We start from the raw sequence: 72,089 nt of genomic DNA on the forward strand, positions 1-72,089 counted from the left end.
GGTAACGTATAGAGACAGTCCCTACCCAACTGTGGGCTCACAGTCTAAAAGGGGGAGACAGAGAACAAAACCAAATGGCAGCAAACCTTGTGACTCCCAGGCCCCTACCCTGTCCCCATGCAGCAGACAAACGGCAGCAAACCATGTGATTCCCAGGCCCCTACTCTGTCCCCATGATGCAGACAAATGGCAGCAAACCTTGTGACTCCCAGGCCCCTACCCTGTCATCATCAATCGTATTTATTGAGCGCTTACTATGTGCAGAGCACCGTTCTAAGCGCTTGGTAAGTACAAATTGACAACATTTAGAGACAGTCCCTACCCAACAGTGGGCTCACAGTCTAAAAGGGGGAGACAGAAAACAAAACCAAATGGCAGCAAACCTTGTGACTCCCAGGCCCTACCCTGTCCCCATGCAGCCGACAAATGACAGCAAACCTTGTGACTCCCAGGCCCGTACCCTGTCGTCATGAATCGTATTTATTGAGCGCTTACTATGTGCAGAGCACTGTACTAAGCGCTTGGTAAGTACAAATTGACAACATATAGAGATAGTCCCTACCCAACAGTGGGCTCACAGTCTAAAAGGGGGAGACAGAGAACAAAACCAAATGGCAGCAAACCTTGTGACTCCCAGGCCCCTACCCTGTCCCCATGCAGCAGACAAATGGCAGCAAACCTTGTGACTCCCAGGCCCCTACCCTGTCATCATAAATCGTATATATTGAGCGCTTACTATGTGCAGAGCACCGTACTAAGTGCTTGGGAAGTACAAATTGGCAAAATTTAGAGACAGTCCCTACCCAACAGTGGGCTCACAGTCTAAATGGGGGAGACAGAGAACAAAACCAAATGGCAGCAAACCTTGTGACTCCGAGGCCCCTAACCTGTCCCCATGCAGCAGATGAATGGGAGCCAACCTTGTGACTCCAAGGCCCCTACCCTTTCATCATCAATCGTATTTATTGAGCGCTTACTATGTGCAGAGCACTGTACCAAGCGCTTGGGAAGTACAAATTGGCAACATATAGAGACAGTCCCTACCCAACAGTGGGCTCTCAGTCTAAAAGGGGGAGACAGAGAACAAAACCAAATGGCAACAAACCTTGTGACTCCCAGGCGCCTACCCTGTCCCCATGCAGCAGACAAACGGCAGCAAACCATGTGACTCCCATGCACCTACCCTGTTCCCATGCAGCAGACAAATGGCAGCAAACCTTGTGACTCCCAGGCCCCACCCTGTCATCATAAATCGTATATATTGAGCGCTTACTATATGCAGAGCACTGTACTAAGCGCTTGGGAAGTACAAATTGGCAACATATAGAGACAGTCCCTACCCAACAGTGGGCTCACAGTCTCAATGGGGGAGACAGAGAACAAAACCCAATGGCAGCAAACCTTGTGACACCCAGGCCCCTACCCTGTCCCCATGCAGCAGATAAATGGCAGCAAACCTTGTGACTCCCAGGCCCCTACCCTGTCATCATCAATCGTATTTATTGAGCGCTAACTATGTGCAGAGCACTGTACTAAGCGCTTGGGAAGTACAAATTGGCAACATATAGAGACAGTTCCTACCCAACAGTGGGCTCACAGTCTCAATGGGGGAGACAGAGAACAAAACCCAATGGCAGCAAACCTTGTGACACCCAGGCCCCTACCCTGTCCCCATGCAGCAGATAAATGGCAGCAAACCTTGTGACTCCCAGGCCCCTACCCTGTCATTATCAATCGTATTTATTGAGCGCTTCCTATGTGCAGTTCACTGTACTAAGCGCTTGAGAAGTACAAGTTGGTAATATATAGAGACAGTCCCTACCCAACAGTGCTCTCTCAGTCTAAAAGGGGGAGACAGAGAACAAAACCAAATGGCAGCAAACCTTGTGACTCCGAGGCCCCTACCCTGTCCCCAGGCAGCAGACAAATGCCAGCAAAATTTGTGACTCCCAGGCCCCTGCCCTGTCATCATAAATCGTTCATATTGAGCGCTCACTATATGCAGAGCACCGTATTAAGCGCTTGGGAAGTACAAATTGGCAACATATAGAGACAGTCCCTACCCAACAGTGGGCTCACAGTCTAAAAGGGGGAGACAGAGAACAAAACCAAATGGCAGCAAACCTTGTGAGTCCCAGGCCCCTACCCTCTCCCCATACAGCAGACAAATGGCAGCAAACCTTGTGACTCCCAGGGCCCTACCCTGTCATCATCAATCGTATTTATTGAGCGCTTACTATGTGCAGATCACTGTACTAAGCGCTTTGGAAGTACAAATGGGCAACATATAGAGACAGTCCCTACCCAACAGTTGGCTCACAGTCTAAAAGCAGGAGACAGAGAACAAAACCAAATGGCAGCAAACCTTGTGACTCCCTTGCCCCTACCCTGTCCCCATGCAGCAGACAAATGGCAGCAAACCTTGTGACTCTCAGACCCGTAGCGTCATCATCAATCATATTTATTGAGCGCTTACTATGTGCAGAGCACTGTACTAAGCGCTTCGGAAGTACAAATTGGCAACATACAGAGACAGTCCCTACCCAACAGTGGGCTCACAGTCTAAAAGGGGGAGACAGAGAACAAAACCAAATGGCAGCAAACCTTGTGACTCCCAGGCCCCTACCCTGTCCCTATGCAGCAGACAAATGGCAGTAAACCTTGTGACTCCCAGGCCCCTACCCTGTCCCCATGCAGCAAGCGGCAGCAAACCTTGTGACTCCCAGGCCACTACCCTGTCATCATCAATCGTATTTATTGAGCACTTACTATGTGCAGAGCACTGTACTAAGCGCTTGGGAAGTACAAATTGGCAACGTATAGAGAGAGTCCCTACCCAACAGTTGGCTCACAGTCTAAAAGCAGGAGACAGAGAACAAAACCAAATGGCAGCAAACCTTGTGACTCCCTTGCCCCTACCCTGTCCCCATGCAGCAGACAAATGGCAGCAAACCTTGTGACTCTCAGACCCGTACCGTCATCATCAATCATATTTATTGAGCGCTTACTATGTGCAGAGCACTGTACTAAGCGCTTCGGAAGTACAAATTGGCAACATACAGAGACAGTCCCTACCCAACAGTGGGCTCACAGTCTAAAAGGGGGAGACAGAGAACAAAACCAAATGGCAGCAAACCTTGTGACTCCCAGGCCCCTACCCTGTCCCTACGCAGCAGACAAATGGCAGCAAACCTTGTGACACCCAGGCCCCTACCCTGTCCCCATGCAGAAAACGGCAGCAAACATTGTGACTCCCAGGCCCCTAGCCTGTCATCATCAATCGTATTTATTGAGCGCTTACTATGTGCAGAGCACTGTACTAAGCGCTTGGGAAGTACAAATTGGCAACATATAGAGACAGTCCCTACCCAACAGTTGGCTCACAGTCTAAAAGGGGGAGACAGAGAACTAAACCAAATGGCAGCAAACCTTGTGACTCCCAGGCCCCTACCCTGTCCCCATGCAGCAGACAAACGACAGCAAACCTTGTGACTCCCAGGCCTGTACCCTGTCATCAACAATCGTATTTATTGAGCACTTACTATGTGCAGAGCACGGTACTAAGCGCTTGGGAATTACAAATTGGCAACATATAGAAACAGTCCCTACCCAACAGTGGGCTCACAGTCTAAAAGGGGGAGACAGAGAACAAAACCAAATGGCCGCAAACCTTGTGACTCCCAGGCCCCTATCCTGTCCCCATGCAGCAGATAAATGGCAGCAAACCTTGTGACTCCCAGGCCCCTACCCTGCCATCATCAATCGTATTTACTGAGCACTTACTATGTGCATAGCACTGTACTAAGCGCTTGGGAATTACAAATTGGCAACATATAGAGACAGTCCCTACCCAACAGTGGGCTCACAGTCTAAAAGGGGGAGACAGAGAACAAAACCAAATGGCAGCAAACCTTGTGACTCCCAGGCCCCTACCCTGTCCCCATACAGCAGACAAATGGCTGCAAACCTTGTGACTCACAGGCCCCTACCCTGTCATCATCAATCGCATTTATTGAGCGCTTACTATGTGCAGAGCACGGTACTAAGCGTTTGGGAAGTACAAATTAGTAACGTATAGAGACAGTCCCTACCCAACTGTGGGCTCACGGTCTAAAAGGGGGAGACAGAGAACAAAACCAAATGGCAGCAAACCTTGTGACTCCCAGGCCCCTACCCTGTCCCTACGCAGCAGACAAATGGCAGTAAACCTTGTGACTCCCAGGCCCCTACCCTGTCCCTACGCAGCAGACAAATGGCAGCAAACCTTGTGACTCCCAGGGCCCTACCCTGTCATCATCAATCGTATTTATTGAGCGCTTACTATGTGCAGATCACTGTACTAAGCGCTTTGGAAGTACAAATTGGCAACGTATAGAGACAGTCCCTACCCAACAGTTGGCTCACAGTCTAAAAGCAGGAGACAGAGAACAAAACCAAATGGCAGCAAACCTTGTGACTCCCTTGCCCCTACCCTGTCCCCATGCAGCAGACAAATGGCAGCAAACCTTGTGAGTCTCAGACCCGTACCGTCATCATCAATCATATATATTGAGCACTTACTATGTGCAGAGCACTGTACTAAGCGCTTCGGAAGTTCAAATTGGCAACATACAGAGACAGTCCCTACCCAACAGTGGGCTCACAGTCTAAAAGGGGGAGACAGAGAACAAAACCAAATAGCAGCAAACCTTTTGACTCCCAGGCCCCTACCCTGTCCCTACGCAGCAGACAAATGGCAGTAAACCTTGTGACTCCCAGGCCCCTACCCTGTCCCTACGCAGCAGACAAATGGCAGCAAACCTTGTGACTCCCAGGCCCCTACCCTGTCATCATCAATAGTATTTATTGAGCGCTTACTATGTGCAGAGCACTGTACTAAGCGCTTGGGAAGTACAAATTTGCAACGTATAGAGACAGTCCCTACCCAACAGTTGGCTCACAGTCTAAAAGCAGGAGACAGAGAACAAAACCAAATGGCAGCAAACCTTGTGACTCCCTTGCCCCTACCCTGTCCCCATGCAGCAGACAAATGGCAGCAAACCTTGTGACTCTCAGACCCGTACCGTCATCATCAATCATATTTATTGAGCGCTTACTATGTGCAGAGCACTGTACTAAGCGCTTCGGAAGTTCAAATTGGCAACATACAGAGACAGTCCCTACCCAACAGTGGGCTCACAGTCTAAAAGGGGGAGACAGAGAACAAAACCAAATGGCAGCAAACCTTGTGACTCCCAGGCCCCTACCCTGTCCACATGCAGCAAACGGCAGCAAACATTGTGACTCCCAGGCCCCTACCCTGTCATCATCAATCGTATTTCTTGAGCGCTTACTATGTGCAGAGCACTGTACTAAGCGCTTGCTAAGTACAAATTGGCAACATATAGAGACAGTCCCTACCCAACAGGGGCTCACATTCTAAAAGGGGGAGACAGAGAACAAAACCAAATGGCAGCAAACCTTGTGACTCCCAGGCCCCTACCCTGTCCCCATGCAGCAGACAAATGGCAGCAAACCTTGTGACTCTCAGACCCGTACCGTCATCATCAATCATATTTATTGAGCGCTTACTATGTGCAGAGCACTGTACTAAGCGCTTCGGAAGTACAAATTGGCAACATACAGAGACAGTCCCTACCCAACAGTGGGCTCACAGTCTAAAAGGGGGAGACAGAGAACAAAACCAAATGGCAGCAAACCTTGTGACTCCCAGGCCCCTACCCTGTCCCTACGCAGCAGACAAATGGCAGTAAACCTTGTGACTTCCAGGCCCCTACCCTGTCCCTACGCAGCAGACAAATGGCAGCAAACCTTGTGACTCCCAGGCCCCTAGCCTGTCATCATCAATCGTATTTATTGAGCGCTTACTATGTGCAGAGCACTGTACTAAGCGCTTGGGAAGTACAAATTTGCAACGTATAGAGACAGTCCCTACCCAACAGTTGGCTCACAGTCTAAAAGCAGGAGACAGAGAACAAAACCAAATGGCAGCAAACCTTGTGACTCCCTTGCCCCTACCCTGTCCCCATGCAGCCGATAAGTGGCAGCAAACCTTGTGACTCCCAGGCCCCCTACCATGTCCCCATGCAGCAGACAAACGGCAGAAAACTATGTGAGTCCCAGGCCCCTACCCTGTCCCCATGCAGCAGACAAATGGCAGCAAACCTTGTGACTCCCAGGCCCCTACCCTGTCATCATCAATCGTATATATTGAGCGCTTACTATGTGCAGAACACCATACTAAGCGCTTGGGAAGTACAAATTGGCAACATATAGAGACAGTCCCTACCCAACAGTTGGCTCACAATCTAAGAGGGGGAGACAGAGAAATAAACCAAATGGCAGCAAACCTTGTGACTCCCAGGCCCCTACCCTGTCCCCATGCCGCAGACAAACGACAGCAAACCTTGTGACTCCCAGGCCTGTACCATGTCATCAACAATCGTACTTATTGAGCACTTACTATGTGTAGAGCACTGTACTAAGCGCTTGGGAATTACAAATTGGCAACATATAGAAACAGTCCCTACCCAACAGTGGGCTCACATTCTAAAAGGGGGAGACAGAGAACAAAACCAAATGGCAGCAAACCTTGTGACTCCCAGGCCCCTACCCTGTCCCTATGCAGCAGATAAGTGGCAGCAAACCTTGTGACTCCCAGGCCCCTACCATGTCCCCATGCAGCAGACAAACGGCAGCAAACCATATGACTCCCAGGCCCCTACCCTGTCCCCATGCAGCAGACAAATGGCAGCAAACCTTGTGACTCCCAGGCCCCTACCCTGTCATCATCAATCGTATATATTGAGCGCTTACGATGTGCAGAGCACCGTACTAAGCGCCTGGGAAGTACAAATTGGCAACATCTAGAGACAGTCCCTACCCAACAGTGTGCTCACAGTCTAAAAGGGGGAGACAGAGAACTAAACCAAATGGCAGCAAACCTTGTGACTCCCAGGCCCCTACCCTGTCCCCATGCAGCAGATAAATGGCAGCAAACCTTGTGACTCCCAGGCCCCTACCCTGTCATCATCAATCGTATATATTGAGCGCTTACTATGTGCAGAGCACCGTACTAAGTGCTTGGGAAGTACAAATTGGCAACATATAGAGACAGTCCCTACCCAACAGTGGGCTCACAGTCTCAATGGGGGAGACAGAGAACAAAACCAAATGGCAGCAAACCTTGTGACACCCAAGCCCCTACCCTGTTCCCATGCAGCAGATAAATGGCAGCAAACCTTGTGACTCCCAGGCCCCTACCCTGTCATTATCAATCGTATTTATTGAGCGCTTCCTATGTGCAGTTCACTGTACTAAGCGCTTGAGAAGTACAAGTTGGTAATATATAGAGACAGTCCCTACCCAACAGTGCTCTCTCAGTCTAAAAGGGGGAGACAGAGAACAAAACCAAATGGCAGCAAACCTTGTGACTCCCAGGCCCCTACCCTGTCCCCATGCAGCAGACAAATGCCAGCAAAATTTGTGACTCCCAGGCCCCTGCCCTGTCATCATAAATCGTTTATATTGAGCGCTCACTATGTGCAGAGCACCGTATTAACCGCTTGGGAAGTACAAATTGGCAACATATAGAGACAGTCCCTACCCAACAGTGGGCTCACAGTCTAAAAGGGGGAGACCGAGAACAAAACCAAATGGCAGCAAACCTTGTGACTCCCAGGCCCCTACCCTGTCCCCATGCAGCAGACAAATGGCAGCAAACCTTGTGACTCCCAGGGCCCTACCCTGTCATCATCTATTGTATTTATTGAGCGCTTACTATGTGCAGATCACTGTACTAAGCGCTTTGGAAGTACAAATTGGCAACGTATAGAGACAGTCCCTAACCAACAGTGGGCTCACAGTCTAAAAGGGGAAGACAGAGAACAAAACCAAATGGCAGCAAACCTTGTGACTCCCAGGCCCCTGCCCTGTCCTGATGCAGCAGACAAATGGCAGCAAACCTTGTGACTCCCAGGCCCCTACCCTGTCATCATAAATCGTATATATTGAGCGCTTACTATGTGCAGAGCACCGTACTAAGTGCTTGGGAAGTACAAATTGGCAACATATAGAGACAGTCCCTACCCAACAGTGGGCTCACAGTCTCAATGGGGGAGACAGAGAACAAAACCAAATGGCAGCAAACCTTGTGACTCCCAGGCCCCTACCCTGTCCCCATGCAGCAGACAAATGGCAGCAAACCTTGTGACTCCCAGGCCCCTACCCTGTCATTATCAATCGTATTTATTGAGCGCTTCCTATGTGCAGTTCACTGTACTAAGCGCTTGAGAAGTACAAGTTGGTAATATATAGAGACAGTCCCTACCCAACAGTGCTCTCTCAGTCTAAAAGGGGGAGACAGAGAACAAAACCAAATGGCAGCAAACCTTGTGACTCCCAGGCCCCTACCCTGTCCCCATGCAGCAGACAAATGGCATCAAACCTTGTGACTCCCAGGGCCCTACCCTGTCATCATAAATCGTATTTATTGAGCGCTCACTATGTGCAGAGCACCGTATTAACCGCTTGGGAAGTACAAATTGGCAACATATAGAGACAGTCCCTACCCAACAGTGGGCTCACAGTCTAAAAGGGGGAGACCGAGAACAAAACCAAATGGCAGCAAACCTTGTGACTCCCAGGCCCCTACCCTGTCCCCATGCAGCAGACAAATGGCATCAAACCTTGTGACTCCCAGGGCCCTACCCTGTCATCATCTATTGTATTTATTGAGCGCTTACTATGTGCAGATCACTGTACTAAGCGCTTTGGAAGTACAAATTGGCAATGTATAGAGACAGTCCCTACCCAACAGTGGGCTCACAGTCTAAAAGGGGGAGTCAGAGAACAAAAGCAAATGGCAGCAAACCTTGTGACTCCCAGGCCCCTACCCTGTCCCCATGCAGCAGACAAACGGCAGCAAACCTTGTGAATCCCAGGCCCCTACCCTGTCCCCATGCAGCAGACAAATGGCAGCAAACCTTGTGACTCCCAGGCCCCTACCCTGTCATCATAAATCGTTTATATTGAGCGCTCACTATGTGCAGAGCACCGTATTAAGCGCTTGTGATGTACAAATTGGCAACATATAGAGACAGTCCCTACCCAACAGTGGGCTCACAGTCTAACAGGGGGAGACAGAGAACAAAACGAAATGGCAGCAAACCTTATGAGTCCCAGGTCCCTACCCTGTCCCCATGCAGCAGACAAATGGCAGGAAACCTTGTGACTCCCAGGCCCCTACCCTGTCATCATCAATTGTATTTATTGAGCACGTACTATGTGCAGAACCCTGTACTAAGCGCTTGGGAAGTACAAATTGGCAACATATAGAAACAGTCCCTACCCAACAGTGGGCTCAAAGTCTAAAAGGGGAAGACAGAGAACAAAACCAAATGGCAGCAAACCTTGTGACTCCCAGGCCCCTACCCTGTCCCCCGTACAGGAGCATACCATGTGACTCCCAGGCCCCTACCCTGTCCCTACCCACCAGACAAATGGCAGCAAACCTTGTGACTCCCAGGCCCCTACCCTGTCATCATCAATCGTATATATTGAGCGCTTAATATGTGCAGAGCACTGTACTAAGCGCTTGGGAAGTACAAATTGGCAACATATAGAGACAGTCCCTACCCAACAGTGGGCTCACAGTCTAAAAGGGGGAGACAGAGAACAAAACCAAATGGCAGCAAATCTTGTGACTCCCAGGCCCCTACCCTGTCCCCATGCGGCAGACAAATGACAGCAAACATTGTGACTCCCGGGCCTGTACCCTGAAATCAACAATCGTATTTATTGAGCACTTACTATGTGCAGAGCACTGTACTAAGCGCTTGGGAATTACAAATTGGCAACATATAGAAACAGTCCCTACCCAACAGTGGGCTCACAGTCTAAAAGGGGGAGACAGAAAACAAAACCCAATGGCAGCAAACCTTGTGACTCCCAGGCCCCTATCCTGTCCCCATGCAGCAGATAAATGGCAGCAAAACTTGTGACTCCCAGGCCCCTACCCTGTCATCATCAATCGTATTTATTGAGCGCTTACTATGTGCAGAGCACCGTACTAAGCGCTTGGGAAGTACAAATTGGTAACGTATAGAGACAGTCCCTACCCAACTGTGGGCTCACAGTCTAAAAGGGGGAGACAGAGAACAAAACCAAATGGCAGCAAACCTTGTGACTCCCAGGCCCCTACCCTGTCCCCATGCAGCAGACAAACGGCAGCAAACCATGTGATTCCCAGGCCCCTACTCTGTCCCCATGATGCAGACAAATGGCAGCAAACCTTGTGACTCCCAGGCCCCTACCCTGTCATCATCAATCGTATTTATTGAGCGCTTACTATGTGCAGAGCACCGTTCTAAGCGCTTGGTAAGTACAAATTGACAACATTTAGAGACAGTCCCTACCCAACAGTGGGCTCACAGTCTAAAAGGGGGAGACAGAAAACAAAACCAAATGGCAGCAAACCTTGTGACTCCCAGGCCCTACCCTGTCCCCATGCAGCCGACAAATGACAGCAAACCTTGTGACTCCCAGGCCCGTACCCTGTCGTCATGAATCGTATTTATTGAGCGCTTACTATGTGCAGAGCACTGTACTAAGCGCTTGGTAAGTACAAATTGACAACATATAGAGATAGTCCCTACCCAACAGTGGGCTCACAGTCTAAAAGGGGGAGACAGAGAACAAAACCAAATGGCAGCAAACCTTGTGACTCCCAGGCCCCTACCCTGTCCCCATGCAGCAGACAAATGGCAGCAAACCTTGTGACTCCCAGGCCCCTACCCTGTCATCATAAATCGTATATATTGAGCGCTTACTATGTGCAGAGCACCGTACTAAGTGCTTGGGAAGTACAAATTGGCAAAATTTAGAGACAGTCCCTACCCAACAGTGGGCTCACAGTCTAAATGGGGGAGACAGAGAACAAAACCAAATGGCAGCAAACCTTGTGACTCCGAGGCCCCTAACCTGTCCCCATGCAGCAGATGAATGGGAGCCAACCTTGTGACTCCAAGGCCCCTACCCTTTCATCATCAATCGTATTTATTGAGCGCTTACTATGTGCAGAGCACTGTACCAAGCGCTTGGGAAGTACAAATTGGCAACATATAGAGACAGTCCCTACCCAACAGTGGGCTCTCAGTCTAAAAGGGGGAGACAGAGAACAAAACCAAATGGCAACAAACCTTGTGACTCCCAGGCGCCTACCCTGTCCCCATGCAGCAGACAAACGGCAGCAAACCATGTGACTCCCATGCACCTACCCTGTTCCCATGCAGCAGACAAATGGCAGCAAACCTTGTGACTCCCAGGCCCCACCCTGTCATCATAAATCGTATATATTGAGCGCTTACTATATGCAGAGCACTGTACTAAGCGCTTGGGAAGTACAAATTGGCAACATATAGAGACAGTCCCTACCCAACAGTGGGCTCACAGTCTCAATGGGGGAGACAGAGAACAAAACCCAATGGCAGCAAACCTTGTGACACCCAGGCCCCTACCCTGTCCCCATGCAGCAGATAAATGGCAGCAAACCTTGTGACTCCCAGGCCCCTACCCTGTCATCATCAATCGTATTTATTGAGCGCTAACTATGTGCAGAGCACTGTACTAAGCGCTTGGGAAGTACAAATTGGCAACATATAGAGACAGTTCCTACCCAACAGTGGGCTCACAGTCTCAATGGGGGAGACAGAGAACAAAACCCAATGGCAGCAAACCTTGTGACACCCAGGCCCCTACCCTGTCCCCATGCAGCAGATAAATGGCAGCAAACCTTGTGACTCCCAGGCCCCTACCCTGTCATTATCAATCGTATTTATTGAGCGCTTCCTATGTGCAGTTCACTGTACTAAGCGCTTGAGAAGTACAAGTTGGTAATATATAGAGACAGTCCCTACCCAACAGTGCTCTCTCAGTCTAAAAGGGGGAGACAGAGAACAAAACCAAATGGCAGCAAACCTTGTGACTCCGAGGCCCCTACCCTGTCCCCAGGCAGCAGACAAATGCCAGCAAAATTTGTGACTCCCAGGCCCCTGCCCTGTCATCATAAATCGTTCATATTGAGCGCTCACTATATGCAGAGCACCGTATTAAGCGCTTGGGAAGTACAAATTGGCAACATATAGAGACAGTCCCTACCCAACAGTGGGCTCACAGTCTAAAAGGGGGAGACAGAGAACAAAACCAAATGGCAGCAAACCTTGTGAGTCCCAGGCCCCTACCCTCTCCCCATACAGCAGACAAATGGCAGCAAACCTTGTGACTCCCAGGGCCCTACCCTGTCATCATCAATCGTATTTATTGAGCGCTTACTATGTGCAGATCACTGTACTAAGCGCTTTGGAAGTACAAATGGGCAACATATAGAGACAGTCCCTACCCAACAGTTGGCTCACAGTCTAAAAGCAGGAGACAGAGAACAAAACCAAATGGCAGCAAACCTTGTGACTCCCTTGCCCCTACCCTGTCCCCATGCAGCAGACAAATGGCAGCAAACCTTGTGACTCTCAGACCCGTAGCGTCATCATCAATCATATTTATTGAGCGCTTACTATGTGCAGAGCACTGTACTAAGCGCTTCGGAAGTACAAATTGGCAACATACAGAGACAGTCCCTACCCAACAGTGGGCTCACAGTCTAAAAGGGGGAGACAGAGAACAAAACCAAATGGCAGCAAACCTTGTGACTCCCAGGCCCCTACCCTGTCCCTATGCAGCAGACAAATGGCAGTAAACCTTGTGACTCCCAGGCCCCTACCCTGTCCCCATGCAGCAAGCGGCAGCAAACCTTGTGACTCCCAGGCCACTACCCTGTCATCATCAATCGTATTTATTGAGCACTTACTATGTGCAGAGCACTGTACTAAGCGCTTGGGAAGTACAAATTGGCAACGTATAGAGAGAGTCCCTACCCAACAGTTGGCTCACAGTCTAAAAGCAGGAGACAGAGAACAAAACCAAATGGCAGCAAACCTTGTGACTCCCTTGCCCCTACCCTGTCCCCATGCAGCAGACAAATGGCAGCAAACCTTGTGACTCTCAGACCCGTACCGTCATCATCAATCATATTTATTGAGCGCTTACTATGTGCAGAGCACTGTACTAAGCGCTTCGGAAGTACAAATTGGCAACATACAGAGACAGTCCCTACCCAACAGTGGGCTCACAGTCTAAAAGGGGGAGACAGAGAACAAAACCAAATGGCAGCAAACCTTGTGACTCCCAGGCCCCTACCCTGTCCCTACGCAGCAGACAAATGGCAGCAAACCTTGTGACACCCAGGCCCCTACCCTGTCCCCATGCAGAAAACGGCAGCAAACATTGTGACTCCCAGGCCCCTAGCCTGTCATCATCAATCGTATTTATTGAGCGCTTACTATGTGCAGAGCACTGTACTAAGCGCTTGGGAAGTACAAATTGGCAACATATAGAGACAGTCCCTACCCAACAGTTGGCTCACAGTCTAAAAGGGGGAGACAGAGAACTAAACCAAATGGCAGCAAACCTTGTGACTCCCAGGCCCCTACCCTGTCCCCATGCAGCAGACAAACGACAGCAAACCTTGTGACTCCCAGGCCTGTACCCTGTCATCAACAATCGTATTTATTGAGCACTTACTATGTGCAGAGCACGGTACTAAGCGCTTGGGAATTACAAATTGGCAACATATAGAAACAGTCCCTACCCAACAGTGGGCTCACAGTCTAAAAGGGGGAGACAGAGAACAAAACCAAATGGCCGCAAACCTTGTGACTCCCAGGCCCCTATCCTGTCCCCATGCAGCAGATAAATGGCAGCAAACCTTGTGACTCCCAGGCCCCTACCCTGCCATCATCAATCGTATTTACTGAGCACTTACTATGTGCATAGCACTGTACTAAGCGCTTGGGAATTACAAATTGGCAACATATAGAGACAGTCCCTACCCAACAGTGGGCTCACAGTCTAAAAGGGGGAGACAGAGAACAAAACCAAATGGCAGCAAACCTTGTGACTCCCAGGCCCCTACCCTGTCCCCATACAGCAGACAAATGGCTGCAAACCTTGTGACTCACAGGCCCCTACCCTGTCATCATCAATCGCATTTATTGAGCGCTTACTATGTGCAGAGCACGGTACTAAGCGTTTGGGAAGTACAAATTAGTAACGTATAGAGACAGTCCCTACCCAACTGTGGGCTCACGGTCTAAAAGGGGGAGACAGAGAACAAAACCAAATGGCAGCAAACCTTGTGACTCCCAGGCCCCTACCCTGTCCCTACGCAGCAGACAAATGGCAGTAAACCTTGTGACTCCCAGGCCCCTACCCTGTCCCTACGCAGCAGACAAATGGCAGCAAACCTTGTGACTCCCAGGGCCCTACCCTGTCATCATCAATCGTATTTATTGAGCGCTTACTATGTGCAGATCACTGTACTAAGCGCTTTGGAAGTACAAATTGGCAACGTATAGAGACAGTCCCTACCCAACAGTTGGCTCACAGTCTAAAAGCAGGAGACAGAGAACAAAACCAAATGGCAGCAAACCTTGTGACTCCCTTGCCCCTACCCTGTCCCCATGCAGCAGACAAATGGCAGCAAACCTTGTGAGTCTCAGACCCGTACCGTCATCATCAATCATATATATTGAGCACTTACTATGTGCAGAGCACTGTACTAAGCGCTTCGGAAGTTCAAATTGGCAACATACAGAGACAGTCCCTACCCAACAGTGGGCTCACAGTCTAAAAGGGGGAGACAGAGAACAAAACCAAATAGCAGCAAACCTTTTGACTCCCAGGCCCCTACCCTGTCCCTACGCAGCAGACAAATGGCAGTAAACCTTGTGACTCCCAGGCCCCTACCCTGTCCCTACGCAGCAGACAAATGGCAGCAAACCTTGTGACTCCCAGGCCCCTACCCTGTCATCATCAATAGTATTTATTGAGCGCTTACTATGTGCAGAGCACTGTACTAAGCGCTTGGGAAGTACAAATTTGCAACGTATAGAGACAGTCCCTACCCAACAGTTGGCTCACAGTCTAAAAGCAGGAGACAGAGAACAAAACCAAATGGCAGCAAACCTTGTGACTCCCTTGCCCCTACCCTGTCCCCATGCAGCAGACAAATGGCAGCAAACCTTGTGACTCTCAGACCCGTACCGTCATCATCAATCATATTTATTGAGCGCTTACTATGTGCAGAGCACTGTACTAAGCGCTTCGGAAGTACAAATTGGCAACATACAGAGACAGTCCCTACCCAACAGTGGGCTCACAGTCTAAAAGGGGGAGACAGAGAACAAAACCAAATGGCAGCAAACCTTGTGACTCCCAGGCCCCTACCCTGTCCCCATGCAGCAAACGGCAGCAAACATTGTGACTCCCAGGCCCCTACCCTGTCATCATCAATCGTATTTCTTGAGCGCTTACTATGTGCAGAGCACTGTACTAAGCGCTTGCTAAGTACAAATTGGCAACATATAGAGACAGTCCCTACCCAACAGGGGCTCACATTCTAAAAGGGGGAGACAGAGAACAAAACCAAATGGCAGCAAACCTTGTGACTCCCAGGCCCCTACCCTGTCCCCATGCAGCAGACAAATGGCAGCAAACCTTGTGACTCTCAGACCCGTACCGTCATCATCAATCATATTTATTGAGCGCTTACTATGTGCAGAGCACTGTACTAAGCGCTTCGGAAGTACAAATTGGCAACATACAGAGACAGTCCCTACCCAACAGTGGGCTCACAGTCTAAAAGGGGGAGACAGAGAACAAAACCAAATGGCAGCAAACCTTGTGACTCCCAGGCCCCTACCCTGTCCCTACGCAGCAGACAAATGGCAGTAAACCTTGTGACTTCCAGGCCCCTACCCTGTCCCTACGCAGCAGACAAATGGCAGCAAACCTTGTGACTCCCAGGCCCCTAGCCTGTCATCATCAATCGTATTTATTGAGCGCTTACTATGTGCAGAGCACTGTACTAAGCGCTTGGGAAGTACAAATTTGCAACGTATAGAGACAGTCCCTACCCAACAGTTGGCTCACAGTCTAAAAGCAGGAGACAGAGAACAAAACCAAATGGCAGCAAACCTTGTGACTCCCTTGCCCCTACCCTGTCCCCATGCAGCCGATAAGTGGCAGCAAACCTTGTGACTCCCAGGCCCCTACCATGTCCCCATGCAGCAGACAAACGGCAGAAAACTATGTGAGTCCCAGGCCCCTACCCTGTCCCCATGCAGCAGACAAATGGCAGCAAACCTTGTGACTCCCAGGCCCCTACCCTGTCATCATCAATCGTATATATTGAGCGCTTACTATGTGCAGAACACCATACTAAGCGCTTGGGAAGTACAAATTGGCAACATATAGAGACAGTCCCTACCCAACAGTTGGCTCACAATCTAAGAGGGGGAGACAGAGAAATAAACCAAATGGCAGCAAACCTTGTGACTCCCAGGCCCCTACCCTGTCCCCATGCCGCAGACAAACGACAGCAAACCTTGTGACTCCCAGGCCTGTACCATGTCATCAACAATCGTACTTATTGAGCACTTACTATGTGTAGAGCACTGTACTAAGCGCTTGGGAATTACAAATTGGCAACATATAGAAACAGTCCCTACCCAACAGTGGGCTCACATTCTAAAAGGGGGAGACAGAGAACAAAACCAAATGGCAGCAAACCTTGTGACTCCCAGGCCCCTACCCTGTCCCTATGCAGCAGATAAGTGGCAGCAAACCTTGTGACTCCCAGGCCCCTACCATGTCCCCATGCAGCAGACAAACGGCAGCAAACCATATGACTCCCAGGCCCCTACCCTGTCCCCATGCAGCAGACAAATGGCAGCAAACCTTGTGACTCCCAGGCCCCTACCCTGTCATCATCAATCGTATATATTGAGCGCTTACGATGTGCAGAGCACCGTACTAAGCGCCTGGGAAGTACAAATTGGCAACATCTAGAGACAGTCCCTACCCAACAGTGGGCTCACAGTCTAAAAGGGGGAGACAGAGAACTAAACCAAATGGCAGCAAACCTTGTGACTCCCAGGCCCCTACCCTGTCCCCATGCAGCAGATAAATGGCAGCAAACCTTGTGACTCCCAGGCCCCTACCCTGTCATCATCAATCGTATATATTGAGCGCTTACTATGTGCAGAGCACCGTACTAAGTGCTTGGGAAGTACAAATTGGCAACATATAGAGACAGTCCCTACCCAACAGTGGGCTCACAGTCTCAATGGGGGAGACAGAGAACAAAACCAAATGGCAGCAAACCTTGTGACACCCAAGCCCCTACCCTGTTCCCATGCAGCAGATAAATGGCAGCAAACCTTGTGACTCCCAGGCCCCTACCCTGTCATTATCAATCGTATTTATTGAGCGCTTCCTATGTGCAGTTCACTGTACTAAGCGCTTGAGAAGTACAAGTTGGTAATATATAGAGACAGTCCCTACCCAACAGTGCTCTCTCAGTCTAAAAGGGGGAGACAGAGAACAAAACCAAATGGCAGCAAACCTTGTGACTCCCAGGCCCCTACCCTGTCCCCATGCAGCAGACAAATGCCAGCAAAATTTGTGACTCCCAGGCCCCTGCCCTGTCATCATAAATCGTTTATATTGAGCGCTCACTATGTGCAGAGCACCGTATTAACCGCTTGGGAAGTACAAATTGGCAACATATAGAGACAGTCCCTACCCAACAGTGGGCTCACAGTCTAAAAGGGGGAGACCGAGAACAAAACCAAATGGCAGCAAACCTTGTGACTCCCAGGCCCCTACCCTGTCCCCATGCAGCAGACAAATGGCAGCAAACCTTGTGACTCCCAGGGCCCTACCCTGTCATCATCTATTGTATTTATTGAGCGCTTACTATGTGCAGATCACTGTACTAAGCGCTTTGGAAGTACAAATTGGCAACGTATAGAGACAGTCCCTAACCAACAGTGGGCTCACAGTCTAAAAGGGGAAGACAGAGAACAAAACCAAATGGCAGCAAACCTTGTGACTCCCAGGCCCCTGCCCTGTCCTGATGCAGCAGACAAATGGCAGCAAACCTTGTGACTCCCAGGCCCCTACCCTGTCATCATAAATCGTATATATTGAGCGCTTACTATGTGCAGAGCACCGTACTAAGTGCTTGGGAAGTACAAATTGGCAACATATAGAGACAGTCCCTACCCAACAGTGGGCTCACAGTCTCAATGGGGGAGACAGAGAACAAAACCAAATGGCAGCAAACCTTGTGACACCCAAGCCCCTACCCTGTCCCCATGCAGCAGATAAATGGCAGCAAACCTTGTGACTCCCAGGCCCCTACCCTGTCATTATCAATCGTATTTATTGAGCGCTTCCTATGTGCAGTTCACTGTACTAAGCGCTTGAGAAGTACAAGTTGGTAATATATAGAGACAGTCCCTACCCAACAGTGCTCTCTCAGTCTAAAAGGGGGAGACAGAGAACAAAACCAAATGGCAGCAAACCTTGTGACTCCCAGGCCCCTACCCTGTCCCCATGCAGCAGACAAATGGCAGCAAAATTTGTGACTCCCAGGCCCCTGCCCTGTCATCATAAATCGTTTATATTGAGCGCTCACTATGTGCAGAGCACCGTATTAACCGCTTGGGAAGTACAAATTGGCAACATATAGAGACAGTCCCTACCTAACAGTGGGCTCACAGTCTAAAAGGGGGAGACCGAGAACAAAACCAAATGGCAGCAAACCTTGTGACTCCCAGGCCCCTACCCTGTCCCCATGCAGCAGACAAATGGCATCAAACCTTGTGACTCCCAGGGCCCTACCCTGTCATCATCTATTGTATTTATTGAGCGCTTACTATGTGCAGATCACTGTACTAAGCGCTTTGGAAGTACAAATTGGCAATGTATAGAGACAGTCCCTACCCAACAGTGGGCTCACAGTCTAAAAGGGGGAGTCAGAGAACAAAAGCAAATGGCAGCAAACCTTGTGACTCCCAGGCCCCTACCCTGTCCCCATGCAGCAGACAAATGGCAGCAAACCTTGTGAATCCCAGGCCCCTACCCTGTCCCCATGCAGCAGACAAATGGCAGCAAACCTTGTGACTCCCAGGCCCCTACCCTGTCATCATAAATCGTTTATATTGAGCGCTCACTATGTGCAGAGCACCGTATTAAGCGCTTGTGATGTACAAATTGGCAACATATAGAGACAGTCCCTACCCAACAGTGGGCTCACAGTCTAACAGGGGGAGACAGAGAACAAAACGAAATGGCAGCAAACCTTATGAGTCCCAGGTCCCTACCCTGTCCCCATGCAGCAGACAAATGGCAGGAAACCTTGTGACTCCCAGGCCCCTACCCTGTCATCATCAATTGTATTTATTGAGCACGTACTATGTGCAGAACCCTGTACTAAGCGCTTGGGAAGTACAAATTGGCAACATATAGAAACAGTCCCTACCCAACAGTGGGCTCAAAGTCTAAAAGGGGAAGACAGAGAACAAAACCAAATGGCAGCAAACCTTGTGACTCCCAGGCCCCTACCCTGTCCCCGTACAGGAGCATACCATGTGACTCCCAGGCCCCTACCCTGTCCCTACCCACCAGACAAATGGCAGCAAACCTTGTGACTCCCAGGCCCCTACCCTGTCATCATCAATCGTATATATTGAGCGCTTAATATGTGCAGAGCACTGTACTAAGCGCTTGGGAAGTACAAATTGGCAACATATAGAGACAGTCCCTACCCAACAGTGGGCTCACAGTCTAAAAGGGGGAGACAGAGAACAAAACCAAATGGCAGCAAATCTTGTGACTCCCAGGCCCCTACCCTGTCCCCATGCGGCAGACAAATGACAGCAAACATTGTGACTCCCGGGCCTGTACCCTGAAATCAACAATCGTATTTATTGAGCACTTACTATGTGCAGAGCACTGTACTAAGCGCTTGGGAATTACAAATTGGCAACATATAGAAACAGTCCCTACCCAACAGTGGGCTCACAGTCTAAAAGGGGGAGACAGAAAACAAAACCCAATGGCAGCAAACCTTGTGACTCCCAGGCCCCTATCCTGTCCCCATGCAGCAGATAAATGGCAGCAAAACTTGTGACTCCCAGGCCCCTACCCTGTCATCATCAATCGTATTTATTGAGCGCTTACTATGTGCAGAGCACCGTACTAAGCGCTTGGGAAGTACAAATTGGTAACGTATAGAGACAGTCCCTACCCAACTGTGGGCTCACAGTCTAAAAGGGGGAGACAGAGAACAAAACCAAATGGCAGCAAACCTTGTGACTCCCAGGCCCCTACCCTGTCCCCATGCAGCAGACAAACGGCAGCAAACCATGTGATTCCCAGGCCCCTACTCTGTCCCCATGATGCAGACAAATGGCAGCAAACCTTGTGACTCCCAGGCCCCTACCCTGTCATCATCAATCGTATTTATTGAGCGCTTACTATGTGCAGAGCACCGTTCTAAGCGCTTGGTAAGTACAAATTGACAACATTTAGAGACAGTCCCTACCCAACAGTGGGCTCACAGTCTAAAAGGGGGAGACAGAAAACAAAACCAAATGGCAGCAAACCTTGTGACTCCCAGGCCCTACCCTGTCCCCATGCAGCCGACAAATGACAGCAAACCTTGTGACTCCCAGGCCCGTACCCTGTCGTCATGAATCGTATTTATTGAGCGCTTACTATGTGCAGAGCACTGTACTAAGCGCTTGGTAAGTACAAATTGACAACATATAGAGATAGTCCCTACCCAACAGTGGGCTCACAGTCTAAAAGGGGGAGACAGAGAACAAAACCAAATGGCAGCAAACCTTGTGACTCCCAGGCCCCTACCCTGTCCCCATGCAGCAGACAAATGGCAGCAAACCTTGTGACTCCCAGGCCCCTACCCTGTCATCATAAATCGTATATATTGAGCGCTTACTATGTGCAGAGCACCGTACTAAGTGCTTGGGAAGTACAAATTGGCAAAATTTAGAGACAGTCCCTACCCAACAGTGGGCTCACAGTCTAAATGGGGGAGACAGAGAACAAAACCAAATGGCAGCAAACCTTGTGACTCCGAGGCCCCTAACCTGTCCCCATGCAGCAGATGAATGGGAGCCAACCTTGTGACTCCAAGGCCCCTACCCTTTCATCATCAATCGTATTTATTGAGCGCTTACTATGTGCAGAGCACTGTACCAAGCGCTTGGGAAGTACAAATTGGCAACATATAGAGACAGTCCCTACCCAACAGTGGGCTCTCAGTCTAAAAGGGGGAGACAGAGAACAAAACCAAATGGCAACAAACCTTGTGACTCCCAGGCGCCTACCCTGTCCCCATGCAGCAGACAAACGGCAGCAAACCATGTGACTCCCATGCACCTACCCTGTTCCCATGCAGCAGACAAATGGCAGCAAACCTTGTGACTCCCAGGCCCCACCCTGTCATCATAAATCGTATATATTGAGCGCTTACTATATGCAGAGCACTGTACTAAGCGCTTGGGAAGTACAAATTGGCAACATATAGAGACAGTCCCTACCCAACAGTGGGCTCACAGTCTCAATGGGGGAGACAGAGAACAAAACCCAATGGCAGCAAACCTTGTGACACCCAGGCCCCTACCCTGTCCCCATGCAGCAGATAAATGGCAGCAAACCTTGTGACTCCCAGGCCCCTACCCTGTCATCATCAATCGTATTTATTGAGCGCTAACTATGTGCAGAGCACTGTACTAAGCGCTTGGGAAGTACAAATTGGCAACATATAGAGACAGTTCCTACCCAACAGTGGGCTCACAGTCTCAATGGGGGAGACAGAGAACAAAACCAAATGGCAGCAAACCTTGTGACTCCCAGGCCCCTACCCTGTCCCCATGCAGCAGACAAATGGCAGCAAAATTTGTGACTCCCAGGCCCCTACCCTGTCATCATAAATCGTTTATATTGAGCGCTCACTATGTGCAGAGCACCGTATTAAGCGCTTGGGAAGTACAAATTGGCAACATATAGAGACAGTCCCTACCCAACAGTGGGCTCACAGTCTAAAAGGGGGAGACAGAGAACAAAACCAAATGGCAGCAAACCTTGTGACTCCCAGGCCCCTACCCTGTCCCCATGCAGCAGACAAATGGCAGCTAACCTTGTGACTCCCAGACCCGTGCCCTGTCATCATCAATCGCATTTATTGAGCGCTTACTATGTGCAGAGCTCTTTACTAAGAGCTTGGGAAGTACAAATTGGCAACATACAGAGACAGTCCCTACCCAACAGTGGACTCACAGTCTAAAAGGGGGAGACAGAACAAAACCAAATGGCAGCAATCCTTGTGACTACCAGGCCCCTACCCTGTCCCTACGCACCAGAGAAATGGCAGCAAACCTTGTGACTCCCAGGCCCCTACCCTGTCCCTACGCACCAGACAAACGGCAGCAAACCTTGTGACTCCCAGGCCCCTACCCTGTCATCATCAATCGTATTTATTCAGCGCTTACTATGTGCAGAGCACTGTACTAAGCATTTGCGAAGTACAAATTGGCAACATATAGAGACAGTCCCTACCCAACAGTGGGCTCACAGTCTAAACGGGGGAGACAGAGAACAAAACCAAATGGCAGCAAACCTTGTGACTCCCAGGCCCCTAACCTGTCCCCATGCAGCAGATAAATGGGAGCTAGCCTTGTGACTCCAAGGCCCCTACCCTTTCATCATCAATCGTATTTATTGAGCGCTTACTATGTGCAGAGCACTGTACCAAGCGCTTGGGAAGTACAAATTGGCAACATATAGAGACAGTCGCTACCCAACAGTGGGCTCTCAGTCTAAAAGGGGGAGACAGAGAACAAAACCAAATGGCAACAAATCTTGTGACTCCCAGGCCCCTACCCTGTCCCCATGCAGCAGACAAACGGCAGCAAACCATGTGACTCCCATGCACCTACCCTGTCCCCATGCAGCAGACAAATGGCTGCAAACCTGGTGACTCCCAGGCCCCTACCCTGTCATCATCAATCGTATTTGTTGAGCGCTTACTATGTGCAGAGCACCGTACTAAGCGCTTGGGAAGTACAAATTGGCAAAATTTAGAGACAGTCCCTACCCAACAGTGGGCTCACAGTCTAATAGGGGGAGACAGAGAACAAAACCAAATGGCAGCAAACCTTGTGAATCCCAGGCCCCTACCCTGTCCCCGTGCAGCAGACAAACGGCAGCAAAAAATGTGACTCCCAGGCCCCTACCCTGTCCCCATGCAGCAGACAAATGGCAGCAAACCTTGTGACTCCCAGGCCCCTACCCTGTCCTTGGTAGCGTCAGTTAACCTCTCCCCCATAAGCTCAATTTTGGGAACTAGGTTAGCTGGGCTACCTGCAGAGCTTTATAGAAAAGGAAGTAACAACAAAAATAATGATAAGAACAATGATGATAGTTATAATTACTATTATTATCATAGTATGTTAAGCACTTACTAAACAGTCAAGCACTGTTGTAAGCACTGGGGTAAATACAAGTTTATTAGATCAGATGCAGTCCCTATCCCACGGGAGGCTCACAGTCTAAATAGGAAGGGGAACAACAATTGAATCTCCATTTTACAGTTGAGGAAACTGAGGCCCAGAGAAGTTAGGTGACTTGCTCAAGGTCACACAGCAGACGAATGGCAAAGCAGTATGGCCTAGTGGATAGAACAAAGGCCTAATCCCAGCTCCACCCTTTCTCCGCTGTGTGAACTTGGACAAGTTACTTCACTTGTTCGTTCCTCAGTTCCCTCAAGTGTAAAATGAGGATTAAGACTGTGAGCCCCATGTGGGATCTGGTCTGTGTCCAACCTGATTAACTTGTATCTATCCCAGTGCTTAGTACAATGTCTGGACTGGAATGCTCACTGTGGGCAGGGAATGTGTTTTGTGTATTGTTGTATTGTACTCTCCCAACCTCTTAGTACAGCGGTCTGCACACACTAAGTGCTCAATAAATATGATTGAATGAGTAAGCACTTGACAAATACCATTAAAAGAAAAAAAGTCCACTAGATCATGCTGCTTCCCTAAGATCCTTCCAGCCTCCCTACCTTCAGTGATTCTGCAAATCCCTCCCTTGCCAGTAGCTTTCTGAGAGAAAGAGACAGAGACAGAGAGAGAAAAGGAGAAAAAGAGAGACAGAGACAGAGATAGACACAGAGAGACACACAAAGAGAGAGAGAGAAAAGTTGGAGAAAAAGAGACAGACAGGCAGAGAGAGACAAAGACAGAGAGAGAGAAGATGGAGAAAAGAGAGAGACAGAGAGAGAAAAGGAGAAAAAGAGAGACAGAGACAGACACAAAGAGACAGACAGAGAGGGAAAAGGTGGAGAAAAAGAGACAGGCAGAGAGAGACAAAGGCAGAGAGAGAAAAGATGGAGAAGAGACAGAGACAGACACAGAGAGACAAAGAGAAAGAGAGAGAAAAGTTGGAGAGAAAGAGAGAGGTAGACAGAGACAGAGAGAGAAAAGATGGAGAAAAAGAGACAGACAGAGACAAAGATGGATCCAGAGAGAGAAAAGGTGGAGAAAAAGAAAGACAGAGAGAGATAGAGACAAACCCAGAGGGAGAAAAGAAGGAGAAAAAGAGAGATGGACAGAGGCAGAGAGCTAGAGAGAGACAGACCCAAAGAGAGAAAAGATGGAGAAAAAGAGAGGACAGAGACAGAGAGAGAGAGTCAGAGACAAACAGAAAAGATGGAGAAAAAGAGAGAGAAGGACAGAGACAGAGAGAGAACAGATAGAGAAAAAAGAGATACAGAGAGAGAAACACCTGGAGAAAAAGAGTTACAGACAGAGAGACAGAGACAGAAAGAGAAACAGATGGAGAAAAAGAGAGACAGAGAGAGACAGAGAAGGAAACAAATGGAGAAAGAGGCAGAGAGACAGACAAATAGAGACAGATGGAGAGAGAATGGCAGGGAGTGAAAGAGACAGACACAGAGAGAAGCAGAGAGAGAAACGGAGCAAGACAGACACAGAGAGACATAGAATGAGAGAGACAGAAAGAGGCAGAGAAAGAGAAAGAAAAAGGAAGAGAGAGAGGTGTGTTCCGGGCCTGCTCTCCCAATGGGAAATGTCCATCCCTTGAGCCCCAGCAAAACGCCATTAAGAAGGACGGCAAGAGAGCATGTGTCCTGCCCGGCCTTGAGACATCATGCCCTCTGGCATCCACTGCCCCCTTCCCAATGAGCCCCCTGAATCCAACAACTTGGTAGGTCTTATCTAATGCCGTCGAGTCATTTCCGACCCATAGCGACACCACAGACACATCTCTCCCAGAACACCCCCCTCTCCATCTGCAATCATCCTGGTAGTGTATCCAGAGAGTTTTCTTGGTAAAAATGCAGAAGTGATTTACCATGGTCTCCTTCTGCGCAGTAAATTTGAGTCTCCACCCTCGACTCTCCCTCTTGTGCCACTACTGCTCAGCACAGGTGAGTTTTAACTTGTAGCAGATTGCCTTCCACTCACTAGCCACTGCCCAAGCTAGGAATGGAATGGGTAGGCCTCTGCTTGACTCTCCCTCCCATAGCCAAGACTGATAGAGTTCTGGAAACTCTCCAGATGCGACCCTAAGAGGGTACTTGGTAGGTAGCCATCCAATTTTTTTTGTTAAGATCTTACTATGTGCCAGGTACTATAATAAGTGCTGGGGCAGATACAAATCAACCAGGTTGGACACAGTCCAAGTCCCATGTGGAGCTCACAGTCTAGGTAAGAGGGATGAGGTTTTGATCCTCATTTTACAGTTGAGGAAACTGAGGCACAGAGGAAGTGAAGTGACTTGCCCAAGGTCACACAGCATGCAAGTGGCAGAGTAGAGATTAGAACTCAGGTCCTCTGACTCTCACTCTTCACTAGGCCATACTGCATCCCACTTGTCTTCTGTGTGATCTTATTAATAATAATAATGACAATGATAATAATAATAGTTTTTGTTTAGCTCTTATTATGTGCCAGACTGTTCTAAGCACTAGAGTGGATACAAGCAAATTGGGTTGTACACAGTTCCTGTCTCATTTGGGGCTCACAATCTCAATCCCCATTTTACAGATGAGGTAACTGAGGCACACAGAAGTGAAGTGACTTGCCAAAGGTCACCCAGCAGACAAGTGACTGTGAACTTGTTACGGGCAGGGACTGTGTTTGTTGTTCTATTGTATCTCCCAAGGGCTAAGTACAGTGCTTTCCACACAGTGAGCGCTCAATAAGTATGATTGAATGAATGAAATTGGCAGAGGTAGATTAGAACTCCTGACCTCCTCACTCCCAGGCCAGTGCTATATCTACTATCAATCAATCAATCAATCAATCGTATTTATTGAGCGCTTACTGTGTGCAGAGCACTGTACTAAGCGCTTGGGAAGTACAAGTTGGCAACACACAGAGACGGTCCCTCCCCAACAGTGGGCTCACAGTCTAGAAGGGGGAGACAGAGAACAAAACAAAACATATTAACAAAATAAAATAAATGGAATAGATACGTACAAGTAAAATAAATAAATAGAGTAATAAATATGTACAAACATATATGCATATATACAGGTGCTGTGGGGAAGGGAAGAAGGTAAGGTTGGGGGCTGAATAGGGGGAGAAGGGGGAGAGGAAGGAGGGGGTCTACTACTGTGAAGTCTACTACTTCAAGTCACTTAATCTATTAGTGCCTCAGTTACCTCATCCCTAAAATGAGGATTAAATCCTACTCAGATTGTGATTCCCATGAGGGACAGGGACTGTATATTCATTCATTCATTCAATCGCACTTATTGAGCACTTACTGTGTGCAGAGCACTGTACTAAGCGCTTGGGAAGTACAAGTTGGCAACATATAGAGACGGTCCCTACCCAACAGTGGGCTCACAGTCTAGAAGGGGGAGACAGAGAACAAAACATATTAACAAAATAAAATAGAATAAATATGTACAAATAAAATTGAGTAATAAATGTGTACAAACATATACACATATAAATATACCACCTGATTATCTTGGATGTCCTTCAATGCTTAGAACAGTGCTTGGCACATAGTAAGTGCTTAATCAGTACCATTCAAAACACAAAACAAAACAAAACAAAAAGCAAAACAAAGCGAGAATGCGTCTTCTCATTTGGAGTTAGCTGTGGATCATCCCCCGGAGCATGGCTTGTGTGTTAGCCCACCCCTGCCTGCCTTTTAGACTGTGAGCCTACTGTTGGGTAGGGACTGTCTCTATTTGTTGCCAACTTGTACTTCCCAAGCACTTAGTACAGTGCTCTGCACACAGTAAGTGCTCAATAAATATGATTGATTGATTGATTGCTCGCTCTTCCCTGCTCAGCACTGCCTGGGAAGATTGCGCTCAGCACAGAGCTCTGCACACAGCAAGCATTCAGTAAAGACCCCTGATGGTGGTGATTGGAGAGGAGGGTTCTTTGTTGCCTCACTTTTCCCCGGGAAATGAGAAGCACTGAAGCCTAGTAGATAGAGCCTGGGCCTGGGTGTCAGAAGGACCTGGGTTCAATCCTGCCTCTGCCACTGGCTGTGTGACCTTGAGAAAATCACTTCACTTTTCTGTGCCTCAGTTCCCATGTTTGTAAAATGGGGGTTATGACTGTGAGCCCTATGTGGGACAGGGACTGTGTCCAACCCTATTACCTTGTATCTACCCTAGTGCCTTGAACAGTCTGTGAGAAATGGGCCCCTTTTAATGGCTATTGCAGGCACATCAAACATAAATCGTTTTGATGCTGACACCTATGTCCCAGGTAAACCATTTTATTGCTTAAATTTCTTCACTTAACCCATCCTCCCCCCATCTGTGAGTCGGTCACCTGTTCTTTTGGTGTTGCTGTCATTGCAATTAATCAACCAATGGCATTTATTGAGTGCTTACTATGTGCAGAGCAGTGTACTAAGCACTTGGGAGAATACAATCAATCAATCGTATTTATTGAGCACTTTCTGTGAGCAGAGCACTGTACTGAGCACTTGGGAAAGTACAACAGTACAGAGTTGGTAAACACATTCTCTGACCACAACGAGCTTAAAGTCTAGGGGAGGACAGACATGAATAAAAATGAATACATTACAGATATGTACTAAAATGTTGTGGGGCTGAGGGAAAGGGTGAATAAAGGTTACAAATCCAAGTGCAAGGATGGTACAGAAGGGAGTGGGAGAAGGGGAAGTGAGGGCTTAGTCGGGGAAGGTCTCTGGGAGGAGATGTGCTTTTAAATAAAGATTTGAAGGTGGGGAGAGCCGTAGTCTGTTGGATTTGAAGAGGGAAGGCATTCCAGGCCAGAGGCAGGGCGTGGACAAGGGGGTCGGTGATGAGATAGATGAGATCAAGGTACAGTGAGTACAAAACAACAGATTTGGTTGACGGTCCCTGTCAATAAGGAGCTTACAGTCTAGAGAGGGAGACAGACTATAAAATAAATGATGGATATGTACATAAGTGCTGCAGGGATAAGGGTGGGGAAAATCTTGTCTTATACTGTCGAGTTGTCTCCGACACATAGTGACGCCATGGACACATCTTTCTCAGAAAACCCCACTCTCCATCTGCAATCATTCCGTTAGTGTATCCATAGAGGTTTCTTGGTAAAAATACGGAAGTGATTTACCATTGCCTCTCATGTGCAGTTAACTTGAGTCTCTGCACTTGACTCTCTCCCATGCTGCTGCTGCCCAGCACAAGTGAGTTTTAAGTTGTAGCAAATTGCCTTCCACTCACTAGCCACTGGCCAAGCTAGGAATGGAATGGGTATGTGTCTGCTTGACTCTCCCTCCCGTAGGTGAGACTGGTAGAGAACTGGAAACTCTCCAGGTGCCATCCCGAGAGGGGGTGGGGAGACTATGAAGTGCTTAATGTGGACAGATCCAAGTAATACTAATAATAATGATAATGACATTTATTAAGCACTTACTATGTGCAAAGCACTGTTCTAGGCGCTGAAGCACTGTTCTAAGTGCTGTACAAGGGTGATGCGGAAGGAACAGAGAGAGTGCTCTGCACACAGTAAGCGCTCAGTAAATACGATTGAATGAATGAATTCACAACCTTGACCATGCTGGGCCTCCCACAGAGAAGCAGCACAGGCTAATGGATAGAGCCCAAGCCTGGGATTCAGAAGGAGCTGGGTTCTAGGCCCCATCTGCCAATTGTCAGCTGTGTGACTTTGGACAAGTCACTTAACTTCTCTGTGCCTCAGTTACCTCATCTTTAAAATGGTGATTGAGACTGTGAGCCCCACGTGGGACAGGGACTGTGTCCAACCCAATTATCTTGTATCTTTCCCAGACTGGGGTGCATTCCCCGTCTTCTTCACACCAGGTCTTCATCAAGACTTGAAAGTTTCCAAGAGAGCAGGAAAAACCCAAAATGTACTGAACACAGTTTGCCTTCTTAGGAACTCGCAAGCATCAAAGCTGATTGAGGAGTACCACCTTCTGGTTAAAGTGGGGAATAAGCTCTAATGACTTAGTGCCTCTGTTCAATTTGTATTTTTATTTTATTTTTTTGATGGTACTTGTTAAGCACTTACTGTGTGTCAAGCGCTGGGGTAGATACAAGCTAATCGGACCAGTTACAGTCGCTGTCCCGCATGAGGCTTACATTTTAAGTATCTGTAATTTTGGGATTAAGACCGTGAGCTCCAAATGGGACAGTGTCTGTGTCCTTCCTGATTACCTTGTATCTGCCCAGAGTTTAGTACATTTATTTGCAGATAGGAAGTGCTTAACAGATACCTTTTTTTAAAAAAAGGAGGAAGGGGAACAGGGATGCCTCATTTTGCAGTTGGGGAAACTGAGGCTCAGAAAAGTAAAGCAAAACTTTCTCAAGATCATGCAACAGACAAATGGTGGAGCTGGGATGGGAACCCAGGTCCCAGGCCCTTGCTCTATCCGCTAGGCCATGCTGCTTCCCTGTCGATGATGTTTGATGATTAATCAGTCATTAAAGCAACTAATAGTATTTATTGAGCTGTTCCCCTCCGGATTCCTGCCCTTAAGGAGTTGATATAATCTAGTGGAGCAGGGAGAGATTAAAATAAATTAGTGGTAGGGGGAAATAACTGAATTTAAGGATATGGACATAAGTACTGTGGGGGTAGGGGGATGACCCAGGGGACGAAAGAGATGCTGAAATCGTGGGTGGGGGGATAGGTTGTGGAGATGAGAGGTTACTCAGGGAAGACTTCCTGAGGGCAAAGTGATTTTTAGAAGAGTCCTGAAGGTGAGGAGAGCAATGGTCTGCTGTGGATAAAAAGGGAGGGAGTTCCAGTCAGGAGGGTGGACGTGAGCAAGAGATCAACAGCAAGATCGAGATAGCGTGAGAGGAGCAAATCGGGAGGGCTGGGCTCTAGGAGGACATCAGAGAGGTGAGGTAGGACGGGACAAGCTGATTGTGTGCTTTAAAGCCAGTGGTGGGGAGTTTCTGTTGGAGGAGGAGACGGATGGATTTTTGAGAGGTGGGGAGACAGGCTCAGAATGATTTTTTAGAAAAGTGATTTGGGCGACAGAAAGAGGGAGATTTCTTCCTCCTCCCTCTCCTCCTGGTCCTGGTCCTGTTGGTGGGCAAAGAGGTCAGTGATGTCTCAACCCAATTCAGCCCCACCCAGCCCTTCATATATGACAGTCCACCTCTCTCCGTACTTTCAAAACCCTCCTAAACATCACATCTCCTCCAGGAGTTCTTCCCCGATTAAGCCCCCATTTCCCCTACTCCCTCTCCCTTCTGTGTCACCTAAGCATTTGATATTCACCCTACCTTCAAACCCACAGTACTTATGTACATAGCCACAATTTATTTTAATGTCTGTCCCCACCTCTATATTGTAAATTTGGGGGTTTTTTTTGTTTACTTATTTTTTTGTGGTATTTGTTAAGCACTTTACTATGTGCCAGGCACTATACTAAGAGCTCGGGTAGATACAAGATAATCAGGTTGGACACAGTCCATGTCCCACGTGGGGCTCACAGTCTCAATCCCCATTTTACAAATGAGGTACCAGAGGCACAGAGAAGTCAAGTGACTTGCTCAAGGTCACACAGCAGACAAGTGGCAGACCTGGGTTTAGGACCTAGGTCCTTCTGACTTCCGGGCCTGTACTCTATTTACTACTAATTAATAATAATAATTAATACTAATAAATTAATAATAATTAATACTAATAATTATGGTATTTGTTAAGTGCTAACTATGTGCGAGGCACTGCACCGAGTGCTGGGATGGATACAAGGATATCAGGTTGGACACATTCCCTGTCCCATGTGGGGCTCACAGTCTCAATCCCCATTTTACAGATGAGGTCACTGAGGCCCAGAGAAGTGAAGTGACTTGTCCAAGGTCACACAGCAGGCAAGTGGCAGAGCTGGAATTAGAACCCATGACCTGCTGACTCCCAAGTTCATGCTCTAATGCATGCACTGTTCCAAACACTAGGCCAGCCCGCTTCTCATTGTCAGCAGGGAATGTGTCTACCAGCTCTGTTGTACTGTACTCTCCCAAGTGTTTAGCACAGTGCTCTGCACACAGTGCTCAATAAATATCACTGATGATGATGGTGATGATGTCCCGTTAGTAGCATCAACCCCAACCTCCCAATATCTTGCATGCACTCTCGCAGAAGATCAGGAGAGGGCAGTCCTATCTTAATAAAAGCTACTTTTTGACCCATGATTTTGAGAATGGGAATCCCTGGGAATATTAATCATGGTAATGATAATAATAATAATAATAATAATAATAGTGGTGTTTTAAGTGCTTATTATGCACCAAACACAAGCGCTGGGGTAGATCCTCTCCCCCTTCCCATCCCCCCCCCCCCACCCTACCTCCTTCCCCTCTCCACAGCACCTGTATATATGTTTCTACAGATTTATTACTCTATTTATTTTTACTTGTACATAGTTACTATTCTATTTATTTTATTTTGTTAACGATGTGCTTCTAGCTTTACTTCTATTTATTCTGATGACTTGACACCTGTTCACATGTTTTGTTTTGTTGTCTGTCTCCCCCTCCTAGACTGTGAGCCCGTTGTTGGGTAGGGACCATCTCTATATATTGCCAACTTGTACTTCCCAAGCGCTTAGTACAGTGCTCTGCACACAGTAAGTGCTCAATAAATACGATTGAATGAATGAATGAATGAATGAATACAAGATAAGCATGTGAGGCTCAACAGTCTAAGTAGGAGGGAGAACAGGAATTGAATCCCCAGTTTACAGATGAGGGAACTGAGGCCTGAGAAGGTCACACAACAGGTAAGTGGCAAAGGCAGGATTAGAATCCAGGTCTTCTGACTCTTAGATCCATGCTCTTTCCATTAGGCCACGCTGCTTCCCTGAATGTCAGCGAGTTCCTGTCTTACAGAATGTTCCATATGACCGATTTTCCAATCCCTCAGCCCTACAATACTTAAATACACAGCCGTCATTTATTTAAATTAGTCTCCCCCCTCTAAACTGTGAGCTCATTGTCTACCAACTCTGTTGTATTGCACTCTCCCAAGCGCTTAGTACAGTGCTCTGCACACAATAGGTGTTCAAGCAATATGATAGATTGATTGATCAATTAATCTGGGGTCAGGTTTTAGAGGCTCTCTCTGATTCAGATCCCCATCTCCCCGCAGATGGCTCAGGAAATATCACGAGTGCATTTTTCCTTTCCTTGGGGAAGGAGTTTGTTGCAGATGGCTCAGAAAATATCAAGAGAGCATTTCTCCTTTCCTTGGGTTAGGAGCTCATTGTGAGCAGAGAATGTGTCTGTTTATTGTTGTATTGTGCTCTCTGAAGTGCTTAGTACAGTGCTCTGGACACAATAAGCGCTGAATAAATATGACTGAATGAATGAGTGAGTGGTCCACAACATCAGAGGCAGAAAAGAGATGTCATAGATTTAGGAGGAAGTAGTATCCATTAGATTCTACAATGGGAGAATGTGGTTCTCAATAAGTTCTCAATAATATAACTCAATAATAGAGTTCAAGAACAAAGACCAGAAAGCAACACGGCCTAGTGGATAGAGTGCAGGTCTGGAGCCAGAAGAACTTGGGTTCTAATCCTCGCTCCGACACTTGTCTGCTGTGTGACCTTGGGCAAGTCACTTCACTTCTCTGGGCCTCAGTTACCTCATCTGTAAAATGAGGATAAAGACCGTGAGCCCCATGTCCATGTCGAACTTGATTAGCTTGTATCTACCCCAGTGCTTAGTACAGTGCCTGGCACAGAGTAAGCGCTTAACAATCAAAAAGTTCATGTCGCTTGTCTTTGCCTCAGTTCCCACATCTGTAAAATGGGGATTAAGACTATGAGCCCCACATGGGACAGGGACTGTGTCCAACTTGATTATCTTGGATCTTCCCCAGCGCTTAGTCCTTTTAGACTGTGAGCCCACTGTTGGGTAGGGACTGTCTCTATATGTTGACAACTTGTACTTCCCAAGCATTTAGTACAGTGCTCTGCACACAGTAAGCGCTCAATAAATATGATTGATTGATTGATTGATTGATTAGTACAGTGTCTTATTGGCAGGGAACGTGGCTGCTAACTTGGTTGTATTGTACTCTCCCAAGCTCTTAATATAATGCTCTGCACATAATAAGAGTTCAATAAATATCATTGATTGATTTAATACAGGAACTCACCTTATTTGATCATTCATTCAATCGTATTTACTGAGCACTTACTGTGTGCAGAGCACTCTACTAAGCACTTGGGAGAATGCAATAGAAAAATAAAAACACACCTTCCCTGCTCACAACGAGCTTACAGTCTAGAGGTGGAGAGAGACATTAATACAGATGAATAAATTCCAGATATAATGGATAAATGACAAGAGCCAGGTAACACAGAGAAGGACAGGTCAGGGTAGGGGAAGACAGGAAAGAATCAGGGGAGAGCAGGAGCAGGGAAGTATTAGAGCAGGACAGGGAACAGGAAACAGGCACAGAGAGTTGATCAGGAGCTGAGGGTCTGGGGCGGTCACTCAGAGTCCCAGATTGGGAAAAGGGGCTGAGAGTGGGAAATGGGGGACAGTTTGGGGTTGGGAAGCAGGGAAGGCAAGAGCAGCGTGAATCATGGCACAACTTGGAGAAGGCCTGGGAAAATTTTCTGGAAAGCCAAAGTGTGGCACGCAGGGTCCGTAGCGTGAACACGGTCTGGAGGGGATGGAATTTATCCTGTGGAACGTATAGGTGACGTTCTTTAACATTGAGCAGCAGTGTGGCCTAGTTAAATACAACGTGGGCCTGGGAATCAAAAGGACCTGGGTTCTAACCCTGGCTCTGCCGCTTGACTGCTGTGTAGCCTTGGGCAAGTCACATCATATCTCTGAGCCTCTGCTACCACATCTTTGAATTGGGGATTAAGGCTGTGAGCCTCATGTGGGAGAGGGACTACGTCCAGCCTGGTAACTTTGTATCTGTCCCAGCACTTTAGAACAGTGCTTGGTTCATAGTAAGTGCTTAACAAATACCACTATTGTTATTAATTATTGATTAATAATCATCATCATCATGGGTTGTGCAGTGTGCTGTGAAGTCCTACTGATGCTTGCTCCAGGTTGCAAAGACCCGTACTGCTCTAGTCCAGACTGATGCTTAGGTTCCCAGTCTTGAGACATGCACCAAGGCTCCACTGCCATTCCTGATGGCAAAAACTCCATCATTGTAGGATGTGGGTCACGGAGTTATTCATTCAATTGTATTTATTGAGCGCTTACTGTGTGCAGAGCACTGTACTAAGCGCTTGGGAGGTACAAGTTGGCAACATATAGAGACGGTCCCTACCCAACAGTGGGCTCACAGACTAGAAGGGGGAGACAGAGAACAGAACAAAACATATTAACAAAATAAAATAAATAGAATAGATATGTACAAGTAAAATAAATAAATAGAGTAATAAATACATACAAACATATATACATATATACAGGTGCTGTGGGGAGGGGAAGGAGGTAAGGCAGGAGGGATGGGGGAGAGGAAGGAGGGGTTAGTGATTTTATGGTAATAATAATAATAATGATAATTGCAATATTTGTTAAGCGCTTACCATATGCCAGGCACTGTACTAAACTCTGGGGTGGATACAAGCAAATTGGGTAGGACACAGTCCCTGTCCCATATGGGGCTAACACTCTCAATCCCCATTTTACGGATGAGGTCACTGAAGCTCAGAGAAGTGAAGTGACTTGCCCTAGGGCACACAGCAGACAAGCGGCAGAGCCGGGATGAGAACCCAGGTCCTTATGATTTCCAGGCCCGTGTTCTATCCACTACACCATGTATTCTACAAGCCCGGTGTGTGTGGGCTGGTGTGCCTGGTGTGTATGTGTGGTGCATAATTCGAGGGTGAGCAGTGTAAAGAGAGGTGAGGTGGTCCTGTTTTGGGGTGTTCAGATCACCAGGGCACCTTTTTTTTGCTTTTAATAGCATTTGTTAAATGCTTTTATGTGTCAGCCACCGTACTAAGCACTGGGGTAGTTAGAGGCTAATCAGTTTGGACACAGTCCATGTCCCACAGGGGGTTCACCGTCTCAATCCCCATTATTATTATTATTAATATTATTTTACCAATGAGGTAACTGAGGCCCAGAGAAGTGAAGTGACTTGTGATCATAAGTCGCTCCGAGCTAAGGAAAGGGGAGTTGGACTGCAAACTTTACTCTCTAGACTGTAATAATAATGATAACAATAACTGTGGTATTTGTTAAGCGTTTACTGTGTGCCTGGCACTGTACTAAGTTCTGGGGTGGGTAAAAGCAAATTGGGTTGGACACAGTCTCTGTCCCACATGGGGATCCCAGTCTCAATCCCCATTTTACAGCTGAGGTAATGAAGACACAGAGAAGTGAAAAGTCATGAGGTCACACAGCAAAGCGGTGGAGCTGGGATTAGAACCCATGACCTTCTGACTCACGGGCCCTTGCTTTACCCACTGTGCCATCATGGGCAGGGAATGTGTCCGTTTATTGTTGTATTGTACTCCCCTAAGCACTTAGTACAGTGCTTTGCACACACGTAAGCGCTCAATAAATGCGATTGAATGAATGAATGAATGAACTGCAGCTGGGAGCAGGATCAGCAGTGTCTTGGAGAAACTTTGAGGCATCTATGCTTTTGAAATTTCAAAGATGACAACTTTGCTAGCCGCAAATCATCGACAGGAAAGGGTGTGGAGGACTGGTTTTAACAGCTGAAGACCAGATTCCAATTCAAACCAGGGATTATTGCCTCTGAGAGAGGGAGGGAAGCAAGCCCGGGAAAGGAGGTGGGAACAGGTGGCTTTTTTTTATGGTATTTATTAAGCATTTACTATGTGCCAGGAACTGTACTAAGCGCTGGGGTAGGCACAAGATCATCAGGTTGAACACAATCCATGTCCTAATGTGGGGCTCACAATCTTAATCCGTATCTTACAGATGAAGTAACTGAAGCCCAGAGAAATGAAGTGAACTTTCATTCATTCATTCAATCATATTTATTGAGCACTTACTGTGTGCACAGCAGTGTACTAAGCACTTGGGAGAGTACAATATAGCAATAAACAGACACATTCCCTGCCCACGACAAGCTTACAGAAGCAGTGTGGCTCAGTGGAAAGAGCATGGGCTTGGGAGTCAGAGGTCATGGGTTCTAATCCCGGCTCCCCCACATGTCTGCTGTGTGACCTCGGGCAAGACACTTAACTTCTCTGGGCCTCAGTTACCTCATCTGTAAAATGGGGATTAAGACTGTGAGCCCCACGTGGTACAACGTGATCACCTTGTATCCCCCCCCAGCACTTAGAACAGTGCTTTGCACACAGTAAGCGCTTAACAAATGCCATTATTATTATTATTATTATTATTATTATTATTATTCCTATTAGAGGGGACCTGCCCAAGGTCACTCAGCAGACCAGTGGTGGAGGCAGAATTAGAACCCAAGTCCTTGTGACTTCCAGGCTTTTCCACTAGTCCATGTTGCTTTGGGGCGACGAGCTTGGGGAAGGGAAGAGTAGGACAGGGATGCAAATTAGCATGCCTGGGACAGAAGAAGAGAAACACCAGGTGGGAGGAGGAAAAACAGGAGCAGGGAGAGGTAGATAATGATCTTTCTCTTCACCCATCTGGGAATAATGATAATAATTGTATTAATAATTGTTGTATTGCTTAAGCGCTTAATGTGTGCCAGGCACTGTACTAAGCACTGGGATGTTTATAAGCAAAGCAGGTTGACAAAGTTCCTGTCCCACATGGGGCTCACAATCTCAATCACCAGATGAGGTAACTGAGGCCCAGAGAAATGAAGTAGATTTGCCTGAGGTCACACAGCAGAAAAGGGTGGAGCCGGGACTAGAATCCATGACCTTCTGACTCCAAGAACTGCGCTCTATCCACTACGCCATGCTGCTTCCTAAAACGTTAATCAGCTTGGATGCAGTCCTTTTTCCACATGAGGCTCACATTTGTAATCCCCACCTTACAGAGAGCCCTGAATGGAGGATTATGGTCAGGGAAGAATTAAATGCTTAATTAAAGGAAAATCTGAATCTATTCAACTCCAACCCGGGATGCTGAGAGGGGTAGACCAGAGGGAGGGGGCTGGAAGGCCCACCTTATAAAGGGTCTCTTTTGGACTGCGATGGCCAAAGGGTGGGGTGGGAAAACAGCCGGGATAGGTCATGGAAAATCAAGGGGGAAAAACTCCGGATGCTGCTGTGAGCATTGAGCCCAGCGGGGGCTGGAAGGGAGGGGGAGATGAGCACATGGAATCTGTTCTCACAGGAAGATGGAGCAGCTGGAGATAGTTGCAGGGTCCAGGGGGGGTTGGATAGATCCGTAGTTGTTCAACAAATACCGCAATTACTATTAATACTATTATTACAATCACAGTCTCGTAGATCACACCATTTTGTGCCCTGGTGGTGATGGAAAATGGGGGACTGCAGGGACAGTGATGGGGGAGGAACTGAATCCCTGGGCACAAAGACTCAGGGGGCTGTGGGGCAGGTCTTCTGCGAATCCAGATAATGATGATAATAATAATAATGATAGTATTTATTAAGCCCTTACTAGGTGCCAGGCACTGTACTAAGTACTGGGGTGGATACAAGCAAATCGGGTTGGATATCCCTGTCCCTCCTGGAGCTCACAGTCTCAATTCCTATTTTCCAGAGGAGGTAACTGAAGCACAGAGAAGAGAAATGATTTGCCCAAAACTACATAACAGACAAGCGTCGGAGCCGGGATTAGAACCTGTGATCTTTTGGCTCCCAGGACCATGCTCTATCGACTAGGCCATGCTGCTTCCCTGGATGTTGGGTCACAGCCGACCCCATCTCCTGTTTTAGGGGGTTTAGACCATGGGTATATCCCGACGAGAGGGAGCTAGGTGCCACACACAAGGGCAACACTCCTCTGGAAGGGGTTGGGGGTGAGGGGGACGGCGGAGGGAGGTCACGGCCATGGACCACCAGGAGGAAATGGGCGAGGGCAAGGCAGACGTTCACCCCCCTCCCCTTTGCTCCTCTCTCCTTTCTGTCCCCTTTTCCTCTTCTCCTCTTTGGGCCTCTCCCTTCTCCTCGTTTTAGACCCCACCTTCTCTCCTTCTGTCCGAGAAGAGCGGTTTCCGGACCCCTCAATCAGCCGTATCCAAGGAAACAAGGGGCCAATTTCAAACCAAAGGTTGGGAGTCAGAGGAACCTGGGTTCTAGTCCCAGTTCTGCCCCTGACCTGCACTGTGACCTGAGGCAAGGCTCTTAGTTGCTCTGGGTCTCGGTTTCCTCATCTGTAAAATGGGGAAAACAATACCCGCTACTCCGTATTGCCCTCATAAACTCGTTGTGGGCAGGGAACGCGTCTGCTAACTCTGTTGTATTCATTTGTTCGGTGATATTTATTGATAGATTACTGTGTGCAGAGCACTGTACTAAGTGCTTGGGAGAGTACGATATAACAATAAGCAGACGCTTTCCACTCTCCCAAGTGCTTAGAACAGTGCTCTGGACACAGTAAGTGCTTGTTAAATGCCACTGATTGTTTGATTTGCACACAGTAAGCACACAACAAATACCACCGATCTATTCATTGAGTCACAGGGATATTGTGAAGACATAAAGAGATAAGTGACCTAAAGAACACTTCTACATGCTCATATATCCAGGATGCCACTGTGTGTGTGTGTGTGTGTGTGTGTGTGTGAGAGAGTCCTTTGAAGTTCACTTACAGGTGTTTGTCTCAGCGTCTGAAAAATGATTAATCATGCAGGCGTTTGTTCCAAACCAACGCCTCCCTGTGACTGACTACACATTATGTGTGAAGCTCTGTTCTCAGAGAGAAAACAACTGGCTTTTCTGTTCTCAGATTGGGTTAATCCCTGCTCCAGCCTAGAAATGCCCAGTAATTGAGTGAAAGCTAAACTTGTTGGCCAAACAAGCCTGATTCCCACCCATTGCAGGTGGCCCTTTCGGAGGCACACAACTTCCAAGACATAGCTAGGACCTCAGCCGTTCCTCTGAGCTTCATCTCTCTGAAAGGGGGAAACTGGGTCTTTTAGCTCCTAATGTTCATTACAAGTGTTTTGTGACCTTAGGCAAGTCACTTAACTTCTCTGTGCCTTTGTTCCCTCATCTGCAAAATGGGGATTGAGACTAGACGCTCTATATGGGACATGGACTGTGTCCAACTTGATTAGCTTGTATTCTACCTCAGCTCTTAGTACAGCACCTGGCATATAGTAAGTGCTTAATAAATACCACAATTATTATTATTAATCGTTTTCACGAGAAAAGTTTGTCAGTCTTTCAAGAGACAAAGTTCCCATTTTAGTCACTGATATTTCTCAGTTTAACCAGCTATAAGAGCTATTTATGGCTCTTGAGAAGCAGTATGGCCTAGTATATAGAGCCCGGGCCTGAAAGTCAGAAGGGCCAAGGGTCCTAATCCCAGCTCTGCCACTTGTCTGCTCTGTGACCTTGGACAAGCACTTCATTTCTCTATGCCTCAGTTCCCTCATCTGTGAAATGAGGATTAAGTCTGTGAGCGCTGTGAGGGGCAGGGACTGTGTCCAACCTGATTATCTGGTATCTATCTCAGCGCTTAGGACAGTGCCCGGAACATAGTAAGCGCTTAACAAATACCACAGTTATTATCATTCCTGATCACGTGGTGGCTGAGATTTTTCTCAAGCCTTGATCACAGTTGTGACGTAATTAGAATGATGACAAGGATGACAATGACGATCTGCCGACTTAATCAACCCCAGAATCTACTTTTCATTTCTTGAGGCAGAAAATACCAGTGGAGAGGTGGTGGTGAGGAGGTTTGGAGGGGAGATGGTCTAGTTTCACAGAAACAACAGCAATAACATCCTGTGGATGTAGGATTCCCCCTGATGTGAAAGGCATGAGTGAAATCTACCAATAAGTTGTATTTATTGAACACTAACTGTGTGCAGAACACTATAATAAGAGCTTCGTATTTGATAGACCCATGGCCTACCCACAACAAAGCTTACAGCCTAGAGGGGTTAAAGTTATAAAATGATAAAACATGAGGAGCAGTGTGGTGTAGAGGAAAGAGCACCAGCCTGGGGGGCAGAGGACCCAAGTTCTAATCTCTGCCAGTTGCCTGCTGTGCGACCTTGGGCAAGTCATTTAGCTTCTCTGTGCCTTAGTTTCCTCAAATGTAAAATGGCGATTCAATACCTGTTCTCCTTCTTACTTAAGCTAGTATTGGGCAGGGAATGTGTCTGCTAATTCTGTTGTATGGTACTCTCCCAAGTGCTTAGTACAGTACTCTGCTCATACTAAGTGATCGATAGATACAATTGACTGACTGATTAAACTGTGAATCCCATGTGGGACAGGGACCGTGTCCGACCTGATTAACTTCTATCTTCACCCTCTAGATTAACTTATATTTTTGCCCTCTACATCAACTTGTATCTTCCCCTCCTAGACTGTAAGCTCATTATGGGCAGGGAATATGTCTATTATATTCTTGTAGCGTACTCTCCCAAGTGCTTATAGAGTGCTCTGCACACAATAAAACACCCAATAAATATGATTTTCTGACTGATTTCACCAATGCTTAGAACAGTGCGTGACACACAGTAAGTGCTTAATAATGATAACACTTAATAATGATAATAGCGATAATAATAATAATTATTATTATGAAACAGGTGGACTCAGCCCTTTCCGTTCATGGTTAAGGAAGCTATGCCTACTGACTTGTTTTCAAGCAATGATTTATTATTCTATGGTTTTTCCCTTCAGTTGCTCAACCACAGATTGCTCCCGATGAAGTCAAGTATTTTCGTTAGCCAACATGGGCATATTTCTTCCGGCTGGAAGGGGTGTGTGAATCTGTGACAGCCTATGGGGTCTTTGGTCTGGCACTGGTCTGGTTTTGCCTGGCACCGATAACCACAGGACCCAGATTAAATGCAGTGTTGGTTTTGTTTCTCATGGTTTCCACACCTATCTAATCACTGTTTGTGCCGCTTGAATTCCAAGTCCTTGTTTGGTGCCAGCAGAGACTTGCGGGAGAAGAAAATGTGAAAATTGGGGGTGTTCCTAAAAGACACCAATAATCAATCAAGGGCATCTGTTGTTGTTGTTTTTTAAATGGTATTTGTGAAGCGCTAACTCTATGCGAGGCACTTCACTAAACACTGGAGTAAACACAAGATAGTCAGTTCATGCAAGGGGCTCACAGTGTAAGTGGGAAGAGAACGGTTATTGATTCCCCGTTTTACAGATGAAGTAACTGAGGCACAGAGAAGTGACGTGATTTGCCCAAGATCATGCAGCAGACAACTGGAGGAGGTGGGATTAGAACACAGAGCCTCTGATTCCCAGGCCCGTGTTCTTTCCACTAGGCCATGCTGCTTCTATTGAGTGTTTACTGTGTGCAGAACATTGTCCTAAGCATTTTGGAGAGTACAATATGACAGAGTTGGCCAACACAATTCTTGTCCTTAAGGAGCTGACAGTCTAATAATTGCTGTATTTGTTAAGTCCTTATTATGGGTTTAACACTATGCTAAGCACTGGAATAGATATAATACAATACAATCGGGCCTCACAACCTATGCAGGGAGGGAGAACAGGTATTTTTTTATGGTATTTGTTTAGTGCTTACTATGTGTCGGGCACTGTACTAAGTGCTGGGGTAGATACAGGTTAAGCAGATTGGATACAGTCCATGTCCCATATGAAGCTCAGTCTTCAGCCCCATTTTATAGATGAGGTAACCAAGGCACAGACAAGCTAAATGACTTACCCATGGTCACACAGCAGGTGTATGGTGGATCAGGAATTAGAACCCAGGTCCTTTTGACTCCCGAGCCAGTGCTGTACCCACTAGGTTGTGCTGCTTCCCTTGACTGTAAGCTCTTTTTGGACAGGAAATGTGTCTGCGGTATTGTTATATTGTACTCTCCCAAGTGCTTAGTCCAGTGCTCTGTGCCCAGTAAGTGCTCAATAAATCCTACTGACTGACTGATTGACTGAATCCCCATTTTACAGATGAGGAAACTGAGACCCAGAGAAGTTAAATGACTTCCCCAGGATAACACAACAGGCAAGGGACAGAGGTGGGATTAGAACTTGCTGCTCCAGAATCCCAGATCTATGCTCTTCTCACTAGGCCATGCTGTTTAAAGTCGGGGTGGTCAAAGAGGTGCCTGGGGACAGGCTACTGAGGCAAAGGTCTCCAGCTGGGTTTTCTCTGGTGTTAGAAGTCTAAAGAGTGGAGATTCATTACCATCAACTTTGCGACACTCAACAACTCATCACTCAACACTCAACACAACACTCAACAGTTACCCCAAACTAACTCACTGATCTCCTACAATAGCCCACTCCATACACTTCACTCCTCTAGAGCCAGTTTACTCCCCTAGAGCCAGTTTACTCCCCATGCCTGATCTCTGTCAATATAGTAATAATAATAATAATGATTATTATTATGGTATTTGTTAAGCACTTGCTATGTGTCAGGCACTGTACTAAGCGCTGGGGTGCATACAAGCAAATCAGGTTGGACACAGTCCCTTGTCCCACGTGGGGCTCACAGTCTCAATCCCCATTTTACAGATAAGGGAACCGAGGCTCAGAGAAGTGAAGTGACTTGTCCAAGGTCACACAACAGACAAGTGGTGGAACTGGGATTAGAACCCCCTCCACCGACCCCTTTCCCATGTCCTCCGCCTAGCGTGGAACTCCCTCCCCATCTGGATATGCCAGACCACCACTCTTGTGGCCTAGTGGAAAGAGCACGAGCCTGGGAATCAGAGAACCTGGGTTCTAATCCTGGCTCCGTGCTTGATTGATACTGGAAGAGCACAAGGGCTGAGAATCCAGGGGGCAGGCCTTCAAAAAGACATAGATATAAGGAGTAGGATTTGGGGGAGTTTCTCTTTTAGCTCCTCTTCCTCAGCAGTTCTCTGTGGCTGGCCATTCCTACCTCACTGTGATTCTTCTAGTATGTGTGTGGGGGGGGTGTCCCTTTTTGTGTAGTTGTTTGTGTGTGTGCTTTTGTGTGTCCCTCTGTGTATACTGAGTTTAGTCTTGCTTTCCAGTCTCCATCTGTGAGCTTCAATCCTTCTGGAGGTCTATTCCTTCATTCATTCAATCGTATTTATTGAGCGCTTATTGTGTGCAGGGCACTGTACTAAGCACTTGGGAAGTACAAGTTGGCAACATATAGAGACGGTCCCTACCCAACAGTGGGCTCACAGTCTAGAAGGGGGAGACAGAGAACAAAACATATTAACAGAGTAAAATAAATACAATAAATATGTACAAGTAAAATAAATAGAGTAATAAGTAAAATAAATAAATAAAGTCTATGCTTGGCCTTCCCCCGATCCCACTTTTATTTTGTTTTATTTTATTTCATTTTATTTTATAAAAGGTAAGCACTTACTATGTTAATAATGATGGCATTTATTAAGCGCTTACTATATGCAAAGCACTGTTCTAAGCGCTGGGGAGGTTACAGAGTGATCGGGTGTCCCACGGGGGGCTCACAGTCGTAATCCCCATTTTCCAGATGAGGTAACTGAGGCACAGAGAAGTGAAGTGACTTGCCCAAAGGCACACAGCTGACAATTGGCAGAGCTGGGATTTGAACCCATGACCTCTGACGCCAAAGCCCGGGATCTTTTCCACTGTGCTATGCTGCTTCTCTATTCCAGGCACTGTATTAAGCGCTGGGGTGGAAACAAGCTAATCGGGTTGCGCACAATCCCTGTCCCACATGGGGCTCACAGTCTTAATTTCCGTTTTATGGATGAGGTAACGGAAGCCCAGAAAAGTAAAGCGATTTGCCCCAGGTCCCACAGCAGATGAGTGGCAGAGTCGGGATTGGATCCCAGGTCCTTCTGACTCCAAATCCGTGCTCTAGCCACTAGGCTAAGCTGCTTCTCCCCTGAGTCCCCAAATGCCCCTCACTCTCTCTTTTGCAGGGTGGGGTAGACCTTGTTAACCACCAACTATCTTGATTTCTCCCTACCTCCCCCTCATCACTGCAGAAAGGGTGAAAGAAACAGAAGGAAAGCAGCCGGACTGGATAAGAAGGGTCCAAATTAATGAGGCTGTGAACTTTTAAAAGCTATCGCGAAACCAACTCTCCCTGTTCTTGCTGTGTTCCGTTACCAGAAGCAATCAATCAATTAATTGATAATTAACTGTATTTATTGAGCATTTACCATGTGCAGAGCACTGTACTAAGGGATTGGGCAGAGTTGATAGACCCATTCCCTATCCACAATGAGGTTACAGTCTAGAACAACAAGATCTATCAACCAATTGATCAATCAGTGGGATTTACTGAGCACTTACTACATGCAGAGCAGTGTATTAAGCACTTGGGAAAGTACAATAGAACAGAATTAGAAGACACATTAGATCTTACAGTCTAATCCATCAATTAATGGTAAATTCCTGGTGGGCAGGGAGTGTGTCTGTAAATTTTGTTGTACCATACTTTCCCAAGTGCTTAATACACTGCTCTGCATGTAGTAAGTGCTCATACAGTGCTCTGCACATAGTAAGTGCTCGAAAAAATACCATAAATACTTTAAAAAAACCCATAATTACCATTATTATGCTGGCATTTGACTTCACCAAATCATTCTCAGTCCCAGTACATAATGATTAATAATGATGGTAGTTGTTAAGTGCTTACTATGAGCTAAGCACTGTTCTAAGAGCTGGGTAGATACAAATTTAATCAGGTTGGTCACAGTCCCTGTCCCTCATGGGACTCATAATCCCCACAGTCCCCAAGTAGGAGGGAGTACGATTTAATCCCCATTTTACAGATAGAATAACTGAGGTCCAGGAAAATGAAGAGACTAGCCCAAGTTCACACAGCAGACAAGTGGCAGAGCTGGGATTAGAACTCAGGTCCTCTGACTCCAGGGCCCACGTTCTTTCCACTAGGCCACGCTGCTTCTCTGTGGGCTGTCCCAAGTTGCAGTCTGTACCCCCCTAAAGTAATTATTCAAGGAAAGATGAGTCCTTCAAACTCTCCTTTCCACCCAAATGCTTTTCAAATCAGCCCCGAACCACAGAGACGAAGCCTGGTTGGCATTTCAGACGGTGGAGTCTCTGTGTGCTTTATGGCTGTAGCTCCTTGCTCAACGGAAACGTTTTTCCCAACCGCCCTTCCCTCCCCAGGATTTCCTGACCCTGTTGACTGTCCTCCAGGGTCCTGCAACACAACACTCCGGTTGCCTAACACCTAACACGGGGAAGCAGCGCGGCTCAGTGGAAAGAGCCTGGGCTTTGGAGTCAGAGTTCATGGGTTCGAATCCCGGCTCCGCCAATTGTCAGCTGTGTGGCTTTGGGCAAGTCACTTAACTTCTCTGTGCCTCAGTTACCTCATCTGTAAAATGGGGATTAAGACGGTGAGCCCCCCATGGGACAACCTGATCACCTTGTAACCACCCCCTTCTAGACTGTGAGCCCACTGTTGGGTAGGGACCGTCTCTATATGTTGCCAACTTGTACTTCCCAAGCGCTTAGTACAGTGCTCTGCGCACAGTAAGTGCTCAATAAATACGATTGATTGATTGATTAGAACAGTGCTTTGCATATAGTAAGCACTAAATAAATGCCATCATCATCATCATCATCACCTTTTGAGTAGACAACAAACTGATCAGGGTGGATTGAACAGCGGGTCCTGGAGTGCTATATTACTCTGTAGGCATTGCCTCAGGATATTTGCCAAATAACTCATTGAAAGAAATTCCAGCCATAGGGAAGCCACATTATGAGCAATAGAAAAGTACAATTAATTCCACCTTTTCCCAGTGGCATTTTCAGTGAGGAAAATGACCTTTTCGTCCACCTCTCCTCATCCTTTTAAAATTAAAAATGGTATTCAATAATCCCTTACAATGTGCCAGGCACTGTGCTAATGCTGAGGTTAGAGACAAGAAAGTCAGGTTGGTCACAATCCCTGTCCCACAGGGTTCACAGTTCTTAATCCCCATTTTACAGATGAGGAACTGAGGCTCAGAGAAGTTGTGACTAGTCCAAGGTCACCCAGCAGGTGAGTGGCAGAACTGGAATTAGAAGCCAGGTCCTCTGACTCTCAGCCCATGCTCTTTCCGCTAGGCAACACTGCTTCTCTTCCTTTCGCTTTAAACGAGACACTTATTCCTCTCTATTTTCTCTGCTTTTGTCATCCCACCCCCTTCTTTTTATGGTGTTCGTCAAGCATTTACCACGGGCCAGGCACTGTATTAACTGCTGGGGACAGCAGTGTGGCCTAGTGCAAAGGCCACACTTGAGGAAACTGAGTCATAGAAAAGTGAGGTGACTTGCCCAAGATCACACAGCAAACAATTGGCACAGCTGGGATTTGAACCCAGGTCCTCTGACTCCCAGGTGTCGCTCATTCTACATTGATTTTCACAGTTGATCCTGAAGGCAAGCCATATTGAAGTGAGCCATTGTCCTGGGCTTGGTGACTATGAACCGTCACAACCGGAGTCTTGTGTCAGGCTGTGTGGAGGAGTGTTAAGCCTCGCGCACGTCATTAAGAGATAACAATGAAGCTCCAGTCTAACTCAGCCTGTCTTCGCAGCATTAGGCCATGCAGTTTGGAAATCTATCTTGCCTCCAACAATAATAATTATGGTACTTGCTAAGCACTTACTATATTCCAAGCACTGTTCTAAGCACTGGGTAGATACAAATTAATCAGATTGGACACAGTCCCTGGCCCACATGGGGCTCACACTCTTAATGCCCATTTTACAGATGAGGGAACTGAGGCCCAGAGAAGCTAAGTGACTTGCCCAGGGTCACACAGCAGACATGTGGCTGATCCAGGATTAGAACCCAGGAGCTCTCCCTTCGTAAATCCTCCAAGAGGCCTTCCCTTCCTAAGCCTTCAATTCCTCTTCTCCCACTCCCTTCTGCGTCAGCCTGACTTGTTCCCTTTACCCACCCCTCCCTCAGCCCCATAGCACTTTCGCACATATCCTTAATTTGTTTATATTAATGTCTGCCTCGCCCTCTGGAATGTAAACTCATTTTGGGCAAGGAACATGTCTCCCAAATCTGCTATATTGTACTCTCCCAAGTGCTAAGTACAGTGCTCTGCAACCAGTAAGCACTCAACAGCTATGATTGATTGATTGATTGGTGGCCCTATTTGGGCCTTGGAAGCGTTCAGTCCTCCTGTCCATAAGTAGTCCCCAGTTAGCGACAAGCTATGGCCCTCAAAAAACTTTGTATGAACCTCTAGAGATGGGCAAAGCAGTAAAAGTAAAGTCAGATATTTGTTCCATCATCCCTGACTTTTTTGGACCTGCCAACCTACTTGTAGGAATCTGTTCTTTTATCTTTCACATTGCTTTGTATTTATGTGACTTCAACTTTTGCCTGGCCTGCCTCATCTTATTTTTAGAGAGCCAGGGACCATATCTTACTCTCCCCTTCCCAATGCTTAATGCAGTGCTCTGCACAAAGTAAGTGCTTAATGCATGTTATAATTAAAAATAATAATTATTGTGGAATTTGTTAAGCACTTACTATGAAGATACAGGATAATAAGCTTGGACATAATCCCTATTCCATATTGGACTTTCCAGTCTAAGGGGGAGGGAGAACAGGTATTAATCCCCATTTTACAGATAAGGAAACGGAGTACCAGAGAAGGTAAGTGGCTTGCCCAGATCACACAGTGGATAAGTGGCGAGATTAGGACTCAGGTCCTCTGATTTCTCTAGGCCAGGATTGTTTTAGGAACTTCTGAGAGCTATATGTTAGCAGCAGCTCTCATCTTTTCTGCCTCTTACCCTGACAAACTTTTGAGAGTGTTGACAAATAAGTATTCTATTTGCCTAGATATTATTGTTATTTATTTTTGTTATTATTATGGTGTTTGTTAAACCCTTGCTATGTGTCAAGTACTGTTCTAGGTGCTGGGGTAGATACCTGTTTATCTTACTGTGTTTGTTAAACCCTTGCTATGTGTCAAGTACCATTTTAGGTGCTGGGGTAGATACCAGTTTATCTGATCGGACACAGTCCCTGTCCCACACGCAGCTCACAGTCTATGTAGGAGGAAGAACAGGTATCGAATCCCCAGTTTAGACTTGAGGAAACTGAGGCCCAGAGAAGTGGGGTGACATGTCCAAGGTCACACAGCGGGCAAGTGGCAGAGCTGGGATTAGAACCCTGGTCTCTTGGCTCCCAGGCTTTTGCTTTACTCACCAGGCCACGCTGCTCCTAATCCAGCTCAAACTCAAAGCCGAAGTAGCTAAGAAACTCACCCACTCCAACAGAGTTCGGGAGCAGGGGAGAGGGAAAACCCAAAGGAGAGGCTGCTTTCAGAGCTTTGATCAGCCAGGTTTTTAGAGCCCTCGAATATAGGAGGAGTTGACGGGGCGGATCTAGAATCGCCTCAGAGAAGAAACCCCAGGGCCCTGACTGAATCACTCGATGTGTTGCTCAATCCCGGGACCAATCCCTACAGGCCTGTATCAGGCAAACCCAAAGCTCAACGGACGTTGGATGGCCAACTCCCAGTTCAGAAAACATGCCCGGACTGACGAGGGTAAACATGAGAGTGGAAAAATAAAAATCCCCCCCTGTTGAGGGAAGGAATATAAAAACCTGAATGAGAGGTGAACAAAGCTCTTCAGAATGTGTGACCAGGAGCTCAGCCAAGGTCACGCATGGCACCGGGAAGCTTAACACCTCCACCCTCCTGGCTGAGGTTTCCGCCAAGAAACTGGGGAGGTCACACCTCTCTGGGCCCACGTGATTCGTCCATCAACAGCTCACTCCAGCTCATGGATGACAAATTCACTGTAGTGCTTCACTTTTTTTTCTCATAATAATAATAATGGAGTTTGTTAAGCGCTTACCATGTGCAAATCACCACTGTAAGCACTTTTAACAATAATAATAATAATTGTAGTACTTATTAAGCACTTACTATGTGCCAGGCACTGTACTAGGCGCTGGGGTGAATACAGGCAAATCAGATTGGACACAGTCCCTGTTCCACTTGGGCTCACAGTCTCAATCCCCGTTTTACAGATGAGGGAACTGAGACCCAGAGAAGTAAACTGACTTACCCAAGGTCACACAGCAGATAAGTGGTGGAGGTGGGATTTGAACCCATGACCTTTTGACTCCGTGGCCCATGTTTATCCACTAAGCAATGTTGCGTCTCGATTAATTCAATCATACTTATCGAGTGCTTACTGTACTAAGCACTGGGGAGAGTACAATACAACAGTAAACAGACACGTTCCCTGCCCACAATGAGCTCACAGTCTACAGAGGGGGAGACAGACACTAAGGCAAATAAATAAATTACAGATAAACACCATTTCTAAGCACTGGGGTAGATAGGTTAGACATAGTCCCTTTCCCACATGGGGCTCAGTGTTACTCCCCATTTTATAGATGGGGTAACTGAAGTACAGAGAAGCAAAGTGACTTACCTGAGGTCACACAGCAGATAAGTGAGGAGCTGGGATTAGAACCCAGGTCTTTTTGATCGCCAGGCCTGTGTCCTTGGATTGTACCTGAAGACCAAATGGATCTGATTTAAACGTTTGGATTGCCTCTGGCAGCAGTTTCGTCAAGATTGCCCCAAGTCTCTTAAATCCATTTTGATTGCTTACACTTAGCAGATGTCCACGTGACTTAGCATCTATTCACAAATGGCTTTCAATTTAAAATGAGTAAACTCTCCTTCCTGCTTTCCCCTTCTCTGCTCTCCAGTCTCTCTTTCTGGACCAGATTCCCTGGCCACAGGAGCCCAGGAGAGGGTTAAGACCACTGAGGGCCTGAGAGTGGAGTTAGAAGAAGGGAAGCTCATTACTGTCCAGATCAATAATGATAATAACTAATAATAATGGCATTTATTAAGCACTTACTATGTGTAAAGCACTGTTCTAAGCGCTGGGGAGGTTACAGGATGATCAGGGTGTCCCACCAGGGGCTCACAGTTTCAATCCCCATTTTACAGATGAGGTAACTGAGGCACAGAGAAGTGAAGTGACTTGCCCAAAGTCACACAGATGACAATTGGCAGAGCCGGGGTTTGAACCCATCACCTCTGACTCCAAAGCCCGGGCTCTTTCCACTGAGCCATGCTGCTTCTCTGCATAAGTGACCGAGATGAGTAATTCTAAGGAATTTCTCTTTCTCCTGACCTGACCTAGAAAAGGGAGTTAAATCCAGGTAGAGACGGCAAAGTTTGTGTGACTATTTTCCCACTCAACCAACACTGACTTTTGTAACCTCAAAAGATAATAACAATAATAATAACAGTGATAATTGTAGCCTTGTTTAAGCACTTACTGTGTGTCAAGCACAGTACTAAGCGTTGAGGTACATACATGATGATCAAGCTTTATTGAGCACTTACTGTGTGCAGAGCACTATACTAAGCGCTTGAGAGGGTACAACTTGTACTTCCCAAGTGCTTAGTACAGTGCTCTGCACACAGTAAGCTCTCAATAAATACGATTGATTGATTGATTACAGTATAATAATAAACAGACATATTTCCTGCTCACAATGATCTTACAGTCTAGAGGGGGAGACAGGCACAGAGAAGTTAAATGACTTGCCCAAGATCACACCACAGAAAAGTGGCCGTGCTGGGATTAGAACCCAGGTCCTCTGACTCCCAGGCGCAAGGTCTAACCACTAGACCACGCTGCTTCTCATTCATTCAATCGCATTTATTGATCGCTTACTGTGTGCAGAGCGCTGTACTAAGCGCTTGGGAAGTACAAGTCGGCAACATATAGAGACGGTCCCTACTCAACAACGGGCTCACAGTCTATCAAGATACTCACAGGTTCCCTTCTGGAGTCCCCAGAGCGGGTCAAGATCCCATCCCAGAGTGGGCTGGGGTAGAGGGGATCTTGTTCATCCCACTCAACGCGCCCCAAAATGGGAATGATCAGGATGGCAGATGCAGGGGAAGGTGATCTCCCAGCGCCACTCTTGATGAGGTGACTCAGAGATGATGCACACCTGTAGCCGAGCTCTCTGTTTGCTGGCTCTGATGCCGGGCTGGGGAAGTTCCAAGCTCTGCAGATCCCAGGGAGGCCACTGATTTAGCAGAAGGCGCATAGCACGGACCTCAGAGTCAGGTCGTGAGTTCTAATCCTGGCTCTGCCACTTGTCTGCTGGGTGACCTTGGGCAACTCGCTTCCCTTCTCTGGGCCTCAGTTACCTCATCTGGAAAATGGGGATTGAGACTGTGAGCCCCACATGGGACAGGGAATGTATCCAACCTGATTTGCTGGACTCCACCCCAGCATTTAGTAATAATAATAATAATGATGATGGCATTTGTTAAGCGCTTAGGATGTGCCGAGCACTGTTCTAAGCACGGGAGATGATACAAGGCAATCAGGTTGTCCCACGTGGGGCTCACAGTCTTAATCCCCATTTTACAGATGAGGTAACTGAGGCCCAGAGAAGTGACTTGCCCAAAGTCACACAGCTGGTCAGTGGCGGAGCTGGGATTAGAACCCATGACCTCTGACTTCCAAGCTCATGCTCTTTCCACTGAGCCACGCTAGTGCTTGGCACATTGTAAGTGCTTAACAAATACAATTGTTATTTATTATTATTATTTTTTTATTATGAGAGCGGCATGGCTCAGTGGAAAGAGCCTGGGCTTTGGAGTCAGAGGTCATGGGTTCAAACCCTGGCTCCGCCACTTGTCAGCTGTGTGACTTTGGGCAAGTCACTTAACTTCTCTGGGCCTCAGTTACCTCATCTGGAAAATGGGGATGAAGACTGTGAGCCCCCCATGGGACAACCTGATCACCTTGTAACTTCCCCAGCGCTTAGAACAGTGCTTTGCACATAGTAAGCACTTAATAAATGCCATCATTATTATTATTATTATATGTTGCCAACTTGTACTTCCCAAGTGCTTAGTACCGTGCTCTGCACACAGTAAGCTCTCAATAAATACGATTGAATGAATTATTATAGTTCTGCTCCGAGAGCTGGGGCAAGCAGCTGACAGTGGCTCCCAGGGGGCTTCCTGGCTCGAAGTGAGAGGGAAGTGACCCCAGTGCCAATCACAACAGTGGGAGAGCAGTAGCCAAGCCTGGGAAATAAACAGTTCTCTGCACCTGCTCGGGGGGAATGGGGTGTCACTTCTAGTGCTTCTGGTTGGGGAGGAAGGGGGCCATTCCAGAATTCAGGAAGCCATCCTGCTCAGCCCTCCATCTCCCCACCCCCACCAGAAGCCCCATTTGGGGCCCCATGCTTTGTCTGAATTTACGCCTATTTAGAATTGGGTTCGGTCTCTTCTAAGGGCACAGTAGGATCATCTGTAGAGAAAGCAACCGGGGAAGTCAGGCCCACAGCCTTATTCTGCCCTCCACAGATTTACTACAGTAGGAGAAATGATAGTAATCATAATTATTATTATTGTTATCAATATTATTGCAATTGTGAAATGCTTACTACATGCTAAGCACTGGGGTAGATACAAGTTAATCGGGTTGGACACAGTCCCTGTCCCACATGGGGCTCACAGTCTTCATCCCCATTTTACAGATGAGGGAACTGAGGGCCCGAGAAGCTATGTGACTTGCCCAAGGTTCCAAAGCACACCACCTCGATATGTTGCCGACTTGTACTTCCCAAGCACTTAGTACAGTGCTCTGCACACAGTAAGCGCTCAATACATACAGTTGAATGAATGCAGCAGAGGCAGGACTAGAACCCAGATCCTTCTGACTCACAGGCCAGGGCTCTAGCCACCAAGCCATACTGCTTCTCAAGGGGTGCTCAGGCTTGGAAGATCCTGAACTCTGGATCACTCCTGAAATTTCCCATGCGCTAATCAAAACAGACCTTTCCAACAGCAGCCTCTGCACATTTTACTACTCAGAGTCACCTAACTGGACAGAATAAGATTTTGTTTTTTTAATGGCATTTGCTAAGCACTTCCTATGTACCAGGCACTAAACTAAGCACTGGGGTAGATACATGCTAATGATGCTAGACACAGTCCGTGTCCCACATGGAGCTTAGTACAGTGCTCTGCACGCAGTAAATGCTCAATAAATACGATTGAATGAATTAATGAATGGAGCTCCCAGCCTTAATCCTCATTTTTCAGATGGGGTAACTGAGGCACAGAGAAGTTCAGTGACTTGTCCAAGGTCACACAGCAGACAAATGGCAGAGCTGGGATTAGAACCCAGCTGCAAAGAACTTACAGTTCATTGTGGGAGATAAGTATTAAAACAAATTACATAAGTGCTGTGGGATTGAGGGAGGGGTGAATATCAAGTTCATTCATTCATTCAATCGGATTTACTGAGCACTTACTTTATGCAAAGCACTGTACTAAGCGCTTGGGAGAGTACAATATAACAATAAACAGACAGATTCCTGCCCACGATGAGCTTACAGTCTAGAGACTCTGCTAAATGGGTATTTATAGGGTACAGATCAAAGTTCACGGGTGATGCAAAAGGGAGAGGAAGTAGTTGGACAAGGCCTCTTGGAAGTGATGTAATTCTTAATGAGGCTTTGAAGATGGGGAAAATTAAGGTCTGTCAGATATGAAGAGGGAGAGCATTCCAGGCCAGAAGGAGGGTGTGCGCAAGCAGTCGGTAGCAAGATAGATGAGATGGAGGAATGATGAGTAGGTTAGCCCTAGAGGAGTGAACTGCGTAGGTCAAGTTTTAGCAAGAAATCAGCCAGGAAAGGTGAGAGGGGTTGAGCTGATTAGGTGCTTTAAAGCAGGTGGTAAGGAGTTGCTGTTTGACTTGGAGGAGGATGGACAATCACTGGAAGTTCTTAAAGAGTGGGGAGATAGAAACTGAACTTTTTTTAGTTAACAATCTGGGCAGCAGAATGAAGAAAGGGCAGAGTGGGGAGAGACAGGAGGCAGGGAAGTCGGCAAGGAGGCTGAAGCATGGGGCATGAAGCATGAGACTGAAGCAAGTAATCAAGCATGGGGACGATAAGTGCTTGGATCGGTATAGTAGCAGTTTTGATAGAGAGGAAAGGGTGGATTTTAGTGATGTTGTGAAGGTACAACTAACAGGCTTTCATGACATTAAATATGTGGGTTGAATGAGAGAGAGGAGTCCAGGATAATGAGAGAGAGGGGCTTGTGAGGCAGGGAGGTTAGTTGTGTTGCTTACAGTAATGGGAAAGATGGGAGGGGGCAGGGTTTGAGTGAGAAAATGAGGAATTCTGTCTTGGAGGTATCAGCAGGACATCCAATTAGATAATAATGATGGTATTTGTTAAGCACTTACTATGTGCCAAGCACTGTTCTTGTAGTAGATAAGCAAGTAGATATGTCCTGAAGGCAGGAAGAGATGCAAGACAGCAGAGAAGGATAAAGGTCAGGGCTGGACAGATAGACTTGGGAATCATCTGCATAGAGATGGTAGTTGAAGCCATGGGAGTAAATGAGTTCTCCAAGGGATGGAGAATAGAAGGGGATCCAGAACTGAGTCTGGAGGCACCCAGGAGGGTGAGAGGCAGAGAAAAAGTCCAGGAAGACTGAGAAGGAGTGCCCAGGAAGATAGGAGAGGACAGAATCAGTGAAGCCAAGGTTGGATAACGTTTTCAGGAGAAGAGGGTGGTCCATAGTGTTGAAGGCAGATGAGGGGTTCTAGAGGATTAAGATGGAGTAGAGTTGTTGGATTTGACAAGTGGGGGTCATTGGTGACCTTAGAAAAGGCAATTTCTGTGGAGTGAAGGGAGCAGAAGCTTGAATGAAGGGGGTCAAGGAGAGATTGGAGAAAAGGGACTGGAGATAATGGCAGTAGACAACTCACCCAAGGAATCTGAACTGGAATAATAATAATGGCATTTGTTAAGCGCTTACTATGTACCAGGCTCTGTACTAAGAACTGGGGTAGAAACAAGCAAATCAAGTTGGACATAGTCCACGTCCCACATGGGGCTCACAGTCTTAATCCCCATTTTATAGATGAGGGAACTGAGGCACAGGGAAGTGAAGTGACTTGCCCAAGGCCACACAGGAGACAAGTGGTGGCGCCGGGATTAGAACCCACGACTTCCTGACTCCCAGCCCGTGCTCTTTCCACTAGGCCACACTGCTTCCCTTGGTAGGAGGGAGGTGGGGCAACAACTGGAGTGAACTTTGGAGTCAAGGGAGGGGATTTTAGGATAGGGGAGACATGAGCGAGTAGTGGGGAAGAAACCTCTGGAGATGAAAGGATTGAAGATAACTGTGAGGGAGAGAAGAAGGAAGGGGGCAAATGTTTTGATAAGGTGAGAGGGATGGGATTGTAGGCGCAGGTGGAGGGTCTGTTTGCAAAGCATTGTACTACTGGTGAACTTCAGCCTGACCCGTAGGCTTGGAGAATGACTCCTGATGCCAAGAAATCTGAAGTAAACCAGTCAGTGGTCTTTCCCAGCCATTCCTATCTAGCCAAACTGCTACCACGGCACCTATATATGTGTATATATGTTTGTACGTATTTATTACTCTATTTATTTTGTTCGTACATATTTATTCTATTTATTTTATTTTGTTAATATGTTTTGTTTTGTTCTGTGTCTCCCCCTTCTAGACTGTGAGCCCACTGTTGGGTAGGGACCGTCTCTATATGTTGCCAACTTGTACTTCCCAAGCACTTAGTACAGTGCTCTGCACACAGTAAGCGCTCAATAAATACAATTGAATGAATGAATGAATGAATAATAATAATAATGATGGCATTTGTTAAGCGCTTACTATGTGCAAAGCACTGTTCTAAGCGCTGGGGGGATACAATGTGATCAGGTTGCCCCACGTGGGGCTCACAGTCAATCCCCATTTTACAGATGAGGTAACTGAGGCTCAGAGAAGTTAAGTGACTTGCCCAAGGTCACACAGCAGACATGTGGTGGAGCTGGAATTCGAACCCAAGACCTCTGACTCCAAAGCCCGGGCTCTTTCCACTGAGCCACGCTGCTTCTCTAATCCAAGTGCTAATCCAAGCACTTACCCTATCCCGCCTTTTTTATCGCATCAGCCTCTTGGCTGACCTCACTGCTTCTGTCTCGCCCCACTCCAGTCCAAACTTCACTCTGCTTCCTGGATCGTTTCCCTTAAAAATGTGTATAGTTCACATTTCTCCACTCCTCAAGAACTGCCAGTGGTTGCCCATCCAGCTTTGCATCAAATAAAAACCCCTTGCCATTGGCTTTAAAACACTCTCTTCTCCCTATTCTTTCTTTTCTTTTTCCCCTTGTCTTCCTTCCCTTATTTTCTCACATTTCTCTTCTCCCCTTTTTGTCCTCCTTCTTTTCTTGACCCTCTAGTCCATTGAGAAGCAGAGTAGCCTAGTGGAAAGAGCATGTGTTTGGGAATCAGAGGACCTGAGTTCTAATCCCAGCTCTGCCACTTGCCTGCTGTGCTTGGGGAAGTCTCTTCACTTCTCTGTGCCTCAGTTCCCTCAACAGTAAAATGGGGGTCCAATGCCTGTTCTCCCTCCTACTTAGACTATGAGCCCCTAGTGCATCCTGATTATCTTTTATCTACCCCAGTGGTTAGTACAGTATTTGGTACATAGAAAATCCTTAACAAATACCACAGTTATTATCATTATTCTCTTCTCCCCTCCTCCTTTCACTCCTATCTTCTCACCAATATCTTTTCACCCTTTTATCCTCCCCTTTTCTCTTCACATATTTTCCAACCCTTATCTTCCCACCCTTCTCTTTTCCCTTTCTCTTCCCCCATCTCTTTCCCACTCTTTTTCCTTTTTTCTCCTCTCTTCCCCCATTCTTCTCCCCCTCTTCTCTCCTTCTCTTCCCCATCTTCTCTTCTCTCCCTTCTCTTCTCCCCATTCTCTCCCCTTCTCTTTTCCCCATTCTCTTCTCCTCCTCTTCTCTTCCCTCTCTTCTCCCCCCTTCTTTTCTCCTTTTCTTTTCCCCTTCTTGTCTCCCACATATTTCCCATTTCTTTTGCCTTCTCTTCTCCATCTTCTCCTCTCCCCACTTCCTTTGCTCTTTTCTTCTCCCTTTCTCTTCTTCCCTTCTCTTTTCCATCTTCTCTTCTCCCCATCCCCTTCTCTTCTACCCTTTTCTTCATCACCTTCTCTTCTCAATCTTCTCTTCTCCCCCTTTCTTCCCCTCCCTTCTCTTCTCCCCCTCTTTTCCTCCTTCTTTTCTCCCCTTTCTTTTCTCTCTCTTCTCTTCCCCTCCTTTCTCTTCCCTCACCTCTCTTCCCAAGCTGGAAGGGGCTGAGTGGGCATGTTCCCAGGTCCTGGAAGAAAACAGGCTGGACATGTGCCTGGTGTTGCGAGCTTCTGCCTGAGAAGACTCCTCCCTCTCTTCCTCCCTCCTTCCCTCCCTCCAGCAGCTGACAGACACCCTGACACGACATGCTATGGCCCACGTGTCTTTGAGGGAATGTCTAGGTGGCAGGCAAGTGGGTGGATACGCCTTCCGTGAGCACCGCTGAAGAGTCAGCAATCGCATTCGCGTTAAAAATAATTGCTGCCAAATGACATAATCTGTAGTCTCAGCAGCATTCTACATGGAATTAGCTAGATTGGCTTTCAAACCAGCGTCTAAACAGTGCTGAAGGAAACTCTTGGGCTGCTGCCATGCCAATCTGAGGGAAAAGAGGTTCAGGGGAAATTTGATGGCCTTTTACTGGCTCATCCATCATTCCCTTCTCCCCTGGAGCAAAGACTCCTCCTTATGATGGGGCGGGACAGGAGGGGCTGGGGCACCTCCCCACCCACCACACCCTCCTTTTTTTGTGTGGTATTTGTTTGTCTTGTCTTATGCCATCGAGTTGTCTCCAACCTATAGCGAATCCATGGACACATCTATCCCAGAACGCCCCACCTCCATCTGCAATCATTCTGGTAGTGCACCTAGAGAGTTTTCTTGGTAAAAATATGAAAGTGTTTTACCACTGTCTCCTTCAGCACAGTAAACTTAAGTCTCCACCCTCGACTCTCACCCATGACACTCCTGCCCAGCACAGGTTAAGGGCTTGCTATGTACCAGGCACTGTATAAGCACTGAGGTAGATACAAGCTCATCAAGTTGGACATAGTCCATGTCCCACATGGGGCTCACAATCCTAGTGCCCATTTTACAGGTGAGGCACAGAAAAGTGAAGTGATTTGCCAAAGGTCACACAGCAGACAAGTGTTCGGAGCTGGGATTAGAACCGAGGCCCTTCTGCCTCCTGGGCACGGGTTCTGTCCATGAGGCCACCAGTTCCTCCCACCAGCTCTCTCTCTCTTGAAGCCTGGGAGCCCTCCCCACACTATCCAAGTGGATAAGAGTCTGCCCGGCTTCAGGCTGGTGCTTCAAAGACTCTATCCCCTAGAACCAGATAGAGAACCAGCATGGCCTAGCTGGTAAAGTGTGGGATGGTCCCTTGGATAAGGTGTGATTTTAGTAGGGTTTTAAAGGTGGGAGAGTTTGGTACTAATAATAATAACAATGATAATAGTAATAATAGTAATAGTAGAAATGATAATAAGCAGTGTGGTGTAGTGGATAGAGCCTGGGAGTCAAAAGGTCATAGGTTCCAATCCTGGCTCCGCCATTTATTTGCTGTGTGACCTTGGGCAAGTCACCTCATTTCTCTGGGCCTCAGTTACCTCATCTCTAAAATAGGGATTGAGACTGTGAGCCCCACATGGGGCAGGGACTGTGTCTAACTCTGTTTGATTGTATCCACCCTAGCGCTTAGTACAGTGCCTGCCACAAAGGAAGTGCCTGACAAAAACCATCATTATTATTTGTTAAGCGCTTATTATGGGCCAAGCACGGGGTTAGAGACAAGATAATCAAGTTGGATATAGTGTGATTTGAGCACACTCTCTCTGCTGCGCTGATAGAGTTGGAGATAGAAAGGGGCAGCTCCTAGGCGGGGGCAGGTGGGAGCGAGTAACCCCTCATTTCTCCCCCATTCAACTCCACTCCTCCCACTACTTCCTCTGACCTTGCCATACCTTCCTCCCTCAGCCAGCTTCTTGCTCCTCAGCCAGCTGACCTTCCTGGCATTCATATCAGTCAATTTTAGTTGTTGAGCGTCTACTCTGCACAGAGCACTGCACTAAGCACTTGGGAGTATGCAGACATTAATATCAATCAATAAATTACAGGAATGCACACAAGTGCTGTGGGGCTGGAAGAGGGGATGAATAAAGGGAGCAAGTCAGGGTGACGCAGAAGGGAGCTGAAGGAAAGAGACAGAGACACAGAGAGAGATAAGGAGGGAGAGAAAGAGTGAGAGAGAGCTATCAGGGAAAGGCTAGGTCAAATGTGACAGCACTTCGCATCTTGTACTTGCTTAAGAAAAGAGGCTTAAACCAGAATTTTCCAGTTGGGATCTCGCGGAGTGTAAAAATGGTTAATATGAGCAGCAGTCACCCCAGTCCCCTCAAGCTTCCTATTAGTGTCAAGAGGGAATAAGCCAAATGTCAGTTCCCAATGAGCTGTCCCCACATGGAAGGAGATGATAATGGAAAAGGCAGGGGGCCTGTTAAATGGAGGGGTCAGACAGCAGCCTGACCTGGTTTAGTGAGAAGTCATAGGTAGCTTGCACTAAAGACCACTGTCTTTTGTCTTGGTCTTACAGAAGGAGAATGATAGCCCTGATAGCATTTCTTAAACTGCTAATAATGTCATCATCGTCTCGTAATAATTGTGGTATTTTTTAACCACTTACTATAGTGCCAAGCACTGTGCTTAAAGCTGGGGTAGATACCAAAATCATCAGGTCAGTCACGGTCCCTGTTTCAGTCTTAATGGAAGAGAGAACAGGTATCGAATCCTCATTTTACAGGTGAGGAGATGGAGGCACTGAGAATCTAAGGGCCTTGCCCAAGGTCTCCCAGCAGGCTAATAGCAAAGCCAAAATTAGAACCCAGGTCCTCTGACTCTCAGGGCCATACTCTTTCTACTAGGCACCGCAGCTTCTCCATCTTTTAGTGTTATTATGGCCACTCAGTTGTGAAATAATCAGTTTTCATTCCATATTTTGAACAGAACCCTGCTATGAAATTAAGAAATGTTTGTCCAAAAGTCTGTTTGTATACATATGATTCTTATGAAAATATTCTTTTTAATATGGTATTTGTTAAGTGTTTACTACATGCCAGGCACTGTACTAAGTGCTGGGATAGATACAAGCTAATCAGGGTGGACACGGTCCTTGTCCCCCCCCTAAGGCTCACTGTCAATCCCCAATTTACAGATGAGGTAACTGAGGCCCAGAGAAGTGAAGTTACTTGCCCAAGGTCACACAGCGGACAAGTGGAAGAGGCAGAATTAGAATCCAGGTCCTTTTGACTCCCAGTCCTGGGCTCCATCCACTAGGCCACCACTGCTTCTCTCTTACAGTCCAGAGGGAAGGACGGTCCTCCCTTCCCCGGCTGCCCAACCTAGGGCTTTTCAGCTCCTCTTTCATAGCCAACTTGTGTCTCTCCCAGACGCTCTCTGCTCCTCCACCCACCCCCGCCCTCTCCCTCGCCATAAACCAAGCTTCAGATCCTACCTACCACCTGGGGGAAAGCTGAGCTTACAGTCTCCTCTGCCCTCAGCCAGGCACAGAGGGTGAAAAGAGTGATGTTATCGGGGTAGAACATGTTTGTGTGTGATTGGAAGAGGGGCGTGTGGGCTTCAGGGGACCCCGACAGACTGACGAAACCACCGGTGCCAGCAGGAAGCAGCAAGGAGGCGAGACAGTGAAATTCCCAGGAGAGTTCTTCAGGGCTGCCAACTGTCCTCTGAGCCCCCAGCAAAGAACTCGGGCAGCAATTCAGAGCAAGAGAGGTTTGTGTCGGGAGCTTAAAGTCTGACTCCCTGGTTGGAAACCGATACGGGGGCTTTGAGGAGAGAGGCCCTGAGCGGGAACAGAACAAAGACCCCCGCCTCAGAAATTCATTCAATCTTGTTTAATGAGTGCTTACTGTGTGCAAAACACTATACTAAGCACTTGAAATCACTGGTATTCCCGTGTCCAGCCTTGGCTCTTTGGGCTGGGGGCCCTGGGTTGGATGGGAATAATTGAAGGGGGGCACAGCTCCATGACTGGGCTACTGATCTATTAGGGAAGTTCCTCAGTGTGGCCTAATGGAAAGAGCACAGAGCCTGGGTTCTCATCCCGGCTCCCGCCCCTTACCTTCATTCATTCATTCAATCTTGTTTATTGGGCACTTACTGTGTGCAGAGCACTGTACTAAGCTCTTGGGAGAGTAAAATATACAACAAACTGACACATTCCCTTGCCACAACAAGTTCACAGTCTAGAGGGGTAGACAGACATTACTAAAAATAAATACATTACAGATATGGACATAACAGCAGTGGGGCTGGGAGGGGGAATGAATTTAGGTAGCAAGTCAGAAGGGAGTTGGAGAAGAGGAAAAGGGGGATTAGTCAGGGAAGGCCCCTTGCTGGAGGTGTGTCTTCAATAAGGGTTTGAAGTGGGGAAGAGCCATTATCTGTCGATTATGAGGAGGGAGGGCATTCCAGGCCAGAGGCAGGACTTGGGTGAGAAGTCGGCAGCAAGATAGACACCTGCTGTGAGACCTTAGCCCTTCATTTCTCTTAGACTCTGAGCCCCAAGTGGAAAAGGTACCTTGTCCAGTCTGATTGTACTGTATTTATCCCAGCACTTGGCTCACAGAGTTCTTGGCAACGAAGACTCTTGGCTCATAGTGAAGTCTTAACAGACACCGCAACTATTACTTTTCCATTTCCCTGTGGATCCACACTCTTTTGGATTGTGGGATACCTAGGTAGCAGAACTCTGTGACAACTTTTGGGCCTGAAGTGAGTGCTGATGAAAATCTAGAGTTGAGGGTGAAGTTGCTCCTATTTGTTTCCACCCATTGACATGAGTCTGTCTGAGGCTAAACCAAACTGCCTCAGCAGGAGGTGTAAAAGGCTGAGGTGTTCCCATGTTCAGTCATTCATTCATTCAATCGTATTTATTGAGCGCTTACTGTGTGCAGAGCACTGTACTAAGTGCTTGGGAAGTACAAGTCGGAGATCTACAAAGGAAGCAAAGAGGCCTTCTGGGAGAGGAAATTAAAAATCTTCTGGGGTGTTTTGCCTCCTGAGCTAGTTGTCAAACATGGTCAAAAACCATCTCACTGTCTGTCTCTTACATTAAACCTGCTTTATGGTTCAGGAAAATGTGTGTTTTATACACAGATAACATATTAAAATGTTTTTGGAAGAGTGACAGGATATCTGAGAAGCCTGGAGTTGGCAGTGTGGCCTAGTGGGAAGCATCTGGAACTGGGAGTCAGGACATCCTAGTTCTGGTCTGTAAAATTGTTATGGGAAGGAAATGTTTCTACTAATTCTGTTGTATACTGTACTCTCCCAAGAGCTTAGTGCAGTGCTCTGCATGTTATCAGTGCTCAATAAATACGATTGATTGTTTAGCCTGGGTTCTGCCACTGGTCAGCTGTGTGTCCCTGAGTCACTTAACCTCTCCTAGCCTCAGTTTCCTGATCTGTAAAACAGGAAAGAGATCTCTCCCTTTTGGCGTGTGAGCCTCTTGTGGGACAGATCCGATTCTCTCACAATTATCCCAGCACTTCTCACATAGTAAACTCTTACTAAAAACCATACTGAAGCCTCGTGAATTATTTTGGGGATGTCTTGAACCTTCCTTTTTCATGAAACCTAGGAGATGAAGCTTTGAAATGGAGCTCTCCTAGACGCCCCAGGCAATGTCTCCTCCACCTTTCTCTTCTCTCCTCCTGTTGTTGTTTTTCTTCCTGACAAAGCTCTCCTCCTCCGATTTTCCAGGGGATGTGGCACCACGCCTCCGTTATTCTGGTTTCATCAACTATGACCTCAGTCCCTTCTGCTCATTTTCCCAACCTCCTAGCCTTTGAGGGCAGGCATTTGGGGCAGTTAAGGAGCAGATTCCAGTCCTTCATTGCATCAGTTACAGAGTCAGCGGATTAACATCTTCGTATAGAGCAGTCTGTCTTGGAGATTCATTCATTCATTCAATAGTGCTTATTGAGCGCTTACCGTGTGCAGGACACTGTAGTAAGCTCTTGGGAGATTATACTATAACAATAAATGGGCAAAGAGGACAAAGGGGGGCCCCTCAAAGAGATGATCAATTTTTAGGATTCCTCTTCCCTGTGTCCAAATAAGCACTGTGAAAGAGAGAAGCAGCATGTCCTAGGGGATAGAGCATGGGCTTGGGAGACAGAGGACCTGGTTTCTAATTTCAGCTCTGCCATTTGTCTGTTGTGTGACCCTGGGCAAGTCACTTCACTTCTCTGTGCCTCAGTTACTTCATTTGTAAAAGGGGATTAAGCCCCGCGGGAGGACAGGGACTGGATCTAACCTGTTTAGCTTGTATCCACCCCACCACTGAGAACAGCGCTTGGCTCATAGTAAGTGCTTCGTAAGTATCATTATTATTACTACTGAGAAGCACCATGGCCCAGTGAATAGAGCATGGGACTGGAGTCAAAAGGTCATGGGTGCTAATTCCAGCTCCACCACTTGCCTGCTGTGTGATATTGGGCAAGTTTTTAAATTTCTCTGTGCCTCAGTTCCCTCATCTGTAAAATGGAGATTAAGACTGTGAGCCCCACGTGAGACAGGGACTGTATCCAACCCAATTATCTTGGGTCTACCCCAGAGCTTAGAAGAGTTCCTGGTACATAATAGTGCTTAACAAATACCATAATTATTATTATTATTATCAACAAGCTTCCTGTCTCACAATCACTGTTCTATTCAATATAGCGCTGCAAATCTTGGTTCCCAAGTCTTCCAGAGTTGACCCAATTCAACCTGGAATTCCCTTGGATCTCAACAGATATAGGACAGTGGCCACATCACTCTGTGGCATTTCTGTGTGGTTTTTTAATGACATTTGTTAAGCACTTACTATGTGTCAAACATTGTTCCAAACGCTGGCGCAGATACAGGTTAATTATATTGGACTCAGTCCCTGTCCCTCATGGGGCTCACGGTCTGAGTAGAAGGGAGAACAGAGGTTGACTCCCCATTTTGCAGATGAGGAAACAGAGGCAGAGAGAAGTGAAGCAACAGGGTCAATTGGCGGAGCTAGGATTAGAACCCAGGTCCTCTCTCTCCCAGGCCTGTGCTCTTTCCACTAGGCCACATGAGTCCCTAGGGAAGCACCATCTGGGGTCGATTTCATAGCTGGTTCATGCTCTCATTCATTCATTCATTCACTCATTCGTATTTATTGAGCGCTTACTGTGTGCAGAGCACTGTACTCTCTCTCCATCAGTTGGCCAAAAGCCTAAATAATAACAATAATGATGGCATTTGTTAAGCTCTTACTTACTTACAGTGCAAAGCACTGTTCTAAGTGCTGGGGAGGTTACAAGGTGATCAGTTTGTTCCACGGGGGGCTCACAATTTTAATCCCTGTTTTACAGATGAGGTAACTGAGGCCCAGAGAAGTGAAGTGACTTGCCCAAAGTTACACAGCTGAAATTTGGAGGAGCCTGGATTTGAACCCATGACCTCTGACTCCAAAGCCCGTGCTCTTTCCAACGAGCCATGCTGCTTCTCTAAAGAGTTGAGGCAACAGCGACACATAGACAGATGCTGCAGCCCACGTGGCTTTTAAAACTGGAAAGTTGGCAGGAACCTGCCAGGCCCCATGGTCTTCTTCTCCATTTTTCCTGTGGTGTTATATTGCATTCTCCCAAGCGCTTAGTACAGAGCTCTCAATAAATATGACTGAATGAATGAAAGAATGAATGAACTGAATCTGCCCACCCTGCAATGGAGGGAGAAACCAGTTCACTAAGGTTTCCTTCCAGTTTCTACTTCTTTTTTTTTATGGAGTTTGTTAAATGCCTACTATGTGCCAAGCATTGTACTAAGCGCTGGGGTAGATAGAAGCTAACCAGGTTAGGCACAGCACAGGTCCCACATCAATTAATTAATAAATGGTGTTTATTAATCTCCTACCTTCACTCAAAAATCCACCCCCTCCAGCTGCTCAGCCAATCCCATCAGCGTGGCTCAGCTTTGGGCAGGGGCTTTGGAGTCAGAGGTCATGGGTTCAAAACCCGGCTCTGCCAATTGTCAGTTGTGTGACTTTGGGCAAGTAACTTGACTTTTCTGTGCCTCAGTTACCTCATCTGTAAAATGGGGATTAAGACTGTGAGCCCCCTGTGGGACAACCTGATCACCTTGTAACCTCCCCAGTGCTTAGAACAGTGCTTTGCATATAGTAAGCGCTTAATAAATGCCATTATTATTATTATTATTATTATTTGCACTTATTAAAACACTTTCCCCCTCTCTTTTTCCCTCTCTTATCGCCAACTCCCAATGTTCACTCTCCAGTAACTTTTCCCCACACTGTTTTCAAACATGCCCATAACTCCCCATCCTAAAAAAATCCTTCCTTAAGCCCACTGCTCCCTCCAGCTATCACCCCATCTCCCTCCAACCATTCCTCTCCAAACTTCTCTAGAGAGTTGTCTACACCTGCTACCTCTATTTCCTCTCCTCCAAATCTCTCCCCTCTGATCTGGTTTCTGTCCCTCTCACTCCACCGAAACCACCCTCTCAAAACGATCTTCTTGCCAAATCCAATGGTCTCTACTCCATCATAATCCTCCCCGACCTCTCAGCTGCCTTCGATACTGTGGACCACTCCCTGCTCCCAGAAACACTATCTGACCTTGTCTTTCATTCATTCAATCATATTTATTGAGCACTTACTGTGTTCAGAGCTCTGTACTAAGCGCATGGGAAGTACAAGTTGGCAACACATAGAGACAGTTCCTACCCAACAACAGGCTCACAGTCTAGAAGGGGGAGACAGACAACAAAACAAAACATAAAGACAGGTGTCAAAACCGTTAGAATAAATAGAATTATAGCTATATGCACATCATTAATAAAATAAATAGAGTAGTAAATATGTACAAGTAAAATAGAGTAATAAATATGTACAAATATATACAAGTGCTGTGGGGAGGGGAAGGAGGTAGGGTGGGGGGAGCGATGGGGAGGAGGAGAGGAAAAAGGGGGCTCAGTCTGGGAAGGTCTCCTGGAGGAGGTGAGCTCTCAGTAGGGCTTTGAAGGGAGGAAGAGAGCTAGTTTGGCAGACTGTCCTATCTCTTCGGGCACTCATTCTCAGTCTTTCACAGGCTTCTCCGCTGCCTCTATCACCATTCTTCCTGTTTCACAAGCCTGTAACCTTGGTATTATTCTTGACTCACCTCTCTCTTTCAATCCACACATTCAATCTGTCACCAAATCTGGTCAGTTCTACCTTCACAACATCTCTAGAATCCACCCTTTCCTCTTCATCCAAATTGTTTCCATGCTGATCCAAGCGCTTATCCTATCCTGCTGCCTGGATCATCTTGGTGTAGAAATGCTCTGGGCATGTTACTCCCCTCCTCAAAAATCTCCAGTGGCTACCAGTCAACCCACGCATCAGGCAAAAACTCCTCACTCTTGGCTTCAAGGCTGTCCATCACCTCGCTCCCTCCTGCCTCACTTCCCTTCTCTCCTTCTCCAGCCCAGCCTGCACCCTCCGCTCCTCTGCCTCTAACCTCCTCACTGTGCCTCATTCTCGCCTGTCCCGCCGTCGACCCCCGGTCCACGTCCTCCCCCTGGCCCGGAATGCCCTCTCTCCTCACATCCACCAAGCTAGCTCTATTCCTCTCTTCAAAGCCCTACTGGGAGCTCACCTCCTCCAGCAGGCCTTCCCAGACTGAGCCCCCTTTTTCCTCTCCCCCTCCCCATCCCACCCACCCTACCTCCTTCCCCTCCCCACAGCATCTGTATACATGCTTGTACAGATTTATTACTCTATTTTACTTGTACATATTTACTATTCTATTTATTTTGTCAATGATTTGCATCTAGCTTTACCTCTATTTATTCTGATGACTTGACGCCTGACCACGTGTTTTGCTTTGTTGTCTGTCTCCCCCTTCTAGACTGTGAACCCATTATTGGGTAGGGACCATCTCTACATGTTGCCAACTTGTACTTCCCAAGAGCTTAGTACAGTGCTCTGCACACAGTAAGCGCTCAATAAATACAATTGAATGAATGAATCATCCTCCTTGCTGACCTCCCTGTTGTCTCCTGTCTCTCCCCAATCCAGCCCATACTTCCCACTGCTGCCCAGATCATTTTTTCTACAAAACCATTCAGTCCCTGTTTCCCCACTCCTAAAGAACCTCCAGCTGTTGCCCATCCACCCCTGCTTCAAGCAGAAACTCGTTTCTTTGGCTTTAAAGCACTCAATCACCTTGGCCTCTCCTATTTTAACCTTGCTGCATTGCTACTACAACCCAGCCCACACACTTCACTCCTCACAACCTACTTAAAGTATTTCAATCTCACCTATCTCACCTCCAAACTCTTACCCAAGTCCTGCTTCTGGCCTCGAACTCCCTCCCTCTTTATATCTGAAAGATGATCATTCTCCCCACAAGGTGATCAGGTTGTCCCACATGGGGCTCACAGTCTTAATCCCCATTTTACAGATGAGGTAACTGAGGCACAGAGAAGTTAAGTGACTCGCCCAAAGCCACACAGCTAAGTGGCAGAGTCGGGTTTTGAACCCATGACCTTTGACTCCCAAGCCCGTGCTCTTTCCACTGAGCCACGCTGCTTCTCATCTCTCAATTATCAGTCATATTTATTGTGCATTTACTATGTGGAAAGCACATAGTCTAAACACTTAGAAGACTGCAATGCAACAGAATTAACAGGCATGTTTTAATTTTACATTCCAGGCTCCAAGAAAGTCTTTCCACAATTCAGTGCCTCCTCTAGACTGTAATTAATTAATTATGGTATTTGTTAAGCACTTACTAGGTGAGCCCCTTGTGGGCAGGGAACATGTCTACCAACTCTGTCATACCGTACTCTCCCACAAACTTAGTACAATGCTCTGCATACGGTAAATGCTCAATAAATAGGACTGTTGGATTGATGAAGTCCTTCCCAAATTCATCTCTGCATTCTAAATGAGAAGCTCGTCTTTTGCCCTCCACTTCTGGCTGCTGGGCCCCACTCCCCGCCTCAACTCCTGTAGTGGCCAGGGCCCGGCCCCTTCTCCACCCACCCTTCCTCACGGTGCCCCACTGCCCAGTCCTCCCATTGTCCCCCACATCTGAGGCTGCCTCCCTCCTCCTCTGGTGGGCAGAAAGCTCCCAGGACCCCCCCAGAACCCCCAGTCTGTACATGCCACCCTTCGGACCAGTGTGGTGGCAACCACTTTCTGCAATCCTATAGCTGGATGTGAACCCCTCCTCTCTCCCCCTCTGAGGGGGGCAGTTGGGGAAGGGTTCAAGTCCTCTGTCTGCCTCCAGGCTGTTTCCATCATGGCCTTCCCATCCCCTATCTCTTCTGCAGCTCAGGGGAGGGGGAAGTGAACTGGAGGGGAGGGAAAGTGAACTGGAGGGGAGGGAAAGTGAACCGGAGGGGAAGGAAAGTGGGGCAGGGATTTAGGGAGGCCAAGGGGAGGCAAGATGAGGTGTAGGGGAGGGGAGATGGAGGGGTGGAGAGGTGAGGGGAAGTGGAGGAGAGGGGAGATGAAGAGGTGGGGAGAGAGGCAGGGAGGTGAGGTGGGGGAGAGGGGAGCTGGAGAGGAGATAATATGGTGGGGAAGCAGGAAGATGAGGTGCAGTTGGCAGGGAGATGAGGAGACGTGGAGGGGAGGTGGAGGGGAGGTGGAGGGGTGGGGAGGCGGGAAGGTGAGGGGAGGTGCAGCCACATAGGGAAACCAACTCTTTCCCTGAGATGGCAGCAGTCAGACTGACAGGGAAAATTTAAATAAAGCAGTTCTTCCCTCTTGACTTAAGCACCTTGAGGGTAGGGAACACGTCTACCAATTCTGTCATATTGTATTCTTAGTATACACAGAAAGCCCTCAAAAATAACCACAGATTGAATGCTGTCTGGACTCAGTCTCCCACAGTAGGGGCTGGGGACATTGATCAATTGATCAATCAATTCTATTTATTGAGCGCTTATTGTTTGCAGAGCACTATACTAAGCGCTTGGGAGAGTACAACACAACAGTATAATAGAAACATTCCCTGCCCACAACAGAGCTTACAATCTATCGGGGGAGACAGACACTAATCCAAATAAAATGCATATGTACATATGTGCTGTGGGGTTGGGGGTGGGGTGGTGAAAAAGGGAATGAGTCAGGGGGGTGATAAAGGGACTGGGAGAAGAATAAAGAAGGGCTTAGGCAGGGAAGGCCTCTTGGAGGAGATGTGCCTTTAATAAGGCTTTGAAAGCAGGGAGAGTAATTGTCTGTCAGATAGGAGGGAGGGCATTCCAGGCCAGGAGTACGACATGGTTGAGAGGTCGGCAGCAAGATAGATGAGATCAGGGTATAGTGAGAAAGTTGGCAATAGAGGAGCAAGGTGTGCAGCCTGGTTTGTAGTAGGAGAGTAGTGAAGTGAGGTAGGTGTATGGGCTGATCTGAAATAAATCCCAGTGTGATTGGGTTTGTGCACATAGCTATAATTCTATTTGTTCTGACGATTTTGACACCTGTCTACATGTTTTGTTTTGTTGTCTGTCTCCCCCTTCCAGACTGTGAGCCCGTTGTTGGGTAGGGACTGTCTCTATACGTTGCCGACTTGGACTTCCCAAGCGCTTAGTACAGTGCTCTGCACACAGTAAGCACTCAATAGATACAATTGAATGAATGTGTGTTAATGTATGTATGCACTTGTATTTACATACCTGTGAGCTCACACACGAGCTTGTGTTTTAGCTCCCACCTGGGTGGACATGTGCTGCACCTGGGCAGCAACATGGATGCCTGGGAAGATGCACAAGTATATGTGGACATATGTGAAATTGTGCATTGTACGTGTGTGTACACATCAAATGTGTCTACTTTCCTTGAAGCGTAGGCTCCATTCCTGAGGGAGCCAAGAGGATGACCGCCCACAAGGACTCTAGACTGTAAGCTCGTCATGGGCAGAGAATGTGTCTGTATGTTCTTCTATTGTACTCTCCCAAGTGCTTAGTACAGTGCTCTGTGCATAGTAAGCACTCAATAAATACCACTGACTGGCTGACTTAGCCCTGTGAGGGTAGCAGCATTGTACAGTGCTCTGCACACAGTAAGCGCTCAATAAATACGACGGAATGAATTGAATGAATGAATTGGTCTTATGGGCAGGAAGAGCAGTGTGACTAGCCTTGGTTTGGAAAAAAACATTGGCTAGAGTGCAAGAACACAAAATGACTGAACTGAGTGCATTAATAATAATAATTGTGGTATTTGTTAAACGCTTACTCCATGCCAAGCACTGTTTGAAACACTTGGGTGGATACAAGCAAATTGGGTTGGACTCAGTCCCCACAAGCCAACAGGCTCACAGTCGCAATCCCCATTTTACAGGTGAGGGACAGATAAGTGAAGTGACTTGCCCAAGGTCACATAGCAGACAAGTGGTGGAGCTGGGATTAGAACTCATGACCTTCTGAGCCCCAGGCCTGTGCTAGTGACTGGGTCAGGAGCACCCAGAAGCCCGAGACAACAGTGTGGAGAGCAGGGTGCTTGCGGGAGAAACAGAGGAAGTAGAGAAGCAGTGTGGCCTAGTGGATGGAACCCAGGCCTGAGAGTTTGGAAGGACCTGGGTTCTGATCCCGGCTTCACCACTTGACTGCTGTGTGATCTCGAGCAAGTCATTTCGCTTCTCTGTGCCTCAGTTGCCTCATCGGTAAAATGGGGATTTAAGACTGTGAATCCCATAAGCCACGTGGACTGTGTCCAACCTGATTAGCTTGCGTCTAACCCAGTGCTTAGTACAGTGCCTGGCGCATAGTAAGTGCTTAGCAAACATCAAAGAAAAAAGGAAGTAGAAAGATCCTGCGCATAGGAGGCTCAAGGGCAAAGGGCGAGGGGCAGAAGCCATAGCTGGTGATGTACAAAGAGGAGGGAGACTGATGTTAGGTAACAGAGACCTACATTTTAAGGCCCAGGGAAAGGGGAGAGTAGAAGTGGGAGCCTGTCTGGGGCATGGAGGCTTTTGGGGGCAGATCAGGAAGCAGGGATAGAATGCCTGTCCCAGGGAGGGGCAGGATCAGGGCTTCCCGCACCCCAAGTAAGGATTACGGTCTAACCCTTGGCCTCCCTACCCAGGGACCCAGTTCTCTTTTCTTCTTGAGCTCACCAGCCTTCCCAGTGGCATGACTCACGGTGGAGAGCGAAGCTCCAAACCCACAGCATGGTTTCCTGGGGATCAAACCCAAAGAGCGGTAGTTTTGGGGAGGAGGTCGACCAGTGGATCCCAAGACTGGGTTGGGAGGGGGAGGGATCCGGTTAAGACAGGTGTGTGGTGAGGCCTAGGCTTCTCCCCCTCCCCAGCCAGTGCCCCTGCCAGGCCAACCCCCCCTCCAAGCCCATCCCTGGGAGAGGCGGGCAGCAGGTGGGGTTGGCAGCGGGCGGGGTTGACCCAGCTCTGGAGCGGGGGCATGTGTGCCGTGTGGGCAAGCTGGGGCAAGTCAGTCCAGAGCCACGGGCGCTGCTGGGGAAGAAAAGCTGTCCTGTTGTCTTTCCTTGCCACAGACCTGCCCTGGCCCCTGCCCCAGCCTTGTCTTTG

General features: G+C 47.5%; 2 non-coding genes across 2 annotated transcripts; both read right to left on the reverse strand.

Moving 5' to 3' along the window:
* Positions 1–25,445: 25,445 nt before the first annotated feature.
* On the reverse strand, positions 25,446–25,583 carry LOC119944446. Its single transcript, XR_005455919.1, has one exon. It is a non-coding gene; the product is annotated as a small nucleolar RNA SNORA7 (small nucleolar RNA).
* A 3,107-nt stretch (positions 25,584–28,690) lies between these two features.
* Positions 28,691–28,828, reverse strand: LOC119944272. The gene has a single exon (XR_005455767.1). It is a non-coding gene; the product is annotated as a small nucleolar RNA SNORA7 (small nucleolar RNA).
* Positions 28,829–72,089: the final 43,261 nt, after the last annotated feature.

Source organism: Tachyglossus aculeatus, chromosome 22, assembly GCF_015852505.1.
Source record: "Tachyglossus aculeatus isolate mTacAcu1 chromosome 22, mTacAcu1.pri, whole genome shotgun sequence".
NCBI lineage: Eukaryota > Metazoa > Chordata > Mammalia > Monotremata > Tachyglossidae > Tachyglossus > Tachyglossus aculeatus.